This window comes from Hemitrygon akajei, chromosome 25, assembly GCF_048418815.1.
Source record: "Hemitrygon akajei chromosome 25, sHemAka1.3, whole genome shotgun sequence".
In the NCBI taxonomy this organism is placed as follows: domain Eukaryota; kingdom Metazoa; phylum Chordata; class Chondrichthyes; order Myliobatiformes; family Dasyatidae; genus Hemitrygon; species Hemitrygon akajei.
In genome coordinates, this window is record NC_133148.1 from 15,799,424 (window position 1) to 15,871,512 (window position 72,089).

Below are 72,089 nucleotides of genomic sequence, written 5' to 3' on the forward strand. Positions count from 1 at the left end.
TCTTGTGTTTAACATTCACAACTGCAAAGTCTATGGTGCTGGTACGGTGAAAACTGTTATCAAGGTTGCCTTAGCCCGAGCCCTGTTATGAGCTCTGTGGCTTGCCATAGAGGGTTAAGCTTCTCGGGTTTTTGAGCGACTGAAAATCGGCTATGGGAAAATAAATTGTGTTTGTACTTTAAAAGGAGGGAAGGTGTTAATTGTTTGTCAGTATTAAAAAAGCAGTGTGAGAAAGCATTGTGATTGAAAAATTTACTTGACAAACAGATAGTATCTGTGTTGCCTAATGAAAATAGAGGTGTTATGGGTGTTGTAACAGATGTTCCAGTGGAGATTTTGATAGATGAGGTCAATTTCATTTATTGGGATGCATGGTTAAGGAGGTTAAGAGATTGCAAGTAGTCAGAAAAGGGGAAGGATTGATAGTTTATCTATATTGATCTGTTTTGATGAAGTGAAGTTCCCTAATAAAGTTAGTTTGGGGTATATTAGTTATAATGTACGAGCTTATATTTCACCCCGACTTAGATGTTACAAATGTCAGAGGTTTGGGCATGTTGCGGCTGTGTGTCTTGGGAAACTAACATGTAGAAAGTGTGGTGGGGAATATAAGCATTAAGATCGTGAAGGCATGAAGATTAATCATTGTAAATGCAGAGGAAAACATAGTGCAGCTTATAGAGGATGGGATGTGAAGTGTTTAGGAAGGCAGCTGAATTTCCACAAGTTGAAGTACAGTTAGGTGTGACTTATTCCTCAAATTCACCGCCCTTTGACTAAAGAAATTAATAAATTAATTTAATCTGGTTTAATTACACTAAAGAAATTTATCCACATCTCTGTTTTGAAAGGGTGCCCCTCTATCCTGAGGCTGAGATCTCCTGTCCTAGACTCTCCCACCATGGGAAACATCCTTTCCACATGTATTCTGTCTAGGCCTTTCAATATTTAAAAGGTTTCCATGAGATCCCTCCCCCCCCCCCCCCCCCACCACCCTTCTGAATTCCAGTGAGTACAGACCCAGAGCCATCAAACGCTGCTTTAATTCCTGGAATCATCCTTGTGAACCTCCTCCGAACCCTCTCCAATGCCAGCATATCCGTTCTAAGATGAACTGTTCACAATACTCAAGGTGAGGCCTCGCCAGTGCCTTATAAACGCTCAGCAGATGTGTTTAATTGTAGTGCTTAAGCATCTAGTCATACTGAGAAAATTAAAATTATTGTGAAAGCTGCATGAAAAGTATCTGGTATAACTGGTGTTATGTGGGAAGCTGTAAATGAAGCTCTGATGGGTGGGGTTTGTGTATTTCAGTCTCCTTGTGAAGGTACATAACAGGCATACGAATATTGCAATAGAATGCGAGAAGCCTGATTTCCAATAGTTAAGACTTTAAAACAGGTTATTTCTGAGTTATCACATTTACCAAATGCATTCAGGAAACCTGGTTGTTACTACATTTAAGTTTCTTTCTCTTGCAGGATAATTAGGCAGGATAGTCTAGTTGGTAAGAGTGGTAGTTTTACAGATTTTATAAGGAAAGTTATAGGACATAGAGTTGTGGACGTAAATTAAATGTATGAGGAACGGAGTAGAAGTATTTGATTCAACAGGTAGGGGCATTAAAGTGATAAATTCTTATAACCCTTATGAAAAGCCCTCGATTTTGTTGGAAAGCACATGTAACGTTAGCTCACTAAGGGTCGAATGGTGTGGGCATTTTAATGCAGATAGTTCACTGTGAGGTTGTTTGCAGAATAATGGTAATGGTTTGATTGCAGAAGAATTTTTAGATATTTCACATCTTTGTGTCTTAATGATGGGAGGGGCATGAAACTTAATGTTTATAACAGTTCTGAAACTGCTGTATGTTTACCTTCAGTTTCGAACATTCTGGCTGGTGTGACTGAGAGATCAAATAATTGGAAATGATAATTCTCCTATATAAAACCATAAGATATTGGAGCAGAAGTAGGCCAATCAGCCCATTGAGTCTGGTCTGCCATTCAATCATGGCTGATCCAATTCTTCCAGTCATCCCAATTCCCTTGCCTACTCCCTATACACTTTAATCCTGTGGCTAATCAAGAATTAGCAATTAATAAGGATAACCAGTGGTCAAATAAATGGGTTTTTAAGCTTTCAGTAACTAAACGACAAGTTGTATGTTCTACAAAGAGGACCAATATATCTGGGAAATCCTGCTTTCTCTGGCAAACAAATCGTAGGTGTTCAGCGAAATAGCCTCCCAGTCTGCGTAGAATCTCACCAATATATAGAAGGCCGCACCAGGAGCACCGGATGCAGTATATCACACCAGCAGACTCACAGGTGAAGTGTCACCTCAACTGGAAGGACAGTCTGTGGCCCTGAATGGTGGTGAGAGAGGAAGTGTAAGGGCAGGTGTTGCACTTGTTCCGCTTACAAGGGTAAGTGCCAGGAGGGAGATTGATAGGAAGGGTTGGGGGGAAGGAATGGACAAGGGAGTCGCGTAGGGAGCGATCCCTGCAGAAAGCAGAAAGCGGGGGAGGAGGAAAGCTGTGCTTGGTGGTGGGATCCCGTTGGAGGTGGTGGAAGTTACGGAGAATTATATGTTGGACCCGGAGGCTGGTGGGGTGGTCGGTGAGGACAAGGGGATCCCTATCCCTAGTGGGTGGCTGGAGGATGGGGTGAGAGCAGATGTGTGCGAAAAGGGAGAGATGCGTGTGAGAGCAGAGTTGATGGTGGAGAAAGGGAAGCCTTTAAAAAAGACATTTCCTTTGTCCTGAAATGAAAAGCCTCATCCTGATAGCAGATGCGGCAGAGATGGAGGAATTGCGAGAATTCCAACTTGATGCTTTTCAAAAGCTCCAGACCATCCTCTTTCTTAATTTCTACATGCTCAAGTTTATCTACATACGCAAGCTATTTCTACATGCTCAAGCTTGTTCAAATTCTTTTTCGGCTTTGACTAGTATTAAAACAGATTATTCTAGCAGTAGGATAGATTTACTGCTGGAAGCTCTTCAAACGTTATTTTGTATTCAAAGTGTTGGTTTACAGGTCTACTTCTTATGGGTTCTTGCACATAGTTGTTGAAGGGAGTTTTGTTAGGACCGGCGTCCCTACTTCTGGAACCACCTGGAATACATTTGAAAAAAAATATGTACACACGTTCCACACATTAATTAACACTATTGTCTCCTATCGGTCACTGCAATCTACAGTGAGGGACGCATTTTCTTTCAGCTCCATTGGGAAGTACATCAGTTCAAGGTACATTTGAAGTAACAGTTCGCTCATCCCCTCTGCATCCCTTTGCCTCCCGTCTCCTGTAGTGCTGTTAGGAACAGGCACCTGTGGCAGGATGCAGGCTGATGCCGGCCTCACCAAGTAATCAAGAGGCAAAATTTGGCATGTCCTTGTTGAAACAGTACAAATAGAAGGCAGGGGTACAGTGTCTAGTTCATCTTCAGAATCTGGTGCTAATTATTTGTTTTAAAACAGAGGTAGACACTGTTATCCTTTGCCTGTTCTTCCTCTGCTTTTTAATTCTTTAACTTTTACTCACATTATCATTTTTCACAAGATTCATCTCAATGTTTTCGCATTTCACATCTACATTCAAAAATCTACAGTCTTCCCACATTTTCCTTTCTCTAACAATGGCTATAGACACTCAATTAGTCCATTCAATGTATTTAACATTCTTAATTGCATGAAAAGTAAATTGAAACATCTGATGATATTTTGATTGTCCCTTATTTTTTGGGTGTATTTCACATCATTCCGTTTTTATAATCTCGTCTGTCTCCGGCACCCACTACCGTGTAAAGAGAATCTATGTTCAAGGCTAATTACCCACAGCCACTTTCATTCTCACCTATCTGTCTGCATTGACAATATTGGCGCTGGCGGTCTCACTTTAAAGCAAAGAAGAGAAAATCTGCTGATGCTGGAAATCCAAGCACACACACAAAATGCTGGAGGAGCTCAGCAGACCAGGCAGCATCTATGGAAAAGTGTACAGGACGCCGATGAACGGTCTCGGCGCATTACATTGACTGTACTCTTTTTTTTCCATAGATGCTGCCTGTCCTGCTGAGTTCCTCTAGCATTCTGTGTGTGTCACTTTAAAGATTTGACTAAATACTGCCGTGGTCATCCTCTACTGGATGTTGCATTTAACGCTTGCCTTACCGTGACTTCCACAGTATGCAGAGGCCGCAATACGCAATGTGTTCCCACCTGGATTGTTGAGCCTATAATCACGCTATCACAGAATATGTTTCTCGGTCCTATCATCCCTGTGTCCTATCATCTAGTCAGGGAATAGAGTGGCCAGGTGTTGAGGCATTCAACGTGGGCAGAAAATTGCATTACCGTAACTCGAAAGCTGCCTGTCTGCTCACATTGGAAGAACAATGTAGTACTTGTATGCATCTCTCGGTTCTTTACTTACATCGGTAGACCAATTTGATTTGGAAAGTTTTAACATTTCTAATAGAAAAAGGCGATGGCCTTGAGATGGATCAATTATCTGCGCAAGTACTGGCTCCCTGTACAGCTGTTTAAATAACGGAACCTGAAGGAGCACACGTACTCCCACCATAGTAACGGGAATAACATCCCAATTCCTTTATGCCAGGATGAAAACCTTTCAGCGGTGTTGAAACCCAAGAGAAGCTAAAATCTGATCCTGTTGCCCGTCAAGCAAGAACTTGTGTTGAACCACTCGAGGCCCCAAATCATGGGAAAATATATTATCTTAGCAATAGATTATATGCGTGTCGCTGTTATAACTGATACTACTTGTCTTTTACTTGAGACATATTACTGTCAAAATGTCAACAAAGAGTATGCAATTAAATGCTCATGGACTGCTTTTTACCACTGGAAATTCTGTCTCAATTTCTCATGTTGATTACTTTTTGATATATATTTCACTATTCAGTGATGTGGATAAAGTGGAACCAGAATAATAATTAAACCTGCATGTTGAGTAAAGGAAATAAGTTGGGGATTTCGATCATACAAACACCTGTCTTTGAGGCCGAAGACCAATCAAATCATCTTCTGTAGAATTGGACACATTCTGAAAGAACAGAACTAATAAACTAGTATAATTAATTTTATTGATGACTGTTTCCTTAGCAATATTGTTAATTAAGTAATTAATTTCCTTGCTCATCACTGTAATTTCCCAACTAATTGAGAGCTCAATAATGTAAATTGTTGATTTTGATGCAGTTTGTAATACTCCATTTAATATTATAAGACTTTTGTGACAATTATTGCTCTTTTATTGAAACAACTATCAAATATCATCACCTGAAAGTCAAAGTCAGAAATTTCCAGTCACAAAATCTTGAAAAGAGTGAGGGGAATAAAGTTTAAAATGCAATGCTAGCTTCATGCAAATAGTTCATAATTGTTGGTCACAACAAGCTGTCGTGGAATTTAAATCTCAAAGTTTCACGATTTTGTATGGGGAAGATAATGCCTCATAAGCATGACTCAGATTCTGGAGGAGGTGAAAAAATCTATGAAGGTAAAATACTGAATGTGGTTTACATGAATTTTAGAAAGTGTTTGACAAGGTTCCCCAGGCAGGCTTTTTACAGAATGACATGAGATATGGAATCCAAGGAAACCTGACTGCGTGGATTTCAATTGACTTCTGACAGAAGGCAGAGGATGGAAGAAGATGGAGAGTTTTCTTTCTGGAGGTTGGTGATGGGTGGTGTTTTGCAAGGGCTGTTCTGTGTGGTTTGTGAGGTTTATAATTAAATGGATGAAGAAGTGAAAGGGTGGGTTAGTAGGTCTGCAGGTGTCACAGACATATGTTATTTATGGTGTACATCGTTGTCATGCTTTACAATAAGATATAGGCAGGATGCAGGGGTGGGTAAAGAAATGACAAATGGAGATCAATCCAGAAAAGTGAGAAGTGATACACTTTGAAAGGTTCAACTTGAAGTAGGCACAGGTTTAACGATAGGATATTTAGAGGTATGGAGGAACAGAGAGGTCTTGATGTCTGAGAGTAAACCCTAGGGGAGATATCAAAATAGATTTTTTGTTTACACAGTGAGTGCTAGGTGCATGTAACTGTTTGCTATGGTCCTAGTAAAGGCATATACAATAGGAACATTTAAGAGACTCTTAGATCGGGCTACAGGTGTAAGAAAATGGAGGGCTATGGGCTGTGTAAAAGGGAGCAGTATAATTGATCATTTAGTAGATTTATATAGGTCAACACAACATCTTGGGCCAAGGCCTGAACTGTTCCCTGTTCCAAGTTCCACGTTTATTGTGCCACGCAGAATTGAATCAATTGATGCTGAATCTCATCACCTGATAGTAACATAAACTAGGGCATTGAAATAATTCTTAAAGGATAACAGGCATGTTAAGAGACCAGAACATTTACCGACCGAATTCGAGCATCTGGATAATTAAAAGCTAATTGTAACATTACAAAATATGGGTTTGTCCAAGAGGAGAGAATTAGAGAACTGAATTTTGTTTGGAGATCGATAGAGACTTAGCTTACAGAAATAGGAGGCTTAAGATCATAGAGAAACTGGAGAAAGACAAGGATTTCAAATCTCCTCAAATGGGATCCAAGGATAGGGTGAATAATATTGGAAGTATTCAGCACTGAGCAAGACTAGCTCAAAAGTGATGGACGGCAGAGACATGCTGATTTCTCGGTTGTCGAAGGCATTTGACGAAAAGTACACAATGTTTGTGTTTCAAAAGTGTCACCTACAGGGAGAAAAACATGGGTCGTCCTTTCAAGGACACATGCACTAACACAGTAAATCATGCCTGTTTACAGTGTGGACATTAATATTATATAATCATAAAGCACAGAAGTAGGGCATTCAGTCCAACATGTCCACGCTGACGAGTGAGCATCCATCAGTATTAATCCTACATTCCATCACTTGGCTCAAAGTCAGAAACCTGATTCCTGTACTCCAGATTAATTTTAAATGTTGTCAACAATTCTGTTTCACTGTTCCCTCTCGGCACTAAATGATTATGGAGGTATTAGAGATCTATGAAGGATGACTAGATTCTGCAATGGCTTTGGGGAATTAGAAACTTGCAAAAGTCACTTCACTCTTCAAAGAGATAAGAAGACAAAAGACAGTAAATTATAGGATAGATAGCAGCTGTGAAGTTGTTGGAGTCCATTAATAAGGATGAGGTTTCACTGTACTTGGAGTCACGTGATAAAATAGACCGAGGTCAGCATGGTTTACTTAAGGGGTAATCTTAACTCACAAATCTGTTGCAATTCAAAGTAGAAATGACAGGCAAGACAGACAAAGAAGAGTCAGTAGATGTTGTTTACTTGTATTTTCAGAAGGCCTTTGACGATATGAAAATAGTGGAGGAGTAGGAAGTTTTGATGAAGAAGGGAGTCTGCAGAAAAATTAGACAGATTAGGAGAATGGGCAAAGCAGTGGCACATTTAATTTGAGGCAGTGAATTGTACGGTAATGCACTTTGGTAGGAGGAATAAAGGCGTACACTATTTCCAAAATGGGGCTACTTGTCCCTCTTAGCCCCAATCTCCTCCCAGTAATCTTTAACGCCTTTATTAAATCAAGAACCTATCAACTCTCACTGGATTATTGGAAGCAATTTTGGCCCTCTTATCTATGAAAGGATGTGCTGACATTGGAGAGTGGAGTTGGAGAAGGTGATTTCTGTAGCGGGTGAATCTGAGACCAGAGGGCACTGCCTCAGAATACAAGGATATCCCTTTAGAACAAAAGTGAGGAGGATTTCTTTAGCTAGATGGTAATGAATCTGTGGAATTCATTGCTACACACAATTGTGTAGGCCAAGTTATTGGGTATTTTTTAAATGGGATTTGATAGGTTTCTGATTGAAAGAGGCTGTCAAAAAATAGTGGTAGAAGACAGGAGATTGGGATTGAGAGGAATAGTAAATTAACCATGATGGAATGGCGGAGCAGATTTGATGGGCTGAATGGTGTCTATTCCAGCGATTGGCAATGATTGAAACCTAAAATGCAAATGAAGTCACTGTTGAATTAGTGTGAAACAATAAAATCTGCAACTGTTGTAATGTGAATGTTGCAAATTTCTGGAGGGTGTTTGGATCATTAGAGTATTTTTGAGCTCACACTCAATGTGCACTCTGTACAGTGTAATAAGTCCTGAATAAAGGAACTTGCTGCTGTCTGACTTTTCCTTTGCATGCTCTCCAGATCTGGGCCATCATTCAGAAGGCGACTGGGCCCACGTGATATCCAAATTCAACAAGCAAATCATTCCCATAAAGGTGTGGGAAGAATAGTGGATCAAAGACTAGGGTCAGCATCACTTCGATTCTTAATACATGAGTATTAATGGACTTGCACAGTGGCGCATCCAGTAAACTGTTACCTCACAACTCAGCAATCTGTTTTGATCTTGATTCCCTGTGCTGTTTTACTGGGTTTTGCATGTCCTCTCATTTACTGTGAGTTTACTATATCAACACTGGCTTCCTTCTGCAGCCCGAGATATGTGAGCTGGTGAGCTACTTAACAATATTACAATATATGGACTGTTTAATAATAGAGGGACTGAAGTCAATGCATGCACAAATTTCTACAGATGCTGTCAGTCTTGAGAATTACTGATAAAATGAGCACTACTGGAGGACTGCATATTGCTACCCAGGATCTACAAACCAAACTGCTCGGTAAGCCTATTGTTGCTACCAGTTTCTGCCCACTGAATTCAGTTCTGCATATCTTGATTCCATTTTGCCCCAATTGGATCATTCCTTTCCTTAACCTTCACCCTTCCTACCTACATCTGTAACACTTCTCACGCTCTCCATCACAGCAATAACGTCCTGCTTTCTGGCCCAAATGACATTATTTTCACAATGTACATCCACTTCCAATTCATATCCATCCCTCATTATGAAGGCGTTATGGATCTCTGCTTCTTTGTGAACAACCAACCTAACTCGTTTCTTTCCAGGACCACTCTCCTTTGTTTGGCAGAACTGATACTTCCCCTCAACGATTTCACTTTTGGCTTCTCCAACATTATCCAGACCAGCAACGTAGCAATGGAAACTTGCATGGGCCCAAACGACATCTGTCTTTTCGTCAGCTGTGCAAAAGGGTCCGTGTTCCAAGCCTACACTAGTAATGGACTCCATTTTTTTGTTAGTGACACTGAAGACTTCTTCAATGAAGATATGTTTGCTGCTTCCTGCAACCATGCTGAGCTCCTCAATTTCATCAACGTTAGCTCGAACTTCCACCCAACACTCCAACTTACTTGATCCATCTCTGATAGCTCTTTCCCCTTTCCTCAATTTCTCTTTCTCAATCACTGGAGACAGATTATCTACTGACATATTTTATAAAATCACTGACTCCCACAGTTATTGTGGCATGTTGCCACCTTGTCACCAGTAAAAATGCTATTCGTTTCCTTCAGTTCCTCTATCTCCACCGCATTTTTCTTCAGAATGAGGGTTTCCATTCTAGAACATCTAAGATGTCCTTTTTCAAAATCCATGGTTTCCCTTCTACCACCATCGATGCTTCATTCAACTGCATTTATTGCATTTCTCGCCTAATGCGCCATTATACTGTGCCTGCAATGACCATAACAGGGATCGGTTTCCAATTGCCCTTACATACCACCCCATGAGCCTCTGTATCCATTTTCTACAACTTCTTCAGTGTCCGAGAGAGAGGAATATGTGGCAGGATCAGCACCAGAGGCAACAGAAATAAGGAGCCTGCGAGACTGCATCCTGAAATGTAAACCTGGAAAGCAGAGATGAGCTATCTCAGAATCAGTGACTCAGAGTGAAGTTCTTCTGCCAAATCAGATCAAATCATGAATGGAAATTGACAACTGGACTTAAAATGTAATTAGGTGGTATAAAGATGCAATGGAGTCAACTAAATCTGGTGATAGTCTGGAGATGTTCATGAACACACATACGTGACATTCAATACTGATGAAAGATGGTTTCCTCATTTCAGACTTGTTGTCTATGTTTCAGGCTGATGGTCATTCCACAATGTGCTCTCTCCGTCGGCTCTGAAGGCGGGCTCTGTCGTGGGCAAAGTACTGGAGAGTATAACATCGGTAGCAGAGCGAAGGGCGCTGAGTAGGCTACGGTCAATTATGGAAAACCCTGAACATCCTCTACATAGCACCGTCCAGAGACAGAGATGCAGTTTCAGCGACAGGTTGCTATCGATGCAATGCTCCTCAGACAGGATGAAGAGATCAATACTCCCCAATGCCATTCGGCTTTACAATTCAACCGCCAGGAGTAAGATATGTTAAAGTGCCGGGGTTAGGACGCAATGTATTTAAGTAAACTACTTAAGAACTTTTAAAAAGCTATTATTAATACTTTTTGAGAGAGTGATTTAGATGCATATCATATTTTTACTGAGTTAAGTATTGGATGTAATTAGTTTTGCTACAATAAGTGTATGGGACATTGGAAAAAAATGTTGAATTTCCCCATGGGGATGAATAAAGTATCTATCTATCTATCTATCTATCTATCTATCTATCTCATTAGAGATAAGACGATACAGCCTGGTACGACGAAGGGATGAAAAAGTACAAGGATCAAAGTTTACCTAAAAAGTAGCTACTGAGTGCATTATCCGCAGGTTGCTCTCCAGCCTGTCAGAGAGCCAAGATGGAGAGAGGTAGTCCTGACGCCCCCAAATGGGAGCCCCTCTGTTAAATAAGATGGGAGTTCACAAACAATAGGATGCATCCTATTAGATCCTGGTATGTGCTTTTGGGAAAAGTCATATGACATGTGTCCAGCATTAGAAAAACACTATTTGGCAAAATGGTAACCCTATAACAGCAAAATAACACCTTAACTGAATTTGTACTCATTGAAACATCACAGCGACACTAAAAGGGATGAGCCGAGTGCCCTTCTCATGGGAAAAAACAGTTTTAGCCTCTTAAGATACTGTTACGTAGTGCTGTGACATGTGTGAAGCAGTGCCCGATTACAGTTGGACATTTGGAAGGCTTGGACACATAGCGGAGCTGCTAAAACAATACACAACTTCTAAGTATAATTCACAAGTCTGTTCAGTATGGAAATTAGACAGCAGTTCAAAGATGACGATTTATTACTGCCAGCTTAAAAAAAAGTTCCTTCATTAACTGCTGCTGCCCGGATTTGGTGACCTTACTGGACAAATGTTGGAGGGTGACAAGAAGTAGTACGCCATAATAGTTCTGTCCAATGCATTCTTCTCTATTCCTCTGTTGCCAGAGTCCCAATATCGGAGTCGAAGAAAATAGTAAACCTTCTCTAGATTGGTTCGGGGTATGTACACAGCAGTACTCTGTGTCATAGATTGGTAGTGTGGCTCCTCGATGTACTCGAGCTCTCACCTGGTAGCCCACTATATAGATGACATCATGCTAAGAGCTCATACTGAGGAGGGTTAGCTGAAGCCTAGGGCAAGCAGGTAAATCACATGAAGGACAGAGAATGGGTGGTTCCATAGAAAATACAAGGGCCAAGTCAGACACTCAAGTTTCTGGGTGGCCAGTGGGTCACAGGACAGAAAATACTCCCGGCCAAAGTACAAAACAAGATAGTGGAAGTAGCTGTCCCTAATAATAATCGGCAGACGCAAAGGCTTGTGGAGCTATTGGAGGCGGCATAAGCGATACCAAACCGTCCTCCTACGACCTCTATACAAAGTAACTAGTAAAAAAGGCAACATTTGAAAGGGGTCCAGAGCAAGGCTGTCCGAGAAGCAGAGGCTCTCTCCCTGCCCCCCCCCCCACCTTTTACTCAAATTACCATTTGAGTTACAGTTATCTGATCATTAGAACACCGCTCTACGGAGTCTGAAGTAAAAACAAAATGGAGTGAACACACCCCAGGGTTCTGGTCCCTTATCCTGCCTGATGCAGCTGAATGATATACATCCTTCAAAATGCAATTGCTTGCCTGTTACCAGATATTTATGGACTGAGCCTCCACAGAGCGAAGGCAGGATACCAGGAGATCAGACGTTGGTGCTCACGGAGAGCTCTACAGCTGGACAGAGAGGGAACAGCAAACCTCTATTGTAAATTGGAAATAGTATATCGCAGAACTAGCAAGAATGTGTCTAGAGAGGTTCAGTGAATTACACTAACATCTAGTCCATGCACCTGTGAGTAGGTACACAGAGACCATTGAACATCCTATCCCAGAGTCTCCTGTTACTTGAGTCACGCCACAGGTGCAGCCACCTGAATCAAACAAATATCATGCCTGATTTACAGACGGCTCCAGACGCTGAAAAGTTTGTGCACGGGGGTGGTGAATTGTCGCATTTAACCCAGTCACAGGAACAGTTAACAACAGCAACAGAGAGAGTGCGGTCAGCCAGGGAGTGAACTGGTGGCAGTCGCCTTGCCACTTCTGCATGGATGTGATCTGCTGCACATGTATACAGACTCCTTGGCAACAGCAAATTAAATAGTTGCATGGATTGTTGAGTTGCAGAAGAGGAAGAGGCAGATGCCGGGAAAACCCCTGTGAGACAGGTAGTCTGGGAGCAGATCTGGGAGGCAGTCCAATGAATGAAGATAACACTTTTCTACGTAGATGCCCAACCGAAATACGCCGTTCTCTCTACCACCTTTCATAATAAAGTGGACCAGCTCGTCTGAGTAAACCAGACTAAAACCCTTGATTCCTGGCATTGAGACACTGGGCACATATCATTGCTAGCTATCTGGACATCATAAGCAACCATGTATATGACTACAAGAAGACATAAATAAGGAGCTACCACTGCAAGCAATGTTTATCAGCAAAGTTCAAAGTTCAGAGTAAATTTATTATGAAAGTAAATATAGGTCACCATATACTACCGTCACATTAACTTTCTTGCGGGCATTCACATACAAAGAAACCCACGCACAACAGAGACTAACAACCAATGTTCAATAATGATAATAATAACAGTTATGAATATAAACTGAGGCGTTTTCTAAGGTGACTTTCTAAGTCCACTATGGTTCTGATTAACTGTAAACCCACTTTCTAATTTACAGAATTGGAACAAAATCGGGTAGCAAATCATAAACAACAAAATGAGCTATACCTTGACACATCGAGACATGGATGACTTGAAATTATATGCTCCTTCATCTTTAAAGCCAACACAATTAATTCAAATAGTACAATAACTTTCAAAAGACATGAATATGTACTTTAGACTGTATAAATGCAGAACATTAAATGTAAAGAAATGTTTAATAGAGCTAACCGAATATAAAACAGAGCAGCAAATGCAAACAACCGATGGATGTATATGAAACATAAGACTATAATAGATAGGAACAGAAGTGGGCCATTCGGCCCATTGAGTCCTCTCTGCCATTCCGTCATGGCTGATCCCAGATCCTACTTAAACCAATGCACTTACCTTCTCACCATAATCTCCAATCCCTGACCAATCAGGAAACTATCAATGTTCTTTTTAAATATACCCACGGTCCTGACCTCCACAGGCGTCTGTGACAGAGTATTCTGCAGATTCACTACTCTCTGACTAAGACAAGTCTTCCTTACCTCTGTTCTAAATGGTCGGGTCGCCTCTCAATTTTGAGACAGTGCCCTTTAACTCTGTACACCCCCATGGGGAATGCTCTCTCCCATATCCACCCCTCCTTATCTAGACCTTTTAACATTCTGTAGGTTTCAATGAGAGACACATGCATTCTTCTGAATTTTAGTGAGTACAGGCCCAAAGATGCCAAACGTTCCTCATAATTTAACCTCTTAATTTCTGAAATCTTTCTTGTGAACCTCCTCTGGATTCTCTCCAATGACAGCACATCCTTTCTGAGATAGTGGCCCAAAACTATTGACATTACTCCAAGTATGGCCTGACTAGTGTTGTATAAAGCCTCAGCTTTATCTCCTCATGTTTCATATTTTATTCCCCTTGAATGTCTGTCAACATTGCATTTGCCTTCTTTACCACAGACTCAACCTGTAACTTAACCTTTCTGGAGTCTTGCACGAGGATTCCTGAGTTCATTTGCATCTCTGATATTTGAATTTTTTCCCCATTTAGATAATAGTCTGCACTTCTGTTACTTTTAGCAAAATACATTGTCATATATTTCTGAATACTGTATTCCATCTGCCACTGTATTGCCCATTCTTCCAAATTGTCTAAGTCCTGTTGAATCACATTGCTTTCCCGGCACCATCTACCCCCCACCCCCACCACCTGTTTTCGTATCATCTGCAAACTTTGCCACAAAGCCATTAATTCCATGATATATATCACTGACAAAGAATGTGAAAAGTAGTGGTCCCAATACTGACACTTGAGTAACACCACTGGTCAAGATCAGCAAACCAGAAAAGGCCCCCTTATTCCCATCTTGCTGCCTCCTGCCTGTCAGTCATTTCTCTATCCATGCCTGTATATTTCCTGTATGTGAGTCTATCTTGTTAAGCAGCCTTCTGAAAATCCAAGTAAGTGGAAGCCACAGCCTCTCCATTATCCACCCTGCTTCTTACTTCCTCAAAGATCTCTAACAGATTTCTCAGGCAAAATTTCCCACTGCAGAAATCATGCTGACTTTGACTTATTTTATCATAAGTCACCAAATACCCCGAAACCTCATCCTTACTAATGGACTCCAACACTTTCTCAACCACTGAGGTTCAGCCAATTGTCCTATAATTTCCTTTCTTTTGCATTCCTTCTTTCTTAAAACAGTATTGACATTTGAATTTTTCCAGTCCTCCAGAACCATGCAAGAATCAAATGATTCTTGAAAGATCATGAACAATGCATCTGCTATCTCTTCAGCTACCTCTTTCAGAACTCTAAAATATAGTCCATCTGGTCCAGGTGATTTAACTATCTTAAGACCTTTAAGTTTGCCTAGTACTGTTTCCTTTGTAATAGCAATAGCACTTATTCCTGCTCTCTGACACTCACGGACCTCTGGCACTCTATTAGTGCCTTTCACAGTGAAGACAGATGAAAAGTACTCATTGTTCATTTATCATTTCTTTACACCCCCCCCCCCCCATTTCTGCCTCACCGGTATCATTTTCCAGTGCTCCAATATCAACTATCACTCCACTTTTACTCTTCATTTAACTGGAAAAAAAAACTTCCAGTATCTTGCTTTATTGGCAAGTCTGCCCTCATATTTCACTTGTTTCTCTTCTTATAGATTTTTATTAGTTGTCTTTTGTTGAATTTTTAAAACTTCCCAGTCACCTGACTTCTGACTCACTTTTGTTACATAAAATGCATTTTCCTTGGTTTTTATGCAGCCCTTAACTTTCCCTGTCAGCCATGGCTGCCTACCCTTGTCAATTGGGAACTACGTCTTCTGTGGGACATACCTATCCTGCACCTTGTGAACTATTCCCAGAAACTTCAGCCACCTCTACTCTGCCGTCATCCCCCTCCATTCCAGCTGGGAAATCTCCTCTATCATGTCTCTGTAATTCCTTTTATTCCATTGCGATACTGTTATATCTGACTTATACCTTGTCCTCTGAAACAGCAGTCTGAACTCAAATATATTGTGATCACTCTCCCCTAAGAGTTCTTTTACCTTAAACTCCTTAATAAAATCTTGATTCTTACACAACACCCAGTCTAAGATAGCCTTAGCCCAAGGAGGCTCAAGCACAAGCTACTCTAAAAAGCCATCCCGCAGGCATTCAACACATTTCCTCTCTTATGATCCGGATTAAGCTGATTTTCCCAATCCCCTTACCTATTTAAGTTCCCTTTTACAATTCTGACATTACCTTGCAATCTGATCAATAACAGGGACCCTGCTGTGCAACGTCAACTGAGTGAACAGGAAGGACACTCAAAAGCCGTAACCCAGAAAAATGTGTCTCACTTCAATGGAGGCCGATTTGAGGAGTATGTTTTGGAATTGGGGGAGCAATTTCGAGATACAATGCTGCTTCGGATCCTTTCAACGTTTACCATAATTGTAACATCTGTTTTGCTCAGAGTACTGTCTGTTTTAACTTACTGCCTGAAGGGCCATGTTAGACGATTGTAGCGCCAGGCTGCCTCTATATCGTGTGATGTATTACCATATGGAACTGTAATTATAATGATAATCCTGTTGTTTAACGGCGATATTAAATTTATACTCATTGAACTTTTCTATGTAGTATTTTGCTTTTTGGTATAATGTATTAATGAGGAGTCATGAGGTGATGTTTCAGAAAAGAGGTAAACATGATACATCTTTGGTCAATACCATGATTTGCAAAACAAAATGTAAGTTTGTATGATAAAATGCTGCCATATGTGAATGTGGTGACCAGAATGGAATGTGCCTGAACTCATATCCTTGAGATTAAATATTGATGAAGGATGTTTTCTTTCTTGCATTCTGTTGTCTCCGTTTCTAAGTCATGTGGAGACAGCGAGAGAGAGGGAGAGAGAGAGAGAGAGAGAGAGAGAGAGAGAGAGAGAGAGAGAGAGAGAGAGAGAGAGAGAGAGAGAGAGAGAGAGAGAGAGAGAGAGAGAGAGAGAGAGAGAGAGAGAGAGAGAGAGAGAAGATCTCCCAGGATGTCACGAATGAATGAGCAGTATTGAAGAGAACCACTTGTCAACTACTTTTGCTTATGTTCTTTTTTATCTCTCTGTATCACTGGAGGAGTTAATATTCTTTTAAATCTGTTCTAGTTTAATTTCTGAAATGAGTCCTAATCACTAAACGATAAATATTTGATCAAAATTAAAGATTCAAGATTGATTCATGTAATTTCCAGAATACAAGAATAAAGGAGAACAAAATAATTGTTACCCCCAGATCCGATGCAGGTCAAAAAAGCACAGTAACATACATATCACAATAAATATAAGTATGTAAGATAGATTATGGGCTTGGATTGGTCATATGCCCATAAAGTATCACTAGCCATAGGGTTGTCTGTGCATAAGGTGCCTGAAAGGAAATTTTAATGTTGTGGTGGTTGGGGGTATGAAGGGGTGGGTTGGTGGGCGGACGTATTGATCGGACGTACTGTTTATGAAAACTAACTGTTTTTTCTCTGGTGGTCCTGGCATAGTTGCTACATACCCGCCTCGCTGAAGACAGAGGGACAGACAGTCCATAAGCGGGGTGGCTGTGATCTCTCATGTTTTTACTGGCCCTTGTATATATGTCGTTGATAGTGGATAAGCTGGGAACTGCACTGCGACAGTCAGGAAAGCTCCACACAGGTAGTCAAAACTGCCCAATGCATTACTGGCAAACCTCCATAATTTAAACTTGATACATAAATTAAGAAAATTGATTTATCTCTACGTTACAGGAACACAGATTCTGACAGATTAATGCATTCTTACTGCTCCACACCTTTACTGAGTTGTATCACAGCATCTGCAGAACAACTCCCTCGTCTCACATGATGGTGTTGAAATCATTTGTTTATTTTGCCACGATTACTCCCACGAAAATTGATGGAGATTTTACCCTTGTTATCTCTGCCTCGCACCTTTTGCTTTTCCTCCTGCTCTTGCGGTTTCCATGGTTCAATCGTAGTCTGAATAGCTATGTTGGTTTAATTGCGGATATCGAAATGCATGACATGGTGAGGGTTCGTCCCTGATTTACATAATAATGTTTTTGCACCTGCAAATTCTTAGAATCTGGAAGATAATCATAAATATTTCCTCAGATAGTAAAATTACTGAAGGATTTAGTATAATAATTAATTTCGTTATGCTGTGATCGATCCACAAATAGATAGCAAGAGTTGTAAATATGTAATGTATGTAGTTCCCTTTAATTCGAAATAAAGCTTTAATTCGAAATAAACGTTCATCTTGGAGAATGTCCTGATACGTTGTGGCAAAACAGTGCGCAGCTGATCAACTGGAAGTTATTGGCCTGTAACTGAGCACTGGAGCCATGTAGGCATCTGCCGTATTATGGCGAATTAATATCTTGGGCCTAAAATTAAAAGCTTATTAGTCATTTGGAGGCCCGGGTTTTGTTGTATGCTTTATTTTCAATGCCTAATTGTTAAAATTCTGTGTCTGTAATTAGCATGCCTTATCCGTGAAACAGATCGTCCACTTGAAGACATTAGTAGATTTATCTTCAAAGTCTACTGCATCCATTTACTGGGAAGAAATTTCAGGTCTGGTTTGTTTGGTAAAGGTATATTCTAACTTCCCTCCAAGCTTGCCTGACTTTAAAGGCAGATAAGTTGTCACGACAACAATTTCTGACTCAAGAGTTTTCAGAGGTGTTGGAACAGCCATGCTGTAGGCTATGCTCCCACCTTCTCTATGGTGCCAAAGATCTGCAAGTTCACTGAATGTAAAACAGCCGATATTGGTACATAGAACAGCTGTGAGAATCATCTCAGTCTTTGTCGACGGCAAGGTAACAAGCCTTGTTCTGGAGCGATTATTGATGCTTTAGTAAATGGATACTGTATTGACTTTTTGTGAATGTGCCAGTTCCTTGTTTTAGTTCCCTTACAAAAACGCAGATGAGCTGAGATACTGGAAACTGGAGGTATAATATCTCAGAGTACACCTATCAGTTCAAATGACACCCCTGGAAGCTTAGCATTCCTAGTTTGGAGCTTTCAGACAAGATAAAGAGGGCAGTTAAAAACGAAAAGCTATACAGAATATTGAAGGAACTCAGCAGTTCACGCAGAATTTATGGAGTGAAATGAACAGCAGACATTTCCTCCACAATGGATACTGTAGTCATCCACATCTCCTCCATTTCCAGAACATCCACGGTTACCTGCCCCCTGAACAATATATATACCCTTGTCCTCTGCTGCCACCATATGAGTTGCCGCAACTGACACATCATTCTCCGAAAATTTCGTCATCTGCAACAGGACCCTGCCACCAAGGCATCTGTATCAGCTCCTGCCCTACTCCCGCTGTCTGCAGGGATTGCTCCCTCTGTGATTCCCTTGTCTATTCATCGATCCGCACTAATGCCCTTCCTGGCACTTAGCCTGTAAGCGGCAGAAGAGCAACATCTGCCCATTCACTTCCCTTTGACTTCTATTCAGGGCCCCAAACAGTTCTTCCAGCTGAGGCAACACTTCACCTGCATATCTGTTGTGGTCGTTTGCTGTATTCAGTGCTCTTCATGCGGCCGTGTCTATATTGATGAAAAACGACGTACCGGTTTGGGCGAACACTTTGTCAATCCCCTCAGCTCTATCGCTAAAAGCGAGATATTTGAGTAGCCAGTTTCAATTCCTATCACCATTCCCATTCCAGCATATCATTCCATGGCCTCCTCTTCTGCCCCGAAGATGCCTTTCTCAGTTTGGAAGAGCAACAACGCACACTCCCTCTCGTTAGCCTCTAACCTAATGGCATGAACTTCGATGTCTCCAACGTCCAGTAATTAATTTCCCTTCCCCTGCCTCTTCATAATTTCCCCACTTTGGCCTCTTGTCTCTTTTCCTCAGCTGCCTATCACCTCCAATGGAAACCCTCTTCCTTATCTTTCTCCGATAGTTCCCTCTTCTCTCCTATCAGATTTCTTCTTCGCCAGCAATTGCTGGAATTTAGAAGGATCATGGGGATATCATTGAAACCTTCCGAATATTGAAAGGCCTAGATAGTGTAGATGTGGAAAGCGCGTTTCCCTTGGTGGGGGAATCTTGGACAAGAGGACACAGCCTCAGGCTAAAGGGCATCCATTTAAAACAGTGATGTGGAAAATTTTCTTTAGCCGGGAGTGGTGAATTTGTGAAATTTGAGGCAGATGGATTTTATTCCAAACATGTTCGGGATGTTGCACTTCAGTAGGACAAACCAGGGTTTGGAGTATTGTGTGCAGTTTTGGTCACCAGCCGACAGGAAAGATATAAATAAGATTGAAAAAAGCACAGAGAAAATTTAGAAGTATGTTGCCGGGATGGCAGACCTCAGTTATGTGGAAAAATTAAATAGGTTAGGATTTTATTCCTTGGAACATAGAAGATGGAGGGGAGATTTTATAAAGATATGCACAATTATGAGTAAATGTAAGCAAGCTTTTTCCACTGAGGTTGGGTGGCCCTGCAACTAGAGGCCATGGATTGGGGTGAAAGGTGAAGTGTTTGCGGTTATCATGAGGGGAAATGTCTTGGCTCAGAGGGTCATAAGAGTGGTGAATGAGCTGCCAGCGCAACCGAAACATGCGAACTCGATTTCAACGTTTAAGAGGAGTTTGGACAGGTACATGGATCGGAGTGGTATGGAGGGCTATGGTCCGGGTGCAGGTTGATGTGCGTGGCAGTTTAATTCAATGGTCACGGACTAGATGTGCTGAAGGGCTTTTTACTGCGCTATACATTTCTATGACTCTCACTCTAACCTGAAGAAAGAGGATATGGGTAATGGGCTGGGCGTGAGGGTGTGGGAGGGAAAAATATTGCGTATACGGCAAGCGGGATGAAAAAATAAAGGAGCAGGAGAACAGAGAGGACTGGTCACCAGAAGAAAAAGTCGGTAGTGATGACGTTAGGCTGGATACTGTGAACACGGAAAATGAGGTGTTATTCAATTAACCTGCGACGGATCTTACTGTAGCATTACAGGAGGCGTTTGACAGATATGTCAGTTTGGGAATGGGAAGTGCAATTAAAATGGCTGGATGTTACGGCCGACTGAGTGAGGGTGCTCAACGAAGCCGTCTACCATCCCCGCTTCGTCTCACAGTTGTAGAGGAGGCCGCACCGGATGTAATAAATGACCTCGGTGGATTCACGGGTGAAGCGCAGCCTCAACTGCAAGGACTATTTTAGGGCACTTAAAGCGTGACAAACGTGGAGGCTCTGGCTAAAAGAAGTTTTGTGTAGTGTAGAGCATCCAACCACATCGTCTCTGCACACTAACAAATGCAACCACACTTTCCCTGCGGTAGGGAGACCAGAATTTAAGGTCATACTATCGTTTTATCTCAGCCCTCTCTCCATCTGCGTTCCCTGTGTTTGCCAACAAGAGATCCAGTATGCCTTCGTCAATATCTTTATTCCCTAACCACGAAACATAAATCCTAATCACTGGTCCAAATCACTCAGCTCCTGTTGTTCAGATGCCTGACAACAGACCATGTACCAGACAAGTTTTGATACGGAAAGAGATTAAAACGCGGTCAATAGGAGTTGAAGGATTTATTCAAAATCTCCTTAGGGAAAATGCTGCACCTAACTGATTCCTAAACATTCCATGCCTGTCACTGTTTTAAGTGGTGACGCAGTGCGAGTGATCATACTGAGAATCTTGCACTGAAGTATACTGATATCCAATATAAACGGCAAAAGAACCACATCCCATTTACATTCACACATCATCCGGGTCTTCATCCTCATATGAGGTACATTCTGGGGTCTAAACAAAACCTTTGGTCTGTAAAGAAGTCCTCTGAGTTATGTTACGTTATGGAGCTGAATTATGGAGCAGGAACCTGAAACGCCCCTAAACAATGCCACCAAATAAATTTACGATATGTTTTGAGGATATGCTGGAAGGGCAGAAGCACTGCAGCACTGGAGGAAGCTTGCAAGAACAGCACCTCCACCACGATAATGCAACACCATCACCGATGGATAGATCATGTAAATCAAATACCTAACTCTCTTCTCCCGAAACAAATACTTTACTCTCAGTTGAATGAAGTGATCTGATTGCAGAGGAAACGCTTCAAATACATCATCAAAATCAGACTGAAGAAAGTCAACATTACATCTACAAAGTGGAGAAGGCATTGCACTCAGTTCATGTACCTGGAGGAACAATGTTCCAGATGGAACTGCGATACATGCGAGTACCTGCAAGGAACATAGGGGAGTTGTGAAAGGAGAGACAGAACAAGCAAAAGACCCAATTGCTAAACAGAGCTCTTGTTCAATGTTCAAACTGCGAAGAGTTCTGCAAAACACATTTCCATTTATCCCGTAGTCCTTAATAACTGTCGATTTTTCTTCACTGTGCTTTTCAAGGTTCAGCATTTGACAATAACTAGAAACAGTTAATTTTTTTCCAAATCTTCCACAGCATTTGGTTTATAAATCATTGCCGTTCATTTTCTCACTGAGTAGATATATGGCTGACCTCACTAATTCCTCAATGAATTCTTCCAAATATCCTGACTACATCTTCAGATCACGAGGCTTAAATTGCAACTGAGCATCATAAACCTATCATGATTCTTTAAAACAGCAGCAGACAGTATATTTTTGCACTCCAGTATGTAAGGTACAGTGCATCTTTGTTGGATGGGTTTCAATTCCACACTGATTGAAATTGGAATCAGTGATGTTTATCATCGCTGACATCGTGAAATTTGTTGTTTCATAGCAGAGGTATAGTAAAAGACATAAATTATTATAACTTACAATAAATAAACAAACAAACACAAGCAGAATAACAAGATTGTGTTGATAGTTTCAAGGATTGTTCATATATCTGATGGCACAGAGTGGGTGTTCAGGCTCTACTTCTCCTCGATGCAATAATAAGCAGAGGGTATGTCTCAGATGGTGAGAATGCTTAATGATGGATGCCGCCTGAGGAAGATATTTATGATGGTGGAACTATTATGTCTCTGCTAGAGTTGACTGAGCCTCTAACCCTCAGCAGCCTCTTTCAATACTTCACATTGGAGCATCTACAACAGACTACACTATATAACCAGTCAGAGCATTCTCCACCGTACATATGTTGAAATTTGCTGGAACATTTGGTGATATCACAAATCTCCTCAAATTCCTAATTCCTGATTCCATCAATGTGTTGGGCCCAGGATAGTTGCTCTGAGATTACGTCACCCAGTAGCTTATCTAGTATCTATTGCTTATCTATTTCACCACGGACCCATCAACTACCGAAGGACCAAATCACATTTCAAAAACTTGAAAAAATCTGCAGAAGAGTTGATTGGCCCAGGACTGCATTTATAGTAGTTTTGCCATATAGAATACTGAAAAGCTGAACAAATGCGAAAAGTTCTTTCGATGTACTTGATGCATTTGATGGCATATTTGATTGAACTTTAGGTCTATTCACTGAAATCGCAACTATGTTGGAATTGTTTTTGCAAAGTCAAAAGCCGTCTTACAAGCCACTACTTCTCCATCTCTTCGACGAAACTATCAAACCCAGAGACTTGCCGTCCGGTGCTCCAACAATTGTTTCAATACTACTAACCTGCCAATTGTAATTGTGACGAATGTTCCCATCCTTTACATTTTTTTGGTCTCCGACACTTTCTCGAAAGTAACCTCTGACACAAAATATATATTTTAACAAATCATCTGACATATTCTTGTTTTCCATTATTAATTCCAACATTCTTTGGAGAAGCAGAGTTTTTGAAATTTTGCTCAGTGTTTATTTGGAGCCCGGAAACTATATTGTGAATTTGTGTGTATGGCTTTCTGAATTTTATTGGAGAGCGGTTGCAAACTGATCACTGTATTGCTTCTGAAGCCACCGTACAAGCTAAATGTGTTGAGAAGCCACAGAATAAATCTCAATTAAATCAAATGCTTACATTTGTCCAACATCCAACTGTCTTACGCAGAGAGGTTAGAGAGACTTGGCTTGTACACGCTGGAATTAAGGAGATTGAGAGGGGATCTGATTGAAACATATAAGATGATTAAGGGATTGGACAAGATAGAGGCAGGAAATATGTTCCAGATGCTGGGAGAGTCCAGTACCAGAGGGCATGGTTTGAGAATAAGGGGTTGGTCATTTAGGACAGAGTTAAGGAAAAACTTCTTCTCCCAGAGAGTTGTGGGGGACTGAAATGCACTGCCTCGGAAGGTAGTGGAGGCCGATTCTCTGGATGCTTTCAAGAAGGAGCTAGATAGGTATCTTATGGATAGGGGAATCAAGGGATATGGGGACAAGGCAGGAACCGGGTATTGATAGTAGTTGATCAGCCATGATCTCAAAATGGTGGTGCAGGCTCGAAGGGCCAAATGGTCTACTTCTGCACCTATTGTTTATTGTCTATTGTCTATCATCAAGTGAATGCCCATTGAATATGCTTATGACTTTGATTTTTCAACGCAGTGCAGGTGGCAGTTCCGCTCACGGAAACAGCTGTACAAGACTACTGCCACCTCCGTCCACCTATTCTATCTGTCACCCTGTTGTATAATTGTATTCACTGAATCATCGCAGAGTTTTACTTCCTGAAAGTTAAGTGAACACCTCTTCTCAATGCAGCAGGGGGCAAACCCGACTTCAGATGCTGCGGTCACCAATACAGAACAGGTGGGCGATAATGGATGGCAATTGAAAATAGATGCGCAGGGGTCACTTATTGGTCCTTCTACACGTTACACTCTTTTACTGGGCTGTTCTTTCATGACACAATGTTGTGGCGAAATAATGAATATTTTTACAAACCTCCATGTACTGCTTTGAAGCATCAACCTCCTTACACCCAGACGCTGATAATATGGTGCCAAGAATTAAATAGACTAGGCTTTTTGCATGAATAAACATATTTAAAGTCACGGCAATACCATCAATCGAAAGTGTTCTTGTTAGACAGTGAAAATTATGAATATTGGTTTCAATTTGATTTGAAAACTTTCTGCTCTTTAGTCATTGCACTGAAGTGGATAGCACAATTAGTTTCAAGTGATAATAAAGTATTTCGTTGTGCCCGTTAAAAGATTTGGCAACCTTAAATAGCGCCATGAAATTGGCACGGCTTTATCACATAACATAGTCTCCAATCTTGGTTCCCTTGTCCGTGCAATTTATTCAGTCGATTGTCACTAACAGGAATTAATATTCCAGAATGAAGTAAAGAATAAACATGCGGTTAACGAGCTTCGGAGGTTGAAAGGGATTTGGGTAAATAAATAAAATTTTTGGACAGTGTCAGAAGTATCATTTTGTTTTGGAAAGTTGAGAAAAGAATATATCATGTAAGTGTTCTTGTGTTAAGAGGAACTAGGAAGTTAAAGAATTGGATATATATTGGCTCAACGACATTGCACGTTTACAACAAGCAACCAAGAGTAAAATTCCGCTCACTGTCTTGGCGGGATCATAATGGTAAATAGAGCCCCTGCCAAATTCTTTGTGGGTCCTCAGTTGGATAGACAACTGAAATATGTGGGAAGGCCTTTCGATTGATTATCTGATACACATAGTTTTTAAAGTTCAACGCTTTAGATATAAAAGACCATAAGACTGTAAGGCATGGAACATATTTCCTCAAATAATTCCAATGTCAATTTGGTGTGAAAGGATCATAGATTCCAACTGATTTTAGCAAAGTTGGAATACAAAAGTGATGAGCATTATTGTTTGAAGCACTCTTCGTATGATGCATTCTACATTCCGAAAAGTAGTAATTTGGGGATTTGGTGACGTAGCGTAACAAGTTTATTCTGATTTTTACCCAGACCAAGGGAGACCTTTCTCTTCACATCCATCTTTCTTCGGAAGCAGGCAGCATCTTCCCTTCATTTTGCTCTCCAAGCATATGTTGAACATGAAGATATGTTCTGATTCGCGCATTGAATCTACTAAACTTTCCTTGATTAATGCCCAATTCACTTAAATATAGCCTTGTAATTAGCGAGCCACAGTCTTGATTCATAATCTACTGGAGACTGCTGCTTTCAATCTATCCGGTTTCAAGACCTCATTTCAAAAGTCATTTTCACTACAACAATCGTTAGTCCGAGCAACACAACAGAATGCTGGAGGAACTCAGCAGGTCAGGCAGCATCCATGGAAAGTACAGTCAATGTTTCGGGTCACAGCCACAGATACTGTCTGGCCTGCTGAGTTCCTCCAGCATTTTATCTGTGTTGATTGGATCTCCAGCATCTGCAGATCTTCTCTTATTTGTGATTGAATCTTTAATCTGAGATCTTCAGAAGGACGACTTACGTCTCAGCGTTAGATTGTTCCTATATTTCGTCAAGTTGGACTGATTTCCAGAGTATATCAGTTTGTAACTACTAACGCCACTGTCGCAATGTAACATTTTAAAAAAAACCTACGGTCTATAATGATGGGTCAAACAGAAACAAAATCTATAATGATTGCTAATCTGGCTTTTACATACTACGCTTATGATAATAAGTTCAAGTCATTTTATTTGATTGTTAATGTTAATAATCAGAGCTTTTATTTCTAATTGAGCTAATTATAATTATACCCATCCGTTCGGCCAGCACATGATTCACCCCCTCCCCCCATACACGCACACAGAATTCTCTGTATTTTCATATGCCTATGCAAGACCTTCCTGAACACCTCCATTGTATCTGTATCTGCCATCAGCCTTAGTCGAGCATTCCAGACACACATCACTCTCCATACAAAGCACATGCGCCGCATGTCTCTTTTCAAATTTCCCTCACATCATAAATATATGGCCTCGAGCACGACACATTTCGATCCTGTGGAAAATATTTCAGCTGCTTAGTCTTTTTATGCTTCCCATGAATTTATAAGTGCTCTCAGGATTTCTCTTGCCACGTTACTCAAGAGTAAACAATTTCTGTTTCCCAAGCTCTCCTTATACTCCATACCCTCTAATCCAGACAGCATTCTCCTAAACCTCTTCTGCATTACTGAAACATTACTTCCTGATGCTTGAACACATTTCTCTGATTAATAAAGGCAAACATGACATTTATCTTCTTTACTATCCTATCAAATGGGCTGCAACTGTGAGATGTCGACATGGATTCCCATGATCGCTCCGTACCTCAAAGTTTGAAAGGGTCCTGTCGCTAACTGTGTGGATGGGACTTTACATTAGATCTTCAAGAGTACAGCATCTATATTTGCAGGGCTAAAGCTCTATCTGAATTTTCTCTACAATTTCTGCAATTGATCTATTTTCTGTTCTAACACTTGGGAAGCCTTTGTATTATACATAATACTACCTTCCTTCCTGCCATCTACAAACTTACTATTCCCCACATCTACGGTTGTGTTAAAGCGATGTGTATGTATATATAATCACAAACATCTAAAGTCCTAGAACAGAGGAACATTAGTGACATACTTGCAACTAGAATAAGAGCCATTGATTACTATACTCTGTCTTCTGTAGGCAACAGAATTATGAATGCAAACGTCCAAGTCGCTCGGGATGTAGTGCTTCTTAATATTCTATACGAGATTCCCAAGAATGGTTTTGTCGAATATCTCACTGAAACCTACGTAGACATATTCTATCTCTATCTGTACCAATCACTTCCATCTTCTCGAAAACCTCAATGATGTTACTCAGGCATGATCTGTTTTTGCACAACACCATACTGACCATCCCTAATTAGGCCATGTTTTTCCAAATGCTCATAAATTCTGTCCCTAAGAATCATCTTACTTGTTTCCCTACCTCTGTCATGAGACCCACCAATTTATTATTTCCAAATTATCGCCATCTCCATTCTTGAGCAAAGGAGCAACACGGGCTACACACACCTTCCTTGAGATACACATTCCTTGAAATCACATTTCAAAAACTTGAAAAAATCTGCAGAAGAGTTGATTGGTTCAAGACTGCATTTATGGTAGTTTTTCCATATAGAATACTGAAAAGCTGAACAAATGCGAAGAGTTCTTTCCATGTACTTGATGCATTTGATGGCATATTTGATTGAACTTCAGGTCTATTCACTGAAATCACAACTACGTTGGAGTTGTTTTTGAAAAGTCAAAAGCCGTCTTACAAGCCACTACTTTTCCATCTCTTCGACGAATCTGTCAAACCCAGAGACTTGCCGTTCCGTGCTCCAACAATTCTTTAAGTACTATTAACCTGCCAATTGCAAATGTAACGAATGCTCCCATCCTTCACATTTTTTTGGGTCTCCGACACTTTCTCGACTGTAACCTTTGACACAAGATATATTTTTTAACAAATCATCCGCCAACCTCTTGTTTTCCGTTATCAATTCCATCACTCTTTGGAGAAGCAGAGTTTTAAAATTTTGCTCAGTGTTTATCTGGAGCCCAGAAACAATATTGGGAATGTGTGTATATGGCTTTCTGTATTTTATTGGAGAGGTGTTACAAACTGATGATCACTATTATTTCTGAAGCCACCGGACAAGCTAAATGTATTGAGAAGCCACAGGTTAAAATCTCAATTAAATTAAATGCTTACATTTGTCCACCATCACCGTGAATGCACATTGAATATGCTTATAACTTTGATTTTTCAACGCAGTGCAGGTGGCAGCTTCGTTCACTGAAACAGCTGTACAAGACTACTACCGCCTCCGCCCACCTATTCTGTCTGCCATCCAGTGATATAATTGTATTCACTAATTCATCCCATAGTTTTACTTCCTGAAATTTCAGTGAACACCTCCTTCTAAATGCAGTACGGGGCAAACCCGACCTCAGATGTTGCGGTCACCAATACAGAACAGATGGGCGATAACGGATGGCAACTGTAGATAGGTGCGCAGGGGTCACTTATTGCTCCTTCCACATGTTACACTTTTTTACTGGGCAGTTCCTTCATGACACAATGTTGTAGAGAAATAGTGAATGTTTTTACAAATCTCCATGTGGTGCTTTGAAGCATCAACCTCGTTACATGAAGACAGTGATAATATGGTACCAAGAATTAAGAAATAGACTAGGCCTTTTGCATGAATAAACATATTTAAAGTCACGGCAATACCATCAATCGAAAGTGTTCTTGTTAGACTGTGAAAATTATGAATATTGATTACAATTTGTTTTCAAATCTTTCTGCTCTTTAGTCATTGCACTGACGTGGATAGCACAATTAGATTCAAGTGATAATAAAGTATTTCGTTGTGCCCGTTAGAAGATTCGGCAACCTTAAATAGCGCCATGAAATTGGCACGGCTTTATCACGTAACATGGTCTCCAATCTTGGTTCCCTCGTCCGTGCAATTTATTCAGTCGATTGTCACTAACAGGAATTAATATTCCAGAATGTAGTAAAGAATAAACATGCGAGTAACGAGCTTCGGAGGTAGACTGAGATTTGGGTAAATAAATAACATTTTTGGACAGTGTGAGAAGTATCACTTTGTTTTGGAAAGTCGAGAAAGGAATATATAATGTAAGTGTTCTTGTGTTAAGAAGAACTAGGAGGTTAAAGAATCGGATATATATTGGCTCAACTACTTTGCACGTTTACAACAAGCAACCAAGAGTAAAATTCTGCTCACGGTCTTGGTGGGATCATGATTGTAAATAGAGCCCCTGCCAAATTCTATGTGGATCCTCAGTTGGAAAGACAATTGAAATATGTGGGAGGGCCTTTCGATTGATTACCTGGTACACATCGTTTTTAAAGTTCAACGTTTTAGATTTAAAAGACCGTAAGACTGTAAGGCACGGAACATATTTCCTCAAAGATTTACAATGTCAAATTTTGTGTTAAATCATCATAGTTTCCAAGAGCTTTTTGCAAAGTTGGAATACAAAAGTGATGAATATTATTGTTTGAAGCACTGTTCGTATTATGCATTCTACATTCCGAAAAGTAGTAATTTGGGGATTTGGTGACGTAGCGTAACAAGGTTATTCTGATTTTTACCCAGAGCAAGGGAGACATTTCTCTTCACATCAATCCCTTCATTTTGCTCTCCAAGCATATGTTGAACATGAAGATATGTTCTGATTTGCGCATTGAATCTACTAACCTTTCCTTGATTAATGCCCAATTCACTTAAATAGAACCTTGTAATTAGCGAGCCACAGTTTAGATTCGCAATCTACTGGAGACTGCTGCTTTCAATCTATCCGGTGCCAAGACATCATTTTAAAAGTCATTTTCACTACAACAATCGTAATCCGAGCAGGTCAAACAGTATCCATGGAAAGTACAGTCAATGTTCCGGGTTACAGCCATAGATGCTGTCTGGCCTGCTGAGTTCCTCCAGCGTTTTATCTGTGTTGATTGGATCTCCAGCATCTGCAGATCTTCTCTTATTTGTGATTGAATCTTTAATCTGAGATCTTCAGAAGGACGACTTACGTCTCATCGTTAGTTCTTTCCCTATATTTCGTCAAGTTGGACTGATTTCCAGAGTATATCACTTTGTAACTACTAAAGCCACTGTACAAATGTAAAATCAGAAATAAATACCTTACGATCTATAATGATGGGTCAAACAGAAACAAAATCTATAATGATTGCTAATCTGGCTTTTATATACTACGCTTATGATAAGTTCTACTCATTTTATTTGATTGTTAATGTTAATAATCAGAACTTTTAATTCTAATTGAGCTAATAATGCGTAATTACGCTCATCCGTTCGGCTAGCACATGATTCAACCCCCCCCCCCATACACGCACTCAGAATTCTCTGTATTTTCATGTGCCTGTGCAAGACCATCCTGAACATCTCATTTGTATCTGTATCTGCCATCAGTCTTAGTCGAGCATTCCAGACACACATCACTCTCCATGTAAAACAAATGCGCCGCACATCTCTTTTCAAATTTCCCTCACACCATAAATATATGTCCACTAGCACTACACAGTTCGATCCTGTGGAAAATATTTCGGCTGCTTAGTCTTTCTATGCTTCCCATCAATTTATAACTGCTCTCAGGTTTTCTCTTGCCACTTGAGTCAAGAGTAAATAATTACAGTTTCCCAAGCTCTCCTTATACCCCATACCCTCTAATCCAGACAGCATTCTGCTAAACCTCTTCTGTATTACTGAAACATTACTTCCTGATGCTTGAACACACTTCTCTGATTAATAAAGGCAAACATGACATTTATCTTCTTTACTATCCTATCAAATGGGCTGCAACTGTGAGATGTCGACATGGATTCCCATAATCGCTCCGTCTCTCAAGGTTTGAAAGGGTCCTGTCGCTAACTGTGTAGATGGGACTTTAGCTCTTCAAGAGTGCAGCATCTATATTTGCAGGGCTAAAGCTCTATCTGAGTTTTCTCCGACCATTTCTGCAACTAATCTATTTTCTGTTCTAATTATGAATGCAAACGGCCAAGTCGCTCGGGATGCAGTGCTTCTGAATATTCTATACGAGTTTCCGAAGAATGGTCTTGTCGAATATCTCACTGAAACCTACGTAGACATATTCTATCTCTATCTGTACCAATCACCTCCATCTTCTCGAAAACCTCAATGATGTTACTCAGACATGATCTGCCTTTGCACAACGCCATACTGACCATCCCTAATTAGGCCATGTTTTTCCAAATGCTCATAAATTCTGTCCCTAAGAATCATCTTCATTAGTTTCCCTACCACTGACATGAGACCCACCAATCAATCCACGATTTGACCAATTAAATGATGCGACATCAAAGAAAGCTCCCTCTCTTTCCGGAGAACAGGCACCATGACTGGCGGCAGCTGAGGCGAGGAGAACCCTATCTAGGGTAAATCCATGCAATGCTGCAGGTCTGGACAACATACCTGCGCAGGCACTAAGTATCTGGGCGGCCCAGCTGACAGGGATCTTAATGGAGATCTTTCTATTTGTCTGAAACAGTCCACTGGCCCTGCACGTTTCGAGGCAACCACCATATATCGATACCCCCGAAAGCAACGATAACTGATGTAAATGACTGTCGCCCAGTGGCACTGACTTCAATAATCACGAAGTGGTTTGAGCGGCTGAGTAATGGAATGCATAAAATCCTGCCTCTTAGCTACATTGGACCCTTTCCAGTTCGCCTACAGCTCAAACTGATATGCCATTGATGGTGCCATAGACTCAGCCCGTCTTGTCCACCTGGAAAAGGATGCCTCGTACTCAAGAATGTTTTTCATTGACTGCCGCTCGATGTTTAATATCATCATCCCTCAGCAGTTGGTGGCTGAGTTGTCCTCGTTGGGACTCAGCACCCCTCTCGGTAACTGGACTTTGGACGCATTGATGGAAATACCCCAATCACTCCGTGTTGGCCGGAGCATCTCAAGCTCCATCATGCTGAGCACTGATGCCCCCATGGTTGTATTCTCAGCCTGCTGTTCATGCTTCAGGCTCACGGCTGCACTGCCTGATGCATCTCAACCCGCTTCACCAGCTTCACTGATGATACTACAGTGGATGGCTTCATCAGCAACAATCACGAATCAGCATTCAGAGATGGGGTATAGAAGCATGTCAAATGTTGCTAGAATAACATTCTGAGTCTCAAGGTGGACAAGTCAAAAGAGATTATTGTGGTCTTCAGGAAGGCACAGGTGGACCTCTCTCAATTGCACACCTTTGGCTGTGCCATGGAGAGAGATACAAGAGCGCAAAGTTTCTCAGTGTGCACGTAACTTACTATCTACCCTGGACGTACAACAACTCTTTACTAGTTAGGAAGGCACGGCTGCTCTTTCATGCGAACTTGAGGCGTGCAAGGCTCCCGCTGCCATTCTAACAGATTTCTACAGAAGTGCCATCGAGTGTCATATTGGCTGCATCATTGTGTGGTACCAAAGCTCCAAGGCAACAGGGCGCAAGATCAGAAGACAAGCAAACCAGCCGAAAGGATCAATGGGGGTCTCCCACAAGCCACCCCAACCCATATATGACATTTACCAGAAGCATTGTTGTGGATCAATACCACCGAACCCACCTCTCTTAGTCCCACTTCCATCCGGAAGGAAGTAAAGAAGCGTTAGGAATAGGTCTGCCAGACAGGGTAACAGCTTTTTCCATGAAGGCTGTGAGACTTATGAATACTCTGCCACTACTGAGGTCCCGTTAATAGGACTGAGAGCAGTTTACTGGTTACCTGTGCTGCGTTTTACAACATGCACCTTCAATTATTAACTCATTTATTGTATAATACTTTGGTTGACGTGCTGTGTGATATTTGTTATGTTGAAGCACGGTGGTGTAACTGTACTGAATGTTATATTATTTGGGTTGTACAGTCAAATGACAATGAACTTGAACAAACAAAATTGTTGGTGAACGGTAATTGCACCTATCGCCTCTCTCCAGAAGACTTCGAAGTAGTGATTTTAAAGTGATCTAACGCTACCTATTTCCTTATCAAAATTTCTTACCATCTTAGCATGCTCCACTCTGATCTCACTATCCTGTAAAGATTTCTCCTTGGTGAAAACCGACGCAAAATGCACATTTAGAGCCGCACTGCTGTCTCTCCAAATACATGCTTCCTACTTTTTCTGTCAGTGGTTCTATCCTCGTGCTAGTTATCCCTTGTCTCTTGATATATATGTCCGCCTTGCCAAAATATGATTATAGCATCCTCTGTCTGCTAATTTGTACTGAACGTCTTTTCGGGTTTCTTTGTATTTTCTCGGTATCACTGTTCGATGTTTTCCTCCTAAACCTTATGAATGCTTTATTTTTCTTATTGACTAAATTTGCCACGCCTGTCGCCATCGAAAGTTCCTTAGAAGTTGTATATTCCATTCAAGTTACACATTTTTATGAGTAACATCGACCTTCGGAAGTTGATAATTATTCACATTCGTTGCCCATCTGCTTCTTCCCTTCACTTCATAATGGAGTGTGTGTCGTATTTTGCCACGTTATTCGAATTTCGAACAAATATCTTTAAAGTAAACAACGTCAGAGGATCTTCGTCCCTAAGTCAAGCTGTGGTGTTTTCCCTGACCTGTTGTTCCTGACCATAAATGACCCGGATTATTGCCCTAAATTAGGCACATCTGAGTTCTTTTTTCGCAGTAATGTTTTCTGTCTAGCCGAATTCCTTCAGAATCTTGTGTGTTGCTTCGTTATTACGCACATACACTGCAAGCGAGGTCACTAAATTCTAAGACACCACCATTGACAATAAACTTAAGGTCAGTTTTCTAACAACGGCTGGCCTCAGATTCATGTTGACTACCAATGTTGAACAGACGAACGACCGCAAGACATAAATGTGCAACAACAGGAATATTATTTAGTTATTCATGGTGATTAAACGAATGGCTTTTTGTGCATTTGCTGTCCCTTGTTGACGGTTACTCATGGATGCTTTTAACACATTTTTGAACCTCTCTCCAGATAATAAAGCAAAGAAGAATGGAAATACATTCAGTGCGGATGGAGATCTTTCTCTATATCTCTATCCATACGTTTATGCTCATATATTTCGCCAATGTAATTATGGAAATATCGGATATAATATATAACATTAACCGAGCTATAATCGCAGTTGATACGCCTTCTGCATTATGCAAAAGAGCCCAGACCCTCGAGGCTTATAAAGTCTTTGCTCCTTCACAAGGTTGCACAGACAGCCGACGCTGATGTCTAGAACCTTCTCTACTTAACAGGCTTTCTGGTGGTGAAGAAACCATGAATATGTTGTGTGTTTTGATATTTTTAGCGTGGTTACCGAGTACGTGCAGTTCATTTTTAAAGAGAATAATGATTACTATTTTGCCGTTGCGTAAACAAATTTCATTTTATGTTACATCCTGTGCTGCTTCAGATATGTGATGATTAAATTTGTTTTCCTCCCTTCAGATGCCTTCAGTGTATGGGTAGAACAGACACCAAAAGAAGCAACAAAACAAACAGGCGAAACTCTGACCATCAACTGTGTTTTAAAAAATACTACCTGTCGCCTGCATACCACACATTGGTACCGCCAAAGACCCGGTCAAACCAATAACGAAAGCTTATCGATTGGAGGACGATATGCGGAATCTCTCAACAAGCCAACAAACTCCTCCTCGCTGCAGATCCGGAATCTAATTGTTGAAGATACAGCCACGTATTTCTGCCGTGCTCACTACGACCACAGTAACGAAGTTGAGCACAAGCCAATTCAAATACGTTGGAAAATCTTTCACGCGAGAAACTATGATTGCTTCGGTCTTTTGGAGAAGAAAATTGCTGAGCAGTAACGGATTACACTGTAGAGCGAGGGTTGGTTTATAAAACGTTAGCGACAGTCACTCTGCCGCACATATCCAAGTGGGCACAGCTGGAGGTGCAGCGTCACTTTGGTCTTCCAGAGTTATGCAAATGGGGACACTATTGCTATTGAATGAACCACTGTGCCAACTAACGAGTGCCACAGTGATCCAAAGCATGGACTCTGCAATTCAAAAATCACCAATGCATTTGGTAATTGGAGAAAGGACAATGCTAACCCGTTTCTGAACTGTACAATGCAGACGCTATTTTCGAGGGATTATTGGCTATAAAAGTAGCTGTGCGGAATAAAAATGGCGTTAAGCAAGATCGTAATTTGCGCCTTGACCACATGATCTAGTATTGATGTACAAGGAACCTTTTAGTACTAGCATCAATGACTGTGTCAAAAACTGTGCCACAGTGATGAATCTTCAATCCCCGTCATACATAAATCTCCTCCGCAATTCTTAACGCAAAACTAATGCAAGACATTCCTTCAGCGACTATAACTTTTCACTGCCAAATATTCTGACTGTGCCAGACACTGGTACGCATAATGGAGCCTTGCTCTATATACTTGTGTCATTGCAGTATAAATGTTATAATCATATGAATAACAAAGCATTGATATTTTCCTTGATATCTGCCTGGCTGAGAGTTATTATCGACGGAAGCCAATAAAACCTTTTCATTCATGTCCAGTTCCCTCATATCATGGAGGTATAGGATTACTTGACGGATTTATACACTATTTACAACAGTGAGGTTATTGTGCTCACGTGAAATGATGTGTCAACAGAAAGCCACAGTAGTCTAAGCCATAGCACAAACCTCCTGGACAGTTTTATTTTGTTCGTCGATTTGTAAATGGGATTACAAGCTGTGCCTTTACGTTCATGGATGTTGCTCGACATAATTTTAAAAAGATACTTCTTCTTTGGGTTGAATTCCACCTACATTCCTTGGTGCTTAATCAACAAATTTCCCGTTTCAATATCACAAGCGCTTTTAATGCACCGGATATACAGAAGGGCGGATGAAAACTGAAAGAAATTGGGACCTGTTGACCACTAGAATATATTGTTAAGCCTTTTGTTTCTGTCTTATTCTGGAAGACCTACCTCTATAATTCACTTTTAATGATCACTTTCCGTATTGGGATGAATAGGAATTAAATCATTGTGTACGTATACGGAGGTGGCACAAAGCTGACTGTGACAGCTGGTAAGTGACATATTTTATTACATTTTGGGCAAGCGCATATGTTTCCCGATGAGAAGGGCAATTAGAATCTCATTTAATCTTCAATAAAAAAAGAAATTACAAAAAAAAACTCACTTAAATTATGCAAACGGAGTAGTGCACTATCATAATGAACTTTTGCAAATAGAAAAATGCTAACCCGCTGAGATGTCCCAGAAGAAGTTAAATACGCGCCTTTCCTCCCAAGATAATTCTTTCGTTGGCTTAAAAGAAGAAAATTGAACTTGGAGTACTTTTACAAATCGAAGCGCATCAATTACCCTCGACCTGTTGCATGCCTCCCCCGAGAGTAACTTTAAAGTGTTACCTGATACATTGATATAATGCGATTTTTCATATATTTGTATATTTGAGTGCCGATTAGCTTCCCACTGTCGCAGACATGAGCTACATCGCCATGCGGTACCTATATTAGAGAAAACCTCTTTATCGGTTGAAATATATGAAGATTTAGTGTGTAAAGTGAACCCAAGAACGAAAGAAGTTTGAAGATGAAATAGGTTTCAGTACACAAAGGGGTCGCTATAAATATAAACGGTATTTTATTAATTTGATACTTGGCAGGGAATTTTAATCATAAATTCGTAGTGAAAACAACTTGATACATTGCTGGAATAGAATAAAAAGTATTTTATTTAGAAAGACATATCGTCTTCTAACAACCACTTAAAATCCGTGCAAGTCTGTAAGTACAGGATGAAACAAATTTTCTCAGACTCATTTGACTTGTATAACTTTGGTTATATTTTAATGTCAATTGTCAGACTGTTCAGGGAGGGCAGAAGTAGGCGAAAGGTGGTTCCTATCGCAAGGTGAGAAGAGATACTAGTTGAATGATGACATAATCAACTTAGTCTGTGAAAGCAGGACACGATAATATTAAGTCCCCACCATCTCGCTGAATGCTTCTAAGTCAATTGCCAATTCAAATAAAAATTACACTCCAGATCGTAATGAGTGTTATTTCATGCGTTCAGTATTGCTCAAGATACCAATTATAAAATTGGTATTAAACAGACTGTGTTGCAGTACAAAATATAAAACTGCCGTTAGTTAAACGGTTTGCTAGATGATAGGTTGCAATGGAACCGTTGCTGCAAAACGAGTTTTAATTTTCATCAAATAAATTGAACGATAGTTCCTACAAGTAATTCCTCCCCCGATACAAACCCAAAAGAAGGTAAAAGTCTGACCCAGAAAAGCGGAGGGAAGCAATTTGCAAAACTTCCCATAATTGATGCAATTTACTTCAACTTATTGCTGTTTGTTTGCTTCACCTTTCTTAGTTATTAACATGCTGTGGAGCTCCTTTGTCCGAGCTTAGCTGGTTTTAAAAATCCACTGAATCTCATTTTTGTTTGTATTTTTGTTGGAACCTAATCCAGCTCTACGTGTTTTGTTTTTTAAATAGGCAAGTAAAAGAGTCGCCTTTGTTAGTATCTAGCGCTGTGTTATATTATTCCATCTGCCCAGCCCATTTTCTCCCAATACTCTAGCAATTAATGCAGACCTTCCCCTCGGGTTTTGATCATTTTCATGAAAGGAACTTCTCCGTCGTCAAGCACAGTCGATTCCACGCACTTAACCAAACAATTGGGGAGGTGAATTTATTGAATAATTCCAAACTAAATTAATGCCCTTTCTATTTTGCTGTGCTAATGACAATCAAAAGGAAACTGTTCGATACCAGCACCTGTTATTCAGTCCAATGAAATGAATGGATGGTTCCTGATCTCCGAGTCGTATCTCAAGATTCCTTCGCTTCGGCAAGTGACATCCCGGGTTTTCTGTCTTGATCTCAAAAACTCAATGCACGTATTTTATCTTTCGCTTTCCTTCCCTTGGAAATCCAGTGACGTTACAAATAACGCTCTCAATTAGTGCCCAAGATTACCCATAAGGCCATGAGTCTGGAGCAGAATTAGGCAGTTCGGCGCATCGGTATGCTCCACCATTTTCTGTACGCAAAGACTTATCAAGAATCTATCAACCGGAGATTTAAATACACTCGAGGATCTGGCCTCTGTCTACACCGTGTATGCCAACGAAATCCACAGATTCACCACCCACTGGCTAATAAAAAAAAATCATCCTCATCTCCTTTGTAAATGGACGTCCCTCGGTTCTGACGTTGTACCTTTTGATTCTAGACTCCCTCACAACAGGAACCATATTTTCCTTGTCCACATTATTTAGGCCTTTCCACACATGATACGTTTCAACGTGACCACCCTCTTAATTGTACTAAATTCCAATGAATAAACGCTCCTGTGATAGACGTTCAAAATCGTAATCACTTTTGTTTATTTCCTTTGAACTTTCTACAATGTCATCACATTCTTTCTAAGAGGCCTCAAACTGCTCACAATCAAGGATGTAATGCTTTATAAGGCACTGGTAATGAGGCCTTACCAGTGCCTTATAAAGCATTACATCCTTGATTTTATATTCTAGTCCTCTCGAAATGAATGCTAAAATTGCATTTGCCTTCCTGATCACCGATTCAACTTGCAATTAACCTTTAGAGGAATCCTGCACGAGGACACCCAAGTCCCTTTACACCACAGATTCTTTGAAATTTCTCCTCATTCTAGTCTAGGCTTTAATTCCTTCTACCGATGTGCATGACCATACACTTCGTCTTTCTATTACAACTGTTACTTTTTTGCTCATTGTCCCAATCAGTCTAAGTCCTTCCGCAGACTCCCTGTTACCTCAACACTACCCCGATTCTCAGCATATCTGGAATCCTCTGCAAACGGCCACAAAGTCATCAACTCTGTCATGCAATTCATTGGCATATAACGTAAAAAGAAGCAGCGCAACAGACCACTGTAGAACACCAGAGTCACAACAGCCAACCAATACAGACTTGCAGTATTCCCTCTCTTTGCCTCCTGCCAATCAGCCAATGCTCTGTCCATGCTAGTATCTTTCCTCTAATACCGACGCTACTTCTTCAAAGAGTTCTAAATGATTTGTGAGGATTTTCCCTTAAGGAAACTACGCTTTCAAGTATCCCGAAGCCTCAGCCTTAACAATCGAATCAAGTAATTTCCAGCCACTGAGGTAAGCTTAACTGGCCTATAATTCACTTTACTCAACCTCCCTCCTTTCTTGAAGAGTGGAGTGACATTTGCAATTTTACATCCCTCCAGAATCATGCCAGAATCTAGTGATTCTTGAAAGATCACTACTAAAGATTCCACAATCTCATCAGCTACCACTTTTAGAACCGTAGGCCGTAGTCCATTTGGTCCAGATGACTTATCCACCTGCAGTCCTATCAGCTTTCCAAGCACCTTCTCCCTAGTAATGCAGTAACTCCCATCCATGCTTTATTATGCTTGCTGTTCCTTAACTCTACCTATAACGATTCTACATCTTTGATCCTATATCACCTCTTTCTCAGGATTGAATTTCATTTTCTCCCAACAGCATCACGCTATCCCTTCTGCCTACCTGCCTGTTCTTTCCATACAATGTGTATCCTTGGACGCTGAGCTCCCAACTATAATCTTATTTTAGCCATAACTCAGTGATGCCTACATCGTCATAACTGCCAGTCTTAAACTGCGCTACAAATCATCTACCTTATTTCGCAAACTGCATGCATTCAGATATAAGATCTTCTGTCCAGTATTCGTCACCATTTTTCCACTTGTCCCCCTGTTGCACTGCAACTCACTGACTGTAATTTTGCCCAATCATCTATCTGACCTTCTTGAAAATCCCACTGCACACTGCCTCTGCTTGCATACCAGCTGCCACATCCTCAGCACTATCTCACCGTCTCCCATCACCTCGCCAAGTTAGTTGATACCCTCTTCAACAGCTCTTGTAAACATTAGCGCAAGTATATTGATCCCCAAACACGCTCCTATTGTGTAGGTCATCCAGAAGGGATCCCAATGATCCATAAATCTTCAACAGTACCCCTGCACTAGTTCCTCAACCATACATTCATCTGCTAGACCATCCTATTTTGAACTTCACTGTGGCGTAACACAGGCAGAACTCCAGAGAGTACAGTACAACACTAGAGGTCCTGGTTTTCAGCTTTTTACTTAGCAGATTAAATTCTCTCTTCAGGGCTCCTCCCCTTTCCTACCTACACCATTGGTGTTCCTATGTACCAAGACATCTGCCTGCTCATCTTCCCCATTTAAAATCCTCTGGATCCATTCTGAGACGTCTCTGAATCTTGCACTCAGGAAGCAACATACTATCCGGGTGACTCTCTCGTGCCCACAGATTCTGGCGCCAACTGTTCCTACCACTGGTTCAGTTCTCTTCTGCCCCCTTTCCTTTTGAAACATAGCAGCAGATGCAGTGCCAGAAACCCTAATGCTGCGGTTTCCCCCTGCTGGTAGGTCATCGTAGTGAACCACACGCAAACACACACACACACACACACACACACACACACACACACACACACACACACACACACACACACACACACACACACACACACACACACACACACACACACACACACACACTCCAAAGTGGTATACTTATTATTGAGGGGAACGGCCACAAAGGTATTCTGCATCGGCTGCCCATTTTCTGTCCTTCTCCTGACAGTCACCATGCTTAGGCGTGACCACTCCCTGTAGATGCTATTTCTCACCTCCTCATTTTCCCATATGAGCTGAAGATCAACGAGCTGCGGCTCCAGTTCCATAACACGTTGTTTGAGGAGCTGCTGTTCGGTGAACCTGATGCAAATATGTTTATCCTGAAGGCTGGAGATCTCCCAGGGTTCCAATTCTGATAATTAAATTATCTGTGATAATTGCTCTAGTATCAATTGTTTAGTGACAATAAAGTATAAAAAAAATTAAAAATGGAATGCGGGTCATTTAGACCAATGTCCTTAATGTAGATTATAGATTATTTACCTCCATCATGGCCAAATGATTAGAGGAGTTTCTACCCATATTGATACGTAGCGATCAGACAGGTTTTATACGACAACGCCAGACTCAAGACAATATACGAAGGACACTTCACATTATGGATCATATACAAAAAATAAAATCGAAGCAATAGTGATAAGCGTGGACGCTGAAAAAGCATTTGATTCGGTTAATTGGAATTTATTTTACGGAGTTTTACATAGATTTGGTTTCCAAGACACAATTATTAAAACTATACAGACACAATATGACAATCCTACTGCTAGGATTAAAATCAATGGATATTTATCAAATAGTCTTACCCTAGAAAGGGGCACGAGACAGGGTTGTGCACGATCACCGCTACTCTTCGCGTTATATCTGGAACCATTAGCTCAATACATCAGACAAAATGAAGATATCAGGGGAATTACTATTAAAGGGACAGAGCATAAATTGGCTTGTTATGCGAATGACATTTTGATCTACCCAGGGCAGCCAACATACTCTTTACATAAATTGATGCAATCCTTTGAAAAATATGGTCAATTATCAGGATACAAGATCAACATAGATAAAACCCAATTACTTTCATATTACTATACCCCACCAAGATAAATTGAAAGTAGGTACCCCTGGGCATGGCACACAGAGTCTTTCAAATATTTGGGCATCATTATGCCAAAAGATTTGGCAAAATTATCAGAAGTAATTTTCAGCGTTTATGTAAAAAAATTAAGGAAGATATGGCAAGATGGAACCTGATTCCGTTTTTTCAGTCTCAGTTCAAGGACTGAGTCTATTAAAATGAATATACTGCCCAGACTGTTATATTTCTTTCAGACCCTACCAATAGAGATTAATCAAAATCAATTCAATAATGGAACAAGATGCTATCAAGCTATATTTGGCAGGGTAAAAGGCCTAGAGTTCGTCTCAAAACTTTGCAATTAGCAAAGAAAAAGTGGAGATGGGGCCTTCCTTCCCTTAGAGATTAATTTTTTGCAGCACAATTGAGAGCTGTAATATGTTGGTGCAACCCGTCATGTGACGCTCAATGGAAAAACATTGAGGAGCGGGTACTTCCCATCCTCATACAAGCAATTGTGACTGATAACAACCTGCAAAGGTACATTAACACTATTGATAACCCATGGGTGAAATTGACTCTTAAAATATGGAAAACTACTATAAAAGAATATAATCTAGAGGGAGATATTGCAATTCTTAAATGGTGTGCATATGACTCGGATTTTACACCAAATAAATTGGATGCTAGATTTATGGACTGGACAGCTAAAGGAATAACAGTTCTTTGCAACATAATGAAAGAAGGAACACTGTTCTGCTTTGAAATGCTTAAAGAGAAACACTTATTAGAAAAACAAGATTTTTATTGGTATTTACAGATGCGACAATATGGTAATAAGACGCTTAAAATGTAACCAAGGCAAGTACATGATTGGTAGAGCTATTTAGAAAAGCGTATAATTCAGATAATGGTAGTAGAATCATTTCAAGCAGGTATAAGGGGTTGTCAGATCTTAAAACACATTTGACTTCATACATTAAAACAAAATGGGAGAAGGAAGGAGGGATAATTATATCTGCGGAAGAATGGACAATAATATGGAGGTATCAATGGAAGTGTTCCAGTTCACAGAAATGGATGGAGTTTGGATGGAAAATTTTGATAAGATATTTTATTACACCCTCTCAGAAATCCCATTATGATAGTAACCTCCATGTTTGCTGGAGAAATTGTGGGAATCAAACTGCAAATCATTATCATAATTTTTGGGACTGCCCTGTTATCAAAAAACTATTGGAGAGGGTACACAATGCCCTGCAAGATATCCTTAAATGTGAAATACCCTTAGAGAGTAAGACCATATATTTTGGATATATACCTCAAGAATGGTTGAAAAGAGATACATATTTAATGAATATATTGTTAGTGGCTGGTAAAAAGACTCTTACTGGGAAATGGTTATCACAGGAGAGCCCAACTTTAAATACATGGATGGAAATTACAATGAACATTTACAAAATGGAGAAGATAACAGCATCTGTTAATCATAAGCTGGAACAATTTGATTCATAATGGGGAAAAATGGCTTAACTACATAATGCCTCATAGGCCTGATTTTATTCTCACAAATTAATGAATATGATGTAAAAAAAAAAAGATCCCTTCCTACTTGTACAAAGTTCTTTCCTTTTGCTTGTTTTTTCTTTCCACTCTTTTCTATAAGTGTATGCCTCAGATAAATACTCTGTGGAGATCTGTGATATATATGATTATATGATATATATGTACAATGCTGAAAAACATCTTATGGAAATGTTTGTCTCATGATGAACTTCAATTAAAAATAAATTACAAAAAAGGAAAGAAATAAATGAAAGGAAGAAAGTAGTCGAGGCAACCACCCGACAACTCCAACCGTTAAACTTTGTGCTAAACTGGTCTTTCATTCTTGAATAAATACATGGAATGACCTTAGACGCTGGTATTTTGCCACCTTTTTCCATAATATTCGCTTCCACGATCTAGCTTTCTGTGTTCTGTCCTCCCTCGACTAGCTCCATACCTCTGACTATTCTGCCACAAGCCACTGACCCCTTCCCCACTCCGGTATTTTGTCACTGTCGTCCTTTCAGGGAAAGACTGAATGCATCCGTCCCATCACCCTTCTTTATTATTAAATTGAAATTATTGCTAAGTTTCAGGCTCGTTATCAATAAATCATCCTTTCAATTTTGTGTTCTAGGTTTCGCATTGTTTCTCAGAGATCCTACCGTTGAAGAAATGTGCACAAACAAAACTGCCACACTGGTGTGTGAAGTGATCGCCATAACTCCAGCTGAGGTTTCCATATCTTGGAGAGTGGATGGAAAGGAAAGGGCTGATGGTGTTCAAACAGGACAAGCAACAAAGTTCGGAAGCCAATACCTGACAGTCAGCCGTTTGACCAGCAGCGTTGCGGAGTGGGACAGCGGGGTAGAATACTCCTGCTCGGTGCAGGACAATCAATTAGATACTCCGTTATCAAAACGGACACGAAACACAAAAGGTGGGTGCAATAAGAACAATCGAACTGCAAAGTAGTGTAGATGCAGAAAGAGGAACAGAAACTGCTGGATATCAGGAAGCAGATTGCAGAGGGAAAACGACATGACTGTGAGCGAGCTGCCCTCTGGTAAAGCTGTAAGTTAATACATAATTCAGGGAAGACTCAGGGTAGTTGAGGGGGCAAAAGTTTAGAGGTAACACGAAGGGGAACATCTTTACTCAGAGAGTTGTAGCTGTGTGGAACGAGCTTCCAGTATAAGTGGTAGAGGCAAGTTCGATATTGTCATTTTTTTTAAAATTGGGTAGGTATATGGACAGGAAACGAATGGAGGGTTATGGGCTGAGTGCAAGTCGGTGGGACTAGGTGAGAGTAAGCGTTCAGCACAGACTAGAAGGGCCGAGATGGCCTGTTTCCGTGCTGTAATTTTTATATGGTTATATGGCTACATAAAATGGTTATAAGACGGGCGTTGCGACAATTACGTCACCAATAAAATTCTCGCCATATCCTTTGATGCCGATCAGAAAACGATCAACTTCCGCCTTAACGATATGTACGGGCGGCCAACACCGCAGTCTGTGGCAGAGCATTCCACAGATCTACTATTCTCTGGCTGAAAAAATTCCTCGTTACCTCTGTTCTAAAGGGTCGCCCGTCAATGTTGAGGCTGTGCCATCTCGGTCTTGATACCCCACCATAGAAAACATCCTTTCCACATCACCCTATCTCGTCCTCTCAACATTAAGGAGGTTTCAATGAGATCCACACGCATTCTTCTAAATTCCAGTGAGTATAGTCCCAAAGCTGCCATACGCTCCGCATAAGTTTTCCCCGTCATTCCTGGAATGATCCGCGGGAACCTCCTCTGGACTCTCTTCAATGACAACACATCCTTTCTGTGATATTGGGCCCTAAACTGTTGACAATACTTTAAATGCGGCCTGACTAGTGCCTTATAAATGATCAGCACAAACTCCTTGCCGTTATATTCTATTGCCCTAGAAATAAATGCCAACGTTGCATTGGACCTTCTTTACCACAAACTCAACCTGTAAATGAACCTTCTGGCAGTCTAGCACGAGGACATCTAAGTCCCTCTGCACCTCTGATATTTGAAACTTTTCCCCATTTAGATAATAGTCCGCACTATTGTTCCTTTTACCAAAATGTATTATCATACATTACCCAACACTGTCTTCCATTTGCCACCTTTTTGTCCATTCTTCCAATTTCTCTAAGCCCTGCTGCAATTGCATTGCTTCTTCAGCACTACCTGCTCCTTCACCTTTCTTCGTATAAGCCGCAAATTTTGCCACGAAGCCATCAATTCCATTAAGTGAACCATTGATAAACAATGTGAAAAACAGGTGTCCTATTCCTGACCCGTGAGGAACAGCAGTAGTCCCCGGCAGCTAACCAGAAAAAGGCTCCTTTTATTCCCATTCACTGCCTCCTGTCTGTCAACTATTCTGGAATCCATACTTGCATCTTTCCGGTAAAGAGATGGGGTTTTATCTTGTTGAGCAGCCTCAGTTGTGGCATCTTATCACACCACTTCTGAAAATCCAATTAAATGATATTCACTCCCTCGCCTCTGTCCACCCTGGTTGTTACTTCCTCGAAGAATTCTGAAAGATTTGTCAGACAAGATTTCCCTTCACAGAAACCATGCTTACTTTGACCTTTTTAACATCAGTCTCCAAGTACCTCAAAACTTCACCCTTAGTAATAGACTCCAACGCTTTCCCAACCACTGAGATTAGGCTAACTGGCCTATAACTCTCCCTCCTTAACGAGTGGAGTGACATTTGCCATTTTCCAGACCTCCAGGACCATGCCAGAATCAAGTGATTCTTGAAAGATCATGGCCAATGCATCCGTTATCTCTTCAGCAACCTCTCTCAGGAGTCTGGGATGTAAACCATTTGACCTAGGTGACTTATGTACCTTAAGACCTTTAAGTTTGCCTTGCACTATTTTCCTTTGTAATAGCAATGGCACTCACTCCTGCTCCCTGATGCCCATTGACCTCTGGCACACTGCTAGTGTCTTCCACAGTGAAGACAGGTGCAAAGTATCCATTACGTTCATCTGGCATTTCTTTGTCCCCATTACTACCTTACCAGCTTCATTTTCTAATGGTCCAATATTACCACTCACCTCCCTTTTACCCTTTATATAATTGAAAAAAAAACTTTTAATATCCTGCTTTATATTATAGTCTAGTCTGTCCTCAAATTTCACTTTTTCCCTTTCTATAGCTTTTTTTTAGTTGCCTTTTGTTTGATTTTAAACGCTTCCCAATCATCTAAATTCCCACTCACTTCGGCTACCTTATATGCTCTTTCCTTGGCTTTTACACAGGCCTTATCTTCCTTTGCCAGCCACGGTTGCCTACCCCTTCCAGTTGAGAACTTCTTCCTCTGTGGCACATATCTATCCTGCGCCTTGTGGAACTATTCCCAGAAACTTCAGCCATCTCTGCTCTGCCGTTATCCCCGCCAATATTCTCTTCCAATCTACCTGGACAAGCTCCTCTCTCGTGCCTCTGCAATTCCGTGTATTCCATTGCGATACAGATACATGCGAGTTATGCTTCTCAATGACCCCAACTAACCAACCCGGTATGTTCTTCTTTGACTCTGGGAAGAAACTGGAGCAGCTGGGGAAAACCCGTGCATTCCACGGGGACAACGTAGAGACTCCTTATAGAACAGCTCAGGCATTAAACTCCGAACTCCAAAACGTTCCGAGCGGTAATAGCGTCGCGCTACCGTGGCTCCGTGTTGTTGGTTGGCAAAGGTCGGAACCACTATTTGCCCCAAAGAAAATGATGGAAATCAATTATACAATCACAAATACGTCATCGTATTAGATGGTTAGGGCAGTTTAGTACCCTTCAGGAGCTTCATGAGTGAACTCTTTTTCATGATAAGCACAGATGGTCGTTTATGTCAGCATATTGAACAAATCCAGTCACAATCCTCATCAAATGAAGCAGTCCATGTCTTGCGGGAAGATCGATATCAGATTCTAAAGTTGACACCGATTGCAAAGTGAGATTTCTGCGGCATAAGTTCTAAACAATAACTAAAATAAATTGTAACAATGTGCTCCGCATATTCAATGGTTCACGCACAAGAACATTCAGACCACCCCGAACACCAACATTTTCCAGTTTCCGACCATTCATAAAATATACTATCGTCATATTTATTTCTCCTCAGTCGATATCCTCACGTTTTCCACGTAACATTCAATCTGCTGAGTACTTACCAATTTACTTACCTTGCGTACATCCCACCAAATTCTCCCAGAATCTTTCTCACAGGCCACGATTCCACATAACTTCTATTCCCAGTAAACAGACATATTACAGTATATAGAAACATAGAAAATAAGTGCAGGAGTAGGCCATTCGGCCCTTCGAGCCTGCACTGCCATTCAGTATGATCATGGCTGATCTTCCAACTCAGAACCCTGTACCGGCTTTCTCTCCATACCCCCTGATCCCTTTAGCCACAAGGGCCATATCTAACTTCCTCTTAAATATAGCCAATGAACCGGCCTCAACCGTTTCCTGTGGCAGAGAATTCCACAGATTCACCACTCTCTGTGTGAAGAAGTTTTTCTTCATCCTGGTCCTAAAAGGCTTCCACTTTAACCTTAAACTGTGATCCCTCGTTCTGGACTTCCCCAACATCGGAAACAATCTTCCTGTATCTAGCCTGTCCAATCCCTTTAGAATTTTATACGTTTCAATAAGATCCCCCCTCAATCTTCTAAATTCCAGTGAGTATAAGCTTAGTCGATCCAGTCTTTCTTCATATGAAAGTCCTGCCATCCCAGGAATCAATCTGCTGAACCTTCTCTGTCCTCCATCTATGGAAAGAATGTCTTTCCTCAGATTAGGGGACCAAAACGGCACACAATATTCTAGGTGCGGTCTCACCAAGGCCTTGTACAACTGCAGTAGAACCTCCCTGCTCCCGTGCTCAAATCTTCTTCCTATGAATGCCAACATACCATTCGCCTTTTTCACCCCCTGCTGTACCTGCATGCCCACTTTCAATGACTGGTGTACAAAGACACCCAGGTCTCGTTGCACCTCCCCTTTTCCTAATCGGCCACCGTTCAGATAATAATCTGTTTTCCTGTTCTTGCAACCAAAGTGGATAACCTCACATTTATCCACATTAAATTGCATCTGCCATGAATTTACCCACTCACCTAACCTATCCAAGTCACCCTGCATCCTCTTAGCATCCTCCTCACAGCTAACACCGCCGCCCAGCTTCGTGTCATCCGCAAACTTGGAGATGCTGCATTTAATTCCCTCGTCTAAATCATTAATATATATTGTAAACAACTGGGGTCCCAGCACTGAGCCTTGCGGTACCCCACTAGTCACTGCCTGCCATTCTGAAAAGGTCCCGTTTACTCCCACTCTTTGCTTCCTGTCTGCCAACCAATTCTCTATCCACATCAATAACATACCCCCAACGCCGTGTGCTTTAAGTTTGCACACTAATCTCTTGTGTGGGACCTTGTCAAAAGCCTTTTGAAAATCTAAATATACCACTTCCACTGGCTCTCCCCTATCCACTCTACTAGTTACATCTTCAAAAAATTCTATAAGATTCGTCAGACATGATTTTCCTTTCACAAATCCATGCTGACTTTGTCCGATAATTTCACCTCTTTCCAAATGTACTGTTATCACATCTTTGACAACCGACTCTAGCATTTTCCCCACCACCGATGTCAGATTAACCGGTCTATAATTCCCCGGTTTCTGTCTCCCTACTTTTTTAAAAAAATGGGGTTACATTTGCCACCCTCCAATCCTCAGGAACTAATCCAGAATCTAAGGAATTTTGAAAAATTATCACTAATGCATCCACTATTTCTAGGGCTACTTCCATATGCACTCTGGGATGCAGACCATCAGGCCCTGGGGATTTATCTGCCTTTAATCCCTTCAATTTACCTAACACCACTTCCCTACTAACATGTATTTCCCTCAGTTCCTCCATCTCACTAGACCCTCGGTCCCTTACCATTTCCAGAAGATTATTTATGTCTTCTTTAGTGAAGACAGAACCAAAGTAGTTATTCAATTGGTCTGCCATGTCTTTGTTCCCTATGATCAATGCACCTGTTTCTGACTGTAAAGTACCTACATTTGTCTTGACCAATCTTTCTATCTATAAAAGCTTTTACAGTCAGTTTTTATGTTCCCTGTCAGCTTTCTCTCATAATCTTTTTCCCCTTCCCTAATTAAGCCGTTTGTCCTCCTCTGCTGGTCTCCGAATTTCTCCCAGTCCTCAGCTGTGCCGCTTTTTTTGGCTAATTTATATGTTTCTTCTTTGGACCTGATACTATCCCTAATTTCCCTTGTCAGCCACGGGTGCACTACCTTCCCTGGTTTATTCTTTTGCCAAACTGGGATGAACAATTGTTGTAGTTCATCCATGCCATCTTTAAATGTTTGCCATTGAATATCCACCGTCAACCCTTTAAGTATCATTTGCCAGTCTATCTTAGCTAATTCACATCTCACACCTTCAAAGTTAACCTTCTTTAAGTTCAGAACCTTTGTTTCTGAATTAACTATGTCACTCTCCATCTTAATGAAGAATTCCACCATATTATGGTCACTCTTACCCAAGGGGCTTCACACGACAAGATTGCTAATTAACCCTTCCTCATTGCTGAATACCCAACCTAGAATGGCCTGCTCTCTAGTTGGTTCCTCGACCTGTTGGTTCAGAAAACCATCACGCATACTTTCCAAGAAATCATCTTCCTCAACACCCTTACCAATTTGGTTCACCCAATCTATATGTAGATTGAAGTCACCCATTATAACGACCGTTCCTTTATTGCACGCATTTCTAATTTCCTGTTTAATGCCATCCCCAACCTCACTACTACTGTTAGGTGGCCTGTACACAACTCCCGCCAGTGTTTTCTGCCCCTTAGTGTTAGGCAGCTGTACCTATATCGATTCCACATCCTCCAGGCTAATGTCCTTCCTTTCTATTGCGTTAATCTCCTCTCTAACCAGCAATGCCTCCCCACCTCCTTTTCTTTCCTGTCTCTCCCTCCTGAATATTGAATATCCCTGGATGTTGATCTCCCATCCTTGGTCACCCTGGAGCCATGTCTCTATGATCCCAACCGTATCATATTCATTAATAACTATCTTTACATTCAATTCATCCACCTTGTTACGAATGCTCCTCGCATTGACACTCAAAGCCTTCAGGCTTCTTTTTACAACACTCTTAGCCCTTATACAATTATGTTGAAAAGTGGCTATTTTTGCTTTTTGCCCTGGATTTGCCTGCCTGCCAGTTTTACTTTTGAACTTACTACTTTTTGCTTCTACCCTCATTTTACACCCCTCTGTCTCTCTGCACTTGTATCCATCCCCCTGCCACATTAGTTTAAAGCCTCCTGAACAGCAGTAGCAAACGCTCCCCCTAGGACATTGGTTTCAGTCCAGCCCAGGTGCAGACTGTCCTGTTTATACCGGTCCCACCTCCCAAGAACTGGTTCCAATGCCCCAGAAATTTGAATCTCTCCCCTTTGCACCATTGTTCAAGCCATGAATTCATCTGAAATATCCTCCTATTTCTACTCTAACTAGCACGTGGCACTGGTAGTAATCCAGAGATTATTACCTTTGTGCTCCTACTTTTTAATTTATCTCCAAACTCCCTAAATTCACCTTGTAGGACATCATCCCATTTTTTACCTATATCGTTGGTATATCCCCCAGTAATATCATTGAAATAGATTCAGAGCATCTGAGGCCCCAGTATCGATCACTGTGATATCCTGTTCGCCACAGCTTGTAGGGCCGTAAACCCTTACAGGGTTCGCTTCTGGTACATGGTTGCTGTACTGTTTAACATGCACAAAATAGACTGTTTTTATTCACTCGTGCTACTCTGACAGTATCACCCAAACACAAAATACCATGATGGACTGAGGCTTCAAATACGTGGTTGTCACTTGGAAATAGAGTATGGCACCTTCCCTTCAATTTCGATGGGTTTATATCCTGTAACTCCCTACCCAACAGCTGTGAAAATTATGCTTCACCAGAAGCGTTGAAGCAATTCAGGAAAATAGCTCACATTTTCTATGCAAGACAGGTAAACAATGAACTTACTAGCTGCATCGAGAATCGAAACAAAAGTAATAAAGCAAAATTACTAAAGGCTCATACACATCTGAAACTGAATTGATCCTCCTAATGTTACTGTATTTTAATATCACAGTTTATATTTTTTCTGGAATGCGTTGGGTGGTAAATAATGTAGGTGTCGGCTCATACATCAGGTAGACTTTTATAATTTTCAAGATCAATTAAGTGGCAAGCGCTTCCTTCGAATACGTGGTTCCATTACATTTTATGGCACATGGTAACCTACAGAGTTAACGTGGCCGCTTCGGTTTCACGTTACTGGCAAATTTTCCTATTTCTAGTGGAGTAACTTCCACAAAATATGACCGAAAATATTGAAGAGCTGGCAGTCAGTCCTCGGTTCGTAAAGTAGTGATGTATTGAATGCTAATCACACAACAGTGTTCTTTATTAGAATTCATTGGCATGTTATATTTTGTTTTCTTATTTCGAAGAGCGTACTACTCCGTCCATAATGCAGAAAGTACTGCAGTTTTAACTGAGTATAACTTTCCGCGTAATAGTTCTTTTCGATCAACTTCTTTTAGAATCACACTGGGGACTGGCAGACAAACCTTTTGCTCATTTTGTGTGAATACCTTTGAAGGAGGCCACGTTTTCCCTCAGTATTTTGAAGATCTAAGGGGGAACGTTTGCATCCCTGAATGGGAAAAAAATACTTACTGTTAAAGTCATGTCAGTGTACTATTTGCGCTGTGGTATCTATCATCAGGAGAATCAATGAGGATATCAGACAAGGAAGATAGAGGAGTCGGGTTGATAAGGCAAGTATAGCTGTATTAGGGAAGCAGAAAAAAATGTCACAGAGAAGTGCGTCGTCAGTGGGATTATGAGCTACTCCGGCCTGGTTATAGTTGTTATAATCCACATCTTGAACATCACAGAATGAATATAACCATACCCACTTTTTTGCCAGAAGAATGCTTTATGGCTGACATTAATGCCATCATAAAAAGGCCTTCCTTTGAAGAGATTTGGATGCTTCGGAGAGCAACAATTGTGTGCGAAGTGGTTTACACAGATTTACAGAATGTCACAGTCTCCTGGCAAGTAAATGGGAGTCGGAGAATGAACGGAGTAGAGACTCGCGGTCCGGAGAGGAGGGGAAATAAATCCGTCATCATCAGCAAACTGAAGATCAGTGTGGAGGAGTGGAACAGCGGAACCGAATACCTGTGCTTCGTAGAAGACCGTGATCTGCCAACACCACTGACAATCGCCTCCAAAAAAAACAAGGGTAAGCGCAATTAACTGCCGTCTTGAGTACGCATGGTATATCAAACAAACTTTTTGGCAGTGACATTCATGACCTAATCAATAGAATTGAAAACATAATCTCCTCCATTCCGTTGCGTAACAGCAATCCAGAAGAAAATAAATGATCAGGACACCCATGGTAACGTAGAAAAGAAGTAAATACACAAAACGGCAAAACTATAATTGGTATCTTAATTACAAAGAGCAAATGCAACACATTATTTATACCTGGAGCCGATATGTCTTGTGTTGAAAAGCTGATCTAATTTCTGAGTTTATTGATATTTGAACATCCGGAGTCTGGTGAAGATACAAATCTGCAAGTCAAAGATGAAACTAATTTAAGGTATGTTTTTCTCTTCCAGTTACTGAAATGCACCGTCCTAAAGCCTACCTCTTGTACCCATCAGCTGAGGAGATTCAAGCGGAGGAAGCAGCTACCCTAATTTGCCTCGTGACCGGTTTTTATCCGGAAGATATATACGTCGGCTGGATGGCTAATGACAACCTTTTGCATTCGGGATTCTCCACCCAGTTTAACAGCGATAAGGAAAACGGCTCTAACTCGGTTACCAGCAAACTGAGGATCAGCGCAGAAGACTGGGAGAAGGGAACCACCTATAGCTGTTTGGTTGGACATCCGTCGCTAAAAACAAATATAGTCAGAAGTATTAATAAATCCCAGGGTAAACCTACTTTAGTTAACGTGTCAGTTGTTCTAACTGACAGCTTTAAATCGTGCGCCTAATCATCCTTGATTTGATGACTAGTAGCTTGGAAGTGTTTCTTGCTTACTGCGTAGCTGTTTGAATTTCCGTTTTGCCGATTTACTGAAGACCACGCATAGCATTCACTCTTCAGGTTATCCTACCGCAAATGAAATATTCCATTAATTTCATTTATTCATTAACATTCTGATGAGCTCTCGATAGCATTAGATTTTTTTTTAACTTTACGTTGATTCTGAAAATGTAGTACTTCAGAGATGCTAGTAAGTCGCGGAATAGATAGCAGATAGCGATTTATTCTGTACGCCACATTATATTGAAATAAATTCAGAATGAAAACTTCTTGGTTTCCACATGTGTGTTCTTATTTTTGCTCTTAAGAGTAAAACATTTTTCAGTTTCTTTATATTAGCTTCATTAATATATATAGTATAGTTCTATTCTTCCCTTTTCACGTGTCGCAAATATGGCAGGGAGACGAGAGAGGTAACGATATACGGCTAATTACTAAGGTTATTCAGATCCTAGCGGTTCGTGGAGGTTAGATTCGAGATCTGATTTGACGGATAGGCTCGTTCGTGCATGGGTACCTGTCATTTGACCTTTAAAAGCAAAAGGTCCATAGACAATAGACAACAGCACGGAATAATATCAGGATCAGAATAATTTTCTTTGACATTGTCGCGAATTTTATTGTTTTGCAGCAGCAGTACAATGCAATACATAAACCATGCTAACAGTACAATATGAAAGAGATGCTTAAAAATAAATAAGTGGTGATAAAAGGGGGAAATTAGTGAGGTAGTTTTAGTGGGTTCATGGATTGTTCAGAATCTGATGAAGAAGGAACAGAAGCTGTTCCTAAAAAGTTGAGTGTGTGCCTTCATACCCCTGCACTTCTGATGGCAGTAATGAGAAGATGGCACGTCCTGGATGGTGGGAGCCCTTAATGATTGTTGCCAACCCCTTGAGGCACCGCCTTTTGACATGTTCTCAATGTTGGGGCGCCTCGTACCTATGGATAGCTGCACACAACCATCTGCAGTATTTACGGTTCCCATGCAATGGTGCCGAAATACCAGCTGGCGATTTAGCCAGTTAGAATGCTGACGTTTTGAATATTAGACTTGTGCAAAAATTTTGTAGGGTCTTTGGTGATATACCAAATCTTCTCCAGCTCTTCATAAAATATACCAGTGACGTGCTTATTTCCCTATTTACATCCATATATTGGGATCTGGACAGATCTTCAGAGAATACCTCCTGGAACTTGAAATAGCTCACCTTTTCCACTGCCGAATCCTCGATTAGGACTGGCGTGTGTTCCTTCGACTCCTGCTTCCTGCTTGTCGACAATAAGTTCATTTCTCTTATTCTTGTTGAGAACACGGTTGTTGCTGCGGCACCACTCAACCAGCTGATTAATCTCACTGATGTACGCCTCTTTGTCACACTCTGAGATTCTGCTGACAGCAGTTTCGTTGGCAAATTTATAAATCACATTTCCTTCTCATCTCTTGGTGAATACAGTACACGATGCTTGGTTGCTGATTTCAAGCAGAAACATACCTGATGCTAGGTAAATACTATTGACCTCCATGTTTCATTTGGCCTCTAACACTGATTATACGGCATCCAGTGCTCAATAGAATTGAGAAGGCCGAAACAATCGACATCAGCGAATCCTAAAAGTCGTTCGCCTGCCACCATCCCGGCTGCTAGTGAATGGCTGAAGCTGATTTCATGTTCGCTATTATATGATCTCATTTAACACCTGTTTCTCAGTCTGCCTCTACTGAATTGCCACTATAAAGCTTATGTTTCTATTAGTTCTGAGCACCCATAAACATGGCAATGCCCTCCCAAAAGCTCTTTAGTCTTTCACATTTTATATAACAGAGACTATGCCATCGTGTTCTAGAAGACAGGCTATTTGACTTACCTTCCCTATGCATCTTGACATACACGAGTTATAGATCTGCCAAAGTCTCTCTGTGAAGATAATTATCTTGAAATTGAGAGCTTACACAGCCTCGTCCTTGTCCTCTCAATCTCGTCATGCCCTACCCGATATCTCAAGCTGGATCCCTTTTTGGACCCCTCGGCACAATAATTGGCAGTCATATGAAGGGCCCAAACATTGTAGCCAGTTCAGTGACTGCACATTTCCTCGTCTATTTATATTAATATGCTACATAAATCCAGATGTTTAGATGATGTGTTTTAAATATGTTGTTAAATATTCCCCGTGACTTTTCTGTTAATGGTACTGTGATATCCTAAATAAATACACTTCAATGAGATTATAATCCATCCAGCTGTTCCTCTCGGCCCTGGGCTTTCCGTCTGCTAAACTTGGTTTCGGGCTTTGGCTGCATGATCCTGCTCAGGGCCTGCTTGATATGGTTACGCGAGACAAAGTGAACAACAAGAGAACAGTGTTCAAGTTTAAACAAACGCCGACTTAGACTGCAATGGACAATCACGTGTCCAAAATTAACTGATCTGCAAGGAGGGTGTAACCTGTAGTTATATAAAAATTAGTGCGTCAGCTGCAGTCAAATTCAATCCAATGTTGCTGTGTCCGGCATTATGAATTCCAAATGAACATCTGAAGTGGTACTCTTAAGTCTGTTTTGTATTATCTTGACTCGTGTGATGGTAGCTGAATTTTGAGAATTGTACAGTCTTGCTCAATAGGTTCCAATGTATTCTATTTAGAACTCCTCACAACCGTTAATAACTAATCAGCTGACAGAACAGAGAAGACCAAGTGACTGATGGCCACACAAATGACAGCATTGTAATCGTATGAAGGGATATTGATAAATGAAAGAATAGGCCTGTCATAAAGGGGAACGTGGGGAGTGGACCCAAAAGCAAGACACAGACACTGAACTACCAGGAACAGGACTAGGCGTGAGAAGGAAGCAAGGAAAGTGGGGAATAAAGGACGCCGGACATTACACAGGTTCCAGACGAGACAAGGATACCAGGCCTGGGCTAGGGATTGACGAGGATAGCGGAACCAGGACATGGAACTGGGAACAAGGAGCCTGGGCTTGGACTCCGTGCCAGAGACTAGACAAGGACCCAGAACCTGGGTCTTGACTCGGGCTCGGACTCCAGAACCAGGTGAGGACAAGACGTGGCTATAGGACGAGGAGAGGCACAGGACTGGACGTGAGACTCATTGACAGGACAAGGAAACCCCAGCACCGGACTGTGCAAGGTACTCCTGGGCTGGGCGGGGCACATGACAAGACGAGAACACAAAGCTGTTGCTTGGACAGGACAAGGACTTTTGACAGGACAAGGGAACCCCAGCACAGGACAAGGGAACCTCAGCACTGGGTTGGGCAAAGTACTCCTGTGCTGGGGTACTCCTGTGCTTCACTGCACATGACAAGACGAGAACGCAAAGGCTTGGACAGGACAAGGACCTTGGACGTGACTGGGACTGGACGAGACCCCGAAGCCTTGACTTGGTCGAGGGAGAGACAGGAACATGGAACACCGAGCCGGTACCCCTCCTTGGATACGGGACGTAGGTCCGGGGCTCATTACACAGAACGCTGAACACGACGAGACAGTTCCCAACGTTAGGTAGCGGCAAAACGGCCGGACCTATCTAGCGAAGACGTGGACACGGAGAGTCAGTTCCCAACGCTAGGTATCAGCAAAGCGGCCGGACCTACCTAGCGGAGGCGTGAACACAAAGAGACAGTTCCACACAGGGCGAGGCTCCAGACACAGGCAAGACGAGGCACGGCTCCAGACAGAGATACAGGCTCCAGGCAGAGGCGAGGCGAGACGAGGCAAGGCTCCAAGCAGAGGCAAGGCGAGGCGAGGCAAGGCAAGGCTCCAGGCGAAGCAAGGCCAGGCTTTTTCAGGGGAAGAAAGGCAAGGCTTCAGGAGAAGCAAGGCAAGGCAAAGCTCCAGCCGAGGCAAGGCAAGGCGAGGCGGGGCAAGGCTCCAGACGAGGCAAGGCAAGGCTCCAGACGAGGCAAGGCAAGGCTCCAGGCGAAGCAAGGCAAGGAGAAGCTAGGCGAGGCAAGGCAAGGCAAGGCAAGGCTGCAGGAGGAAGGTGAAGGGAAGGGATACAGACAGGGGGGTTGGACAGGAACAATCCAACAGCCAAAGGCTGAATCCTGAAGCTACTTATGAAGCCAGCCCGAACGAGAATCAACTGCATCAACAGAAACTGGGGAAAACCAGAAAACCTGGAATAAGGAGTATGGACCGGACCGTGAACCCAAATGTGGATTTCATGGACCGGACCATGACAAGGCCATGTTCTGGCAAATATTGTATACTATCAGGAGCTCAGTTTAGGGAAGATAAATATATTTTTAAAACATAAATGTGTTAGAAGCAGAGGATGTTCTGGAATGAGACGAAAGAAATTTGTGGATGCAGATTATTGCAATGTCATGGACTAAAGCTGCAGCCAAAAGCGAATAGTATAAGTTTGCATTTAGAAGAGTAAAACACGCAAGTTGAAAGCATGTTGCAACTACATAAAGCACAGCCCGCCAAAGGAAAGGGATGTCACGTGTATGTACTGAATTCTGTCTTTCCTTTGCCCTGTGGGATGTGATCAGGAGGCAACTACTCAGTATATGTTAGGAGTGGGAGGTGAATATTGTCCTTCGCCTGAAGGCGCTTAACAGCGCTCTCCCTCATTAAATCTCGCTTTCATGAACTTGAGAAAGGGATTTCACCGTCTGGGTTTATGTTATCTAAAACCCAGATCAAGTAGATACATGATCAGTTATTTAAAAGTTTTATCAAGTAGAATTGACAAGGACGACACAGAACTAATGTCAGTACGCGTTAAGGATGCCACTGAACGAATATAAAATTGAAACCTGAAGTTGAGAACAGTCTGATGAACAAGTGTGTCAAGGGAAGTGGGTCATTTGGCTTTCTACTAAGAAAACATATAAAATCCAGTAAAACTCTACACTATCGATTTCAGCAATCTGTGTAACTCTGGAAGACTTGGACGATTATTCAGGCGATGAAGAAAGATTCGAAAACCTGGATGAATTTGTTAGTTCATCGTCAGCGCTCATCACCTTTGTGATCCTCTTTATGATGAGTATGATGTACAGCGCATTTACAACGACTGTTAAGGTAATAACGAGTTTCAATTCTCCAATAGTCTATGCAAATCCACTCAAATGTTTGGCGTAAATTTCACATTTCAAGTTGTGAAATAATCAGTCTAACAGAAACTTAATTCATGTTTCTCCCAATATGTGGTTGGGTTTCGGTGAGGCTTCCCTGGCGCTTATAGTCCATTCCTAATATCTCTTATGAACGTGACGTCCATGCATAAAAGAATTAAAATACCATGCACAAAGATTATAACTAAAGGAAGGAATTACTGACAATGCCAGCGGGATTTGACAAGAAATTGCGATAAATAAAAGAGGAGAAAACGAGAGCATGATGTATTTTAAATCATTTTCTGAATGATTTAAGTTCTTAGATTCTTAGATTCACTCTTAGATTAGAGAGAGAGGGAGGGAGAGAGAGAGAGAGAGGGTGTGTGTGTGTGTGTGTGTGTGTGTGTGTGTGTGTGTGTGTGTGTGTGTGTGTGTGTGTGTGTGTGTGTGTGTGTGTGTGTGTGTGTGTGTGTGTGTGTGTGTGTGTGTGCTTGCGCGCACGTCTGTTTGAGAGAAAGGCGCAGAGAGAGAGACCAGGAGCAGTAAAGGAGACGAGAACTCAGCGATGAAAACATTCATTTATGCTTAAACTTGATCGAGGAGACGAAATAAGTGGCACATTGATTAGGGAGAGGTCCGATATTTCTCGGTTAGGAATCTGGTGGGAAAACAGTCATTTTCCAGCAGATTATCAGCGCGTCCAATTTCAGGAAGAGCAAATGTAATTAGAAAGTTGACTGGTGGGGCTACTGAATTAGTACTTAGCAAATATCAATGAGTTATGCTAATCAACACAGTTGACGTTTACAAGATTGACAACTGACCAATGAATAAAATGTGATAGTCAATTTTATAATGAAATTTCTATAGAATTCTGTTCATATACAGAGTTATAACAAACAAAGAACTTAGTGATGGTAAAAATAGATGTGAATTTGTTGCATAGCAACAAAGCACAGGCAATTGATTTCTTGAGTTGTTTTTTTCCACATAATAAAATAATTCTTGATTCGGATGAGCATGCAACCTATAAATCTTAGACGACTAATATAAATCAAGCATATTCACTTTTGAAAAATTCACCAACAGCAGTAATAGCTTCCTTGGCGACAATATTCCATGTGAATCTCAGTGCCAGTGGCCAAGGAAATTTTTTAAGGTCATTCCCAACTTATTGCAGCGTCTTCATCTAGAGGAAATAAGTTACATTTTCTTAACCTTCAAAAGTGCGGAGAATTATAAGAGAATCACTAGAAATACTCAGCAGTTTAAGCTGTATCTGTGGGAAGCAAAATACAGTTAACAATCCAGGTTGAAACCCTTTCTTCAGAACTTGCGAGGAAACAAAGAAATTTGTAAAGTACAATGTTTCTGACAGTGACAGGATAAAACCGGGATGAACCATGGTGATAAGATATGAACAAGGTTGTCTGATCTAAGAATTAATGAGAGCTCTTCGAGAATTAGAACGCAAGTCAAGTCAAGTTAAGTCAAGTCAACTTTTATTGTCATTTCGACCATAACTGCTGTACAGTGCATAGTAAAAATGAGACAAAGTTTTTCAGGACCATGGTTTTACATGACACAGTACAAAAAACTAGACTGAACTACGTAAAAAAAACACAGAGAAAGCAACACTAGACTACAGACCTACACTGGACTGCATAAAGTGCACAAAAACAGTGCAGGTATTACAATAAATAATAAACAGGACAGTAGGGCAAGGTGTCAGTCCAGGCTTCGGGTATTGAGGAGTCTGATAGCTTGGGGGAAGAAACTGTTATATAGTCTGGTCGTGAGAGCCCGACTGCTTCGGAGCCTTTTCCCAGATGGCAGGACGGAGAAGAGATTGTATGAAGGGTGCATGGGGTCCTTCATAATGCTGTTTCCTTTGCGGATGCAGCGTGTAGTGCAAATGTCCGTGATGGCAGGAAGAGAGACCCCGATGATTTTCTCAGCTGACCTCATTATCCGCTGCAGGGTCTTGCGATCCGAGATGGTGCAATTTCCGAACCAGGCAGTGATGCAGCTGCTCAGGATACTCTCAGTACAACCCCTGTAGAATGTGATGAGGATGTGGGGTGGGAGATGGACTTTCCTCAGCCTTCGCAAAAAGTAGAGACGCTGCTGGGCTTTCTTTGCTATGGAGCTGGTGTTGAGGGACCAGGTGAGATTCACCGTCAGGTGAACACCAAGACACACAGACATAGAAATAGGTCAGAAGAAACTGCAAAAGCTGGCAATCGGGCACAGAAACATACTACTTGAGACATTCGCCGGGTCATGCAAGATTGTGAGGGGAAAGTTTCAGAAGTTGAGCCGGTGTATCAGAACTGAAGTGAAGAAGGAATGTAGTCTCTATAAAGTGGAGAGCAGAAAGTTGACCCAAAAGGCTGGAGGTGAAAATCTTACCTAGCCGAGATGACAGACATGGGAAGAAGTAGGTAATTGTGAGAAGGGAGAGAATTTGTTGAAATGTAGAGGCAGGTATGTGATTGGTGGGGGCAGACAAAGATAAAGCGAACAATCGGCAAGGTGTATCCAGGCGGGGAGGCGAGGATAAATATGGAGAACAAGGATGGGTGGTGATATCCGGGGATAAAAGAGTTACACCTACTGGAATCTGACATCAAGGGGTATAATTAAGCGGGAAAATAATGTATGAGCTATAAAATGTTTAGCAGTGTGACAATCACGGCCTGTTGGTCTGAATATGTCCTTTACTCAGAGCGAAATAAGTGGAGAAAGAGGATAGCTGAGTCAATAATACCAACCAACTACTAATACTCTGTACACAGATAAATCAAGTGATGTAAATTTGTGGAATTCATTACTCTGGGAATTAAAAGTATGGAGTCTTATATCGGTGGTGGGCAAACTATTAGCGAGGGTTGGTACAGACAGCTTTTACGAGCTTGTAGCGAAATGCCTTTGTGTGGTTCAGGCAGTGCCTCGCGAGAGTAATTAACTCTTTAGAGGACGTGAAAACAAGAAGCATTAAAGATCGAGCAGTAGATGTGGTCAATATGCATTTAAGTAAGGCACTTGTCAAGGTTGCCCATAGTAGGCTCAATAAGACTGTCAGGATTGAGGCGATCGTGGGACAGTTGCTGCATAAATTGGAACTGGCTTACCCACAGAAACAGAACTGTGGCAGTAAATGGAGCGCATTCCAGCTGGAGTTCCGTGAGTAGTGATAATTCGCGGGGAAATGTTCTGGTATCCCTGCTCTTTGGAGTTTTTATAAATGAAGAAGTGGAAGGGCGGTTTAGTCAGTTTGCGGATGACACGGATTGGCAGTTTTGTGGATATTGTAGAAGGTTTTCATATGCTGCAATTGGATATTAACAGTATCCCTAATATCCCTATAGTCAGTATCCCTAATATCAATATACTTCATTTGTGTGTGTTTTTTCTGTTGTAGCTCACTCATGCGTGAAAACGTTCACAATGTTCATCTTTATCATGCACAATACGATTTTACTTGCTTCCAAACATCAGCGTACATGATTCTAAACTGCATATGTGTAATTGCAATCCTTCCAATTTTTGCTCGTGCGGCAAGTTATTCATTCCAATGAAGAAGCTATTAAAACTTTACCGTATTTTCAGTGCAAAGAAAACGTTGTCCTTCATTATGCAGACTAGAAATGTGGTCAGTATTCAAAGAGTGCCTCCGGACGCACGTTATACTTTTCGACATCTATTTATTGTGTAATGAAGCCGAGTGCTACATAACACATCTTGATTACTTGCAGCCTTGTTTGGCAATATTCCTTCTTTTACGTCCAAGTACACAACAGTCCAGAACATTCCAAAGAGGAATTCATTCTTTGTGTTTAACGCAGATGGAGGTTCTTGTTCATGAAAATAATATGTAAAGTTGTGAACAATGTATTTTGGAGTATTAGTTCATTGAGGCGGGTTAAAGAAAATATGCCCAGTCACAGACATTACACCACGCGGCACCAGGTGTCGGATTAAGTAGCAAACAGTAAAATGCACCGGTACCTTCACATCCGACATATGACGGATCGGATGTTGATTGGAAACGTAAAGACGCAACGAGCCCATCGACCAATGTTTTTCCTATAAAAAAATAGCTGATAATGAATCTAAAAATTTACAAGGAACATATTAAAACATTTTATTTTGTTACTGTACTCTTTCGATCCATTCGGTCGGTTTGACTGCTTGCCTCTCTCAGCTGCTCACTGGATTCTCTCTTCGTGTTCTATCATTTCAGGTGAAGTAGAGAATGCTGAAACAGACGCAGCTCCAGCTTTTGTTTTAATGGACCCGAAGCCAAATGATGACATCCGACTAACAGTGATTGTCCTAATGTAGGTCTCGGCCCGTAATGTCGATAGTTATGCCGCTCCATAGATGCTGCCTGACCTGCTGAGCTCCTCCAGCATTGATTTCCAGTATCTGCAGAATCTCTTGTGTAGATGATAACATCAGACCGCTGCATTTATAATAGCCTTAGTACTGTGTGTGTGAATTTATAATTTTATTTCTGTTTATCCTATCAGTTTCATTCTGATTTCTGCTATATCAATGACTGGTTTTGGCTGGAATTTCACAAAACAGTTGCAAAACAATAAAATGCAATGTTTATTCCTCTGAATGATATAAAATAAACTGGGGTGAAATAATTGTCCAGCAGTGAAAGATTGGAATCTACCATAAATGTGAAAGAATTAAAAGCACTTTGCAATCTGGTATTCCAATTTCATGCATGAACAAAACTATCAGTTTAGTTTGACCTTATGAGCGGCGCCTTCCCCTACAATCCATATTCACTGGCAAAGAAAACTTAGGAGTTGTTTCGAATTGACTCTTCATAACTTCTCTGTTGTCTGCTTTTCAAAATAACGTTTATACTCAAGGCTATACATTGAGAAAAGGCTATGGATTAAGCAAACTTTAATTCCGTGTCCAGCAGTTTAATCCGTTACTTTCCTTTATAAAAGAAACATCAGGTTGGAGGGTGCCACGTGCTAATATTATACTGAAATTGTAGGAATAACAAAACTTAAAGGAGATCTATTGGATTTTGGATGTAATTGCATTGTTCCATTTAAGTGATTCTCTCAGACTGGAATTCTACAAAGGAATATACTGATTACTACTTCTGTTTATGCTTATTGATATTTTGCCAAGAGAGTAGGTATTCCATACGCTGCGTGCTGTAGTTCCGAATGATTTCCAAAGCTTTTCTGACGCTAATACATGGGGATGGTGCCCAATCACATAATTTATATTCAAGACCTCATATAAAAGAAACAAATGAACACTTACCTGCCAATCAGTTCCCTTTAGTGTTCCAACCACCTTCCCTTTCTTGCAAGGCGTTCTGCCCTCTCCTATCAGATTTCCCGTTCTTCAGCCCTTTATCTCTTTCACCAATCTTCCCAGATATTTACTCGAATCCTTACCCTTCCTGGTGTCTCCTTTCACCAGCCATTTTATACTTCTTCTTCCCCTCCTCTCACCCTCTTATTCTAACTTCTCCCCTTCCTTTCCAGTGCTAATAAATGATCTTAGCCCGAAATATCGACTGTTCACTCCTTTCCATAGATGTTGCAAGGCCTACTGAGTTCTGCCAGCATTTTGTGCGCGTTGCAACTAAATGAACATGCTGTGCTCCAAAGTAGAACCAGCTTTACTTTTTCCTACATGAGTACTAAATACTTCACAGGATTGTGAAGAAGTTGTTCATTGCAGACAACCTTGAATATTAATGTAAATACAATACAGATTATATTCTACAAACCATTAGAATAAATACACGAGATATACGCATGCTTTTGTAGTGCGTGAACGTTTGATGGAAAACATGCAACATCTTTTTTGGCTCTCGATATTACATGATGGAAGACTGAGATCACTGAATTTCCAAGCATATGTTACGGCCGAGGTACACACCGGCCAAGATCCGTAATGCGTATATTTGTAAGCATATAATTACATTATCAGAGAGAATAGCAATAGAAAGAATCCTACCATGTTCTCAGCCATAAACAAAAGCTGTCCTGCTAATCTCGCAGTCAGCAATCACGGAGTGGGCAGAATTGTGGCATTCACTGAGGGCAGAAAACTGCATTACCTGAGCTCAGACGGTACCTGACTGCTCACATTGGAAGAACAGTGTAGCTGTAAATGTATGCATTACTCGGTTCTTCATTTACACTGGTAGCCCAATTTGTCTTTGAAATTTTCCGCATTTCTAACGGAAATAAGACTGCCTTGAGATTCATCAATTAATTATCCGTGAGAGGAGACACTGCGCGGGCCCTTGATATGTAGCAATCAGAACACTCAACACATACTCTCGCCAAAGCAACGGGAGTCAGGATCAAAATCTTTCATCCTCACAGGAATCCAGGAGAAACCAAAATCTGATATTACTGACCGTCAAGACAGAAGTTGCGTTGAATCACTCGAGACCATAAAATCACGGGGAAATTACATGATCTCATCAACAGATTATATGCTTATCGCAGTTTTGACTGATACTATTTTTTCTTACTTGTGCCATATTATTGTCAGAATGTGAACAAAGAGATTTCAGTAAAATGCTATTTGACTGCTTTTTTAACCACTTAAAATTCCGATCTAAAATTCATATGCCTCCGAATAGGTTTTTAAAAAAATACTGTATCTATTTCAATGCTACACTGACTATTGATAAAACCGAACCACAATGCTCATTAAATCCGCATGATGAGTAAAGGAAATAATACTACGTTAATAATTATAATCAAGTTGTTTGCTTATCGCTGTCGATTAAATGTAATCAGTAACTTTCGAAACAGATGTTTTAAATGTATCAAGAAAATTTAAATAAATTTTAACCCATGGGGATGAATAAAGTATCTATCTATCTATCTATCTATCTATCTATCTATCTATCATATATAAATTAAAGTGAACGAGCGGCACTTCGGAACTAAATAATGTAAATAACTAGTCAACCGGGTGACCCGTTGGGGCACTCTTTCAGAGAAAGGTAGTGCAGACAGATGTGATGTGCTTTGGAAATTAAAGAAGCAAAACTCAGTTGTTTATTAAAGAAGAAAGACGCGTAGCAAGGCAAATATAGCCTTGGGGGGTAGTCTTCCTGGAGGTTGGTGACGAGTGGAGTTCTGCAGGGATTGTTCTGTGACGCCTACTTTTTGTGTTTTTTTTTAATGACTTTGATGAGGAAGCAGAAAAGTGCGTTTGTACGTTTGCAAAGGAAACGGGTGAGGAGGTGGAAGGATGAGTTAGTGTGTTTGCAAAGGAGACGGGTGAGGAAGTGGAAGGGTCCGTTAGTAAGTTTGAAGATGACACAGACATTGGCGGTGTTGTGATTAGTGTAAAAGGTTGTCGTAGGCAACAGCGAGATTTCTGCCTACGATGGTGGTCAAGAGGAACATTTATAAAACAGGAACATTTAGAGACTCTTAGATAGGCACATACGGTGGATTACGGTTAAATGGGCCATTGGTTAATCGGGGCAGCAGCTTATTTGGGACAATTCTGAAGGAACAAGATCTATTCGAAAAAACAGCCGGGATTCCCTTCATTTACCTAGCACACTATGCAAGTTAATTGAGCCATGACATTGTTGCCGAAGTTTCTAACTAGCGTCAGTCGCGTGCACTTGTGTGGCGAACTTTGTGCTTAGACCGAACAGTTTTTATTAGCGTCTGTTGTGTGTTTCTATCCATGAAACAGTGCTTTTTTGTCACTGTTGGCTGGTCAGAAGTAAGCAGGAAAACAATTTGGAAATGCTTTGCTCACTGCGGTTTCAAAAATTCAGCCGTGGAGACGGCCGGGAGTGAAACTGAAACGATTTGGCTAATTTAACAATTCGAAAATACAGAGAATTTGAAGGTTTGGACAATTATCTTGAATGCTTTGAGCATGCAATCGTCGATTGCTTTGTATTAAGTTAGTCCATTATCTACACAAGGTGCCTGCGCTGGTATGTTCACAGTAAATCAAAAGAACAGGGCAGAATACACTTTGATGAACTCCTAGCATTATATTCATTAGGAAATAAAATTTTATAGTACTGTAGTAGTATTATTAGTGCTCTAATTTGTTATGTATTCCATTTAAATAATTTGTTACTCACTTAAGCCATAGTGTGTCTTTTCTTATATGTTTTAAAATATTTCCACAAAACTTTCCCCAGTTTGGCCACTCAGTTGGGCCAAACTGTACTGGTCCCGATGTGTCCTAATTAAGCGGAATCTACTGTTCACGTAAGTAAATGAAGGGATCAATGGGATTGATCGTGCAGAAGACTTATATAGATGGGCACAACGTTTGGGCCAAGGGCTGCACAGTCTGTGTCCATGTTCAACGTTCAGTGTGCTACGCAGAATCAGAATCAATTTATACTGAAACTCATAAGGAGATATTCACATAAACTAGAGCAATGGGGTAGTTTTTTTTTAAAGATAGCGGCCATGTTAAGAAACCGCAACATCCTCTGAAGGAATTCGAGGGCTTCCACATTTAAAAGCTAATTCTAAAATGACAAGGTATGGGGATGATCAATGGGAGATCATTGGGTTTGTGAACGTGGTTTGGAGATTGACAGAGTCAGAGTTTACAGAGATAGGAAGGGTAAGATCGGAAAGAAATTTGAGAAGAGAGACGAGAATTTTAAAACTGACTGGGTTTCAAGGATCGGACGAGTGATGTGGTAAATGTTCTGGACTGGGTCAGATGAGCTTAAGGGTGATGCGCGGCAGAAACGTGGTGTTTTCGTGGTTATAGAAGGCAGATGAAGGAACATAAACGTGATATTTGTTTTCCAACAGTGCTGCCATCAGGCACAAAACCCATGGGTCCTTCTTTCAACGTTATTCTTTCAAGGTCGTGCTTGGTGACAATGTGGGAAGCAATGTTATATGTCCATGCTAAGCAGTGAATACATGTCCGTATTAATCCCACCTTCCAGCACTCGGCTCAGAGCCGCAGAGGTCATTCCTGTGCTCCTCCAGATACATTTTAAATGCTGTCAACGAGTCTGCTTCAAAACAGGTAATAATGAGAAGCAGATGAGTTACAGAGTACTCAGTGATACAGGAGCCGGAGTAAAGCGGGAGCGGAGTCAGGAGCACATGGGGCATGAAAACAAACAAGAGCACATGGCAATACAAAACCATAGACTGAAGGCGAGGGGGAAAACACACAAAAAGACAAAGTTCAACTGGTGTTACTGACAAAAGCTTAGTTCCCGGAGGGGCTCAGTGCCTTCCATGTTCGCTTTGACCATCAAAACGTGGATGAACCTTCACAAACTCACACAGACGACAGATGCGGTACCTGGCTGAATATTAACACCCTGTGCTGATCAGCTGGCTGAGATGTTCACCGATAATTTTAAATTCTCACTTCGGCAGTCTGAGGTGCCTCCACTTTTTGTTAGAAATTGAGAAGATTCGCCATCTCATCTAAAACTTTAACAAACTTCTGTAGATGTGTGGTGGAAAGTATATTGACTGGTTGCATCACGACCTGATACGGAAACAGAAACGTCCGTTAACAGTAAGCTCTATGAAAGGTAGTGGATACGACCCAGTCAATCAAGGGTAAAACGCTCCCCACCATAGAGCACATCTACACGGAGCAACTTGCTAGAAGGCAACAACCATCATCAAGGACCCCCACCACCCAGGCCATGCTCTCGTCTCGCTGCTGCCATCAGGAAGAAGGTACAGGAGCTTCGGGACACTCGCCAACAGATTCACGAACAGTTATTATCCCTCAAACATCACGCTGTTGAACCATTTGGTATAACTTCACTCACCCCATCACTGAACCGTTCCCACAACCCAGTGATTCACTTTCAAGGACTCTTATCATTTTCATTAGAATTTCTTTATTTCTCTCTTCGGTATTTGCATAGTTTGGTCCATTTTGAACATTGGTTGGCTGTTCGTCCTGTCGGGTGCAATCTTTTATTGATTCTGTTGTTTCTTGGATTTACTGAGAATGCCCAGAAAGAAACGAAGCTCTGAGTTGTATATGCCGATATATGTTTTTTATATAATAAATTTACTTTGAAACTTGGACTTTGTAATTTAACACTAACTCCTAATGCACAGTCACGCCATTCACATTATTGAAAACACAAAAGTTTCCAGTACCAATCCCTGTGGAACACCAATTAACACCTTCTAAAACTCAAAGAAAAACCCCTCTAAGGTCCGCAGAAACCCTCATCTTAACACCATTCCCTGAATCAAATAGGCCCTAACATTTTAGATTACATTCCTAAAATGGACTTGCTGACGTCAATATCAACGGTATTTATTACGGTACCTCAACAACTGGAGCTGCAGTTGGATATAATTAGGACCATTCTGGTATTATAGACGAGGCTTTTGAAGAGGTGGCCACACCCAATGTATTGCCTTCGGACAGTGGACTTGTGGCCACCAGGGGAGGTAAGGGATTAAGAACTCAGTGCCATTTTCCTCAGCAACAAGTATGCTCCTTTGTCTTCTGCTGGGGGTGGATGACACATCAGATCACTGCAACAGCGGACAGACTGTTGGCACTGTGGCCGGCTCTGAGGCTTCACAGGGAAGGATAAAGTCAGGCACTGCAGTTGTAATAGGGGACTCGATAGGTAGGGAGAGAGAAAAGAGATTATGTAGTCACAAAACAAGGCACTAGGATGGTGTGTTTCCTCCCAGTTGCTGGGCTCCATGATGCATTGGAGCAGCTGCAAGATATTGTCAAGCAGAAGAGGGAACAACCAGAGCTCGTGGGGCATATTGACAACAATGACATAGAAATAGGATGATAGCACGGATGACTGAGTGGCTGCAGAGATGGTGCAACGGACCAAGTTCTTGGATAATTGGAATTTTTTTCTGAGATAGAGGTGCCCTGTACAAGACGGACTAATTGCACCTGAACTGAAGGGAAACCAATATCCTGGCTGCAAAAATGTTTTGCTGCTGCTTGGGAGAGCTGAAACTAGTTTTGCAGGGGCTGGGAAACGGATACGCAGGTCAGTAAGGGAAGGATCGAACCAGAAGGTAAATGTCAGGGAAATTATTGAAAGGCAAACTCGAAATACATAGTTTGCTGGGTCAGATAGTTCTTAGAGCATGGATCAGTACATGGAACTACGATGCTGAAGACATTACTGAAATTTGGCTGAGAAGGGAGCAAGATTGTATGATTAATGTACCAGGTTTTCGAAGTTTTAGAAAATATAGAGGAGGAGGTAAACGAGTGAGTGGAGTTGCACTAGTAATATCTCAGCTGCACTCAGAGGAGTCAGATACGGAATCCATTTAGGTGGAATTCAGGAATAGGAAGGGTGCAATCACACTGATGGGAATGTACTACAGATCCCCGAATAGGCCCCGGGACATTGAGGAAGAGATATGCAACCAGATTAAGGAAATGTGTAAAATAATAGGGTTGCTGTCATGGGAAATGTCAATGTCCCTAGTGTAAACTTCGACCTTCTTATTGTAAGGGATTTAGATGAGGCTGAATTGGTTAAATGTATCTAGGAAGGTTCCCTAAATCAATATGTAGGCGGTTGAACGAGCGGAGCAGCAATACTGGAACTCGTGTTGGGAATCAGTCTGGCCAGGTTACTGACCTTTCGGTCGTTGAACAGTTAGATAACAGTAGTCACAACTCCTTAGCTTTCAAGGTAGCTGTGGGATAGGTGTGGTCCTTCTGGGAAAGTTTTAAAATGGAGTAGGACAAATGACGAGAGCATTGGGCAGTAACTAAAAAGCTTTAATTGGGAAAACCTTTTCTCTCGCAAGTCCAGATCAGACATGTGGAGGAGGGTTTAAAGATCAATTGCACAGAGTATAGGAAAGGTGTGTTCCCATCAGAAGGAAGGACAGGAATGGAAAGTTAAGAACACCATGTCCATAGAGGTGATGAACTAAGTCAAGAAGAAAAGGAAAAAGTATTTAAAGCTTTGTAAGTCGGGGTAAAAAACAACCACATGAGGACTATAAAGAAGCCGAGGAGCCATGAAATGTCCCTGACAGGCAAGATTAAAATAAATTCCAAGGTATTCCATACATACATCAACAGTAAAAGGATAACTAGGGAGAGGGTGGAACCAGTCATGGATAAAGTGGGCTGGGGGAAAATGGTGTGCGGTTCTTAGCGAGTACTATACTTCAGTATTTACTAAGGGAAAAGATATGGAGGACCAGGAGGTCAGGACTGTGTGTATAAACACGTTAGGGCGTTTTGAAGTCAAGGAGGAGGAAGTGTTGAGCGTTCTAATGACTATTAAGGCGGATAAATCCTCAGAGCTTGATGGGATTTACCCCGGGCTTTTGAAGGAGACAAGGGACGAGATTACTGGGCCCTTAACAAGTGCCTTTATGTCCTCTCTAGCCACACGCAAGGTCCCAGAGGACTGATGAGTGGATAATGTTGTACCTCTCTTTAAGAATGGGACAAGGAAAAATCCTTGGAACTATAGATTGGTGGGTCTCAAGTTAGTTGTAGGATAATTGCTGGAGAAAATTCTTAGGGATAGGATACATGAGCTTCGGTTAACCCATGGTCTAACTAGGGAGAGCCAGCATGGCTTTGCTTGTGGCAGATCGTGCCTTATCATCTTGATTGAGTTTTTTTGACAAGATGATGAGAGAGATTGCTGAGGGTAGGGCAGTGGCTGTTGTCCACATGGTTTTTAGTAAGGCTTTTGACAAAGTCCCTCATGAAGACTAATCCAGAAGATTAGATGCATGGTTTGCGCAGTGAATTGGCTGTTTGGATTCAGTACTGGCTTGCACATAGAAGAGAGAGGGGAATGGTCAAAGGAGCTTGTTCGAGCTGGAGGTCTGTAATAGTGGAGTTCCGCAGGGATCTGTGCTGGAACCTCAGCTGTTTGTAATATATACAAATGACCTAGATGAAAATGTAGATGGGTGCGTTAGTAAATTTGTGGATGATACCAAGACTGGTGGAGTTGTGGATAGCGTAGAAGATTGGCAGAAAACAGCATGATATGGATTAGTTGCAGACATGGGCTAAGAAATGGCAGATGTAGTTTAACCCAGATAATAGTGAAGTGTTTCACCTCGGTAGGGCAAATGCAAGGTCCTCAACAATGTCGCTGAGCAGAGCAATCTTGGGATCCAAGCTCATATCTACTTGAAAGTGGATCCACAGTTGATAAAACATATAGAATGCTTGCTCAAATTAGTCATCGCATTGAGTTCAAAAGTCAGGAGGTTATGTTGCAACTCTATAAAGCTCTGGTTAGGCCACACTTGAAGTGTTGTGTGTATTTCTGGTCACCCACTATAGAAAGGATGTTGAGGCTTTGGAGAGGGTGCAGAAGAGGTTTATCAGGATACTGCCTGGATTAGAGCTTTGACGAGAGGCGAGATAAACTTGGCTGGTTTCTCTGAAAGGTCAGAACTTGAGGGGATACCTGAGAGAGGTTTACAAGATTATGAAGGGCATAGATGGAGTATACAGAGTGTCTGTTCCCCAGGGTTGAAATGTCTAATACCCGAGGGCATGCATTGAAGGTGAGAGGGGCAAGGTTGAAGGGGAATGTGAGAGG

The 72,089-nt window shown here is 41.2% G+C and overlaps 1 gene segment (V, D, J or C); it reads left to right on the plus strand.

Annotated features, from left to right (window-relative positions):
* Nucleotides 1–36,030: 36,030 nt before the first annotated feature.
* Nucleotides 36,031–53,545, plus strand: LOC140716202 (Ig heavy chain C region-like). The segment is given in 4 exon segments: nucleotides 36,031–36,112; nucleotides 43,830–44,132; nucleotides 52,271–52,588; nucleotides 52,974–53,545. Coding segments are annotated over 3 exon segments (966 nt in total).
* Nucleotides 53,546–72,089: the final 18,544 nt, after the last annotated feature.